General features: G+C 33.3%; 1 protein-coding gene across 1 annotated transcript; it reads right to left on the bottom strand.

The window, feature by feature from the left end:
* Window positions 1-12582: 12582 nt before the first annotated feature.
* On the bottom strand, window positions 12583-70461 carry Ethr (ecdysis triggering hormone receptor). The gene is made up of 6 exons (XM_013310325.1): window positions 70286-70461; window positions 54271-54324; window positions 29989-30539; window positions 24343-24523; window positions 16629-17684; window positions 12583-13843 (listed from the first exon to the last, which is right to left on the bottom strand). Exons 3-6 carry the CDS (start codon window positions 30425-30427, stop codon window positions 12700-12702), a joined length of 2820 nt encoding a protein of 939 aa, XP_013165779.1. The 5' UTR covers window positions 30428-30539; window positions 54271-54324; window positions 70286-70461; the 3' UTR covers window positions 12583-12699.
* Between the last annotated feature and the right edge of the window lie 1628 nt (window positions 70462-72089).

Raw genomic sequence — 72089 nt, 5'->3', positions numbered from 1 at the left:
TGTTTTGTTATTCACAATTGACTCTATCACAATATGCGTAGGTTTTACAAATAGCAAAAGGACTAGTAAATTGCTCGAAAAAAAAATGTTATACTCGATTGCAGAGCACGGTGGCGCAGTTGTTAAGCACTTGACCGGACTGATATCTCCATATCGGTTCGATCCCCAACAATGTACCAATGTATGTATCGAAATTCATATTTACATTTATTCGACATTCATACGGTGAAGGAGAACATTGTCATGCACATATCTGAGAAGAAATATCCAAGATATGCGTGAAGTCAAACCGCATTGGGCCAGCATTGACTATGGCCTAGTCCCTACTAACTTAGGGTAGACTTAGCCCCCCGGCAGGAGCATATGTGAATTGACGATATAATAAACTCACAATCTATTAAAGTTCTAGTAAGTTTAAAAATTAATTAAAAAAATGGGACCCAACAAACTTTCAATCAAAAAATTTTTTTTCAAAATCAGAGCACCAGAGTGCTAGTTACGCGGTAACACAAAAAACGGACGGAATTGATGATCTCTTTCTTTTTGAAATCGACTAAAAATCCTTTATTTTTACCTCTTACTAAAACAGTTTATATATATTTCACGTCTCTACAACATACAAACACACACATTAATTAACAAAGCGATATAACTGTCATCAAAATAGTTCACTATACATATATCTCATGATGTAATGTAACACGACACAATGGTGTTATTTTAAATCTATGACATTGTAAATCAAATTAATTAGTCAACAAAAGTTCACGAATCTATTTCAATATTATAAATGTGTATACGCGTTTATCTTTTTATATGTGTCTTGTTTTATTTATCTCTATGTTTCCTTTTTACGAAACATGTTTCTCTTAATGATATTATTTTATACGTCTAACAATGTGACATTTCCTACGACGACATGGCAATAATTTAAGTACAAAATCTTTATAAAATTACAATAAACAAATATATAAATATAAAAACATAAGTAGAACTTGTTCAGAATACATTTTATAACATTTAAAAAGCACCAAAGATTTTTTATTTTTTATATCATAAGGTGACAAACGAGAGAGCAGCCTGTAATCTATTACCCATAAACATACACAATTGCAGAGGCCTACCTTCAATCAACAGAGGAAGGGTTGCAGAGAAAGATAATATTTTCTTTTACCATGCATCCTATCATCCATTTCCACTTTCCTTCCTTTCCTTATAAAAAGAATGGATATCCGGTCTTAATATTATTTAAATGTCTTTGTTTAAACACAAATAGAAAAACACCCACGTCATATAAAATAATTAAAAACATTTCTACGTCCATAAAATTGTCTCGTAACTTTAACGCTTAGAGGATCGTTAAGCATTCCCTCTTAAGTTACATTATTAAGTGGAAAAGATCTCAGGTGAATCTTAAGTAAACTCGGTCGAGTCTTAACTTAGCAATTAGAATTGTAACTGTCGCAATTAAATATAATCGAACTTATAATATTATAAATGAGTATGTTTAGATGGATGGATGTTTGAAGGTATCTCCGAAACGGAATACCGGAATTCAATGAAATTTGACATACATATAGAACATAGTATGGAAGAACACAGCTACAATGTTTTTTAATTCCGCGCGAACGGAGGCGCGGGCGATTGCTAGTTTCAATATTTTTACTCTCAATAGTTGTTTTGCAACATCTTCCAATGCTTTTTTTACGTATTGGTCATTTACTTTTTCCATTAAAAATATGAAATACAATAATTTTAATCATCATCATCATCATTATCACCAGCTCACTATACGTCCCCACCGAGGGGCTCGGAGCCTACTCTAAGTTAAGGGTGATTAGGCTATAGTCAACCACGCTGGCCAAGTGCGGTTTGGTTGACTTCACACATATCTTCGAATTTCTTCTCAGATATGTGCAGGTTGCATCACGATGTATTCCTTCACCGTAAAAACGTCAGATAAATGTACATATGTAAATCGGAAATCGAAAAACACATTGGTACAGGCGGCATTCGAACCCATGACCTTCAGATTGCAAGTCAATTGCTTAACATCTGAACCATCGACGCTCTATAATTTTAATAGACTAAACGAAGTCATTAGTTCCTTTATGCGTACAGGTGATGTTCAAGATAACTGCCCACTTAAAGGATTATATTTCAAGGCCATTTAATATTCCAATTTCACTGTTTCATTTAATGTAATTTACTGAACACTGGAAAAGCTGTTACTTTGGATAATGACGTCATTAATGTCGTATTACATTTAAATAATTCTGCGCAGTTAAATGAAGCCAGAGACTAACGAATGAGCTTTAATTCGAATAACTTCAACTATCATTTTATAGTAATTGTATGAAACAAGATGATTATTACAAAAGACATTACATAGGCTGAAATGATATAACACTAAAGAACTCCCGCAACTTCATTCGCGTGGTAAAAAATATATGTGTTCTTACAGACTATGTTCTATATGTCTTCCATCGAGATCCGTTCAATCGATCTGGAGATACATTCAAACAAACATCCATCTAAACATTCGCATTTATATTAGTAAGATTGGTAACTGCTGTACGAATGAACCTACCACCCAGTGTACCACGACCACATAGAAGACTCTTCAATTGGAACTAATCCCGAGTTTCGTCTTGTTTTAGCTTCTAAGTTGATAAATTATGCTAGATATTTTTTCATTCACGCGCCGGTCACAACGCTCGCTTGCGAGAATTGTTTTCATTGGTCGTTAGCGATAGTCTTTACTTTTCCTTACCACGCCAACAGGGTCCCCGCATGATGACGCTTGCTTTATACGACCGATCAGTTTCATTAGTCGTTATCCCGTATGAGGGGACTCCCCGCATGGGGTAGTTGAGTTATTAATTATTGAAATTGCGTCCTAACATTTTATAATAAGGGTATAGTTATAAATGTTTTATTAAAAGTCAGTTTATTGAATAAGAACACATCAGCTGACGCGATATCGTTAAGAAACTGAGCGATATTTAATGGGCGCGCTCGCAATTTGCCGCGAGCTTTTATGAAACTTTCAGAAGGAAAACGTAGTCATCAATTTTGACATATAAGAAGTTGCAAATGATATGTGCTAAGTTGCAATCATTGGTACGACGTTTGAAGTAACTAAATCAAGAAAAAAAAGCGTAAGGAAGTGAATTCAAATATGTCGGATAATATTTATGGATTAGTTTATATTACGCCGAATTTCCTAAGAGAAATGGGCATATTTCCTAACTTTACTAATATTAATGCGAATGTTTAGATGGATGGAAGGATGTATGTTTGTTAGAAGGTATCTCCAGAACAGCTGCATGGATCTCGATGAAATTTGACATAGATGTAGGAAATAGTCTGGTCTGGGATTCGAACCCAGGACCTGCAGATTGCAAGTCAAGTGCTTGACCACTGACCCACCGACGGTCCCAATGAAAGCTTAGCGATAACGTATACTTTTTTTATATTACTGCATTTTATATCAATACATAAATACTGTTTACGATCTGAAATGAAAATAACTCACTGTTATTATAACAATAAATTAAATTGCTCAAACATAAAGTATAAGTGGTCTGGATCATTCGATCGTTTTTATAAATCTACATTAGTTTTGTGCTAAGACTAGAATAAAGTTGAATAAATAAAAATGTTGAGTGCATAATTTAGAAGATAAATATGTAGATATTATGAATAATTTATTTAGAAATAAATAAAAATATAATAAATTATATTTATGGCATATCCATATTTACAAATGTAGTCATCCTTATTGAATCACTGTTTGTCGCCCGCGACTCCGTCTGCGCGGCAAGCAGTTAATATGTCTATGTATTCTTCCAGACTATGTTCTATATCTGTGCGAAATTTCATCAAAATCCGTTAGGCCGTTTTGGAGATACATTGTAACATACATCCATCTAAACGTTCGCATTTATAATATTAGTAAGAGGTAGTAAAGACGACGGAAAATATAAGGATGGAAAGAGCGTTTGGATAAAATGAAAATATAAAATAGAATTATTAGAAATAAAGAGAAGAGCACGCACTGTTACAGAATATATTTACAACTGGTACTTTTAAATATAGAGAAAAAGGAAGAAAAAACATATAAAGTTCTAAATACAAAAATATAACAATTATGAATAAAAAACGTGTAAAGAGGTTCCGTATCTGTCGGCAACGAGTAGAATAATTTTGTTGTTTATCTAATTATTAAAGATACGTATAAAATTTTGTTATGTTTATCTAGAGAACATAATTCATGAAGGAACTGCTGACAAGCATCAATGCGTCACAGTTTTGGGGCGGACAGAGTAAAACGTCGGTTGATAGTTAATTTATTGGCCCACCCTTTTTGGCTATAGCACCGACCGCTGAGTGATTTATTATATGAGAAATTTATGTAGAGAAGTCATGAAAGATTTCAAGATTTAATCCTTAAATTCAATAATCGATCTCTAAAATTCATCTAAGGATTACTTGAGTTACTTTAAAGGTTAGGGAATGCACAATGGTTTCGATTCCACACGATTTTTTTTTTCGTTTTAATTGCGATCTTTTTACATTTCGAGTAATTGTGTTTCGCCTTAAAAATATGACAAAAAGTAAAGTCCTTCGTACACAACGCGCATTATCATAGAAACTTGTTGATTTTACTCTTTAACGCTTCACGCTTAAGGTGTCATCGCTAAAGCCAGTCGCTCGCAACCTGCTTTAAAAGATTGTCGTTGGAGTAGTTGCTGCTATTTTAAATATAGCAAAGCAAATCACTTGACCATCAATCATTTGACACTTTGTAACGCGTCAGGAATGTAGTCGCCGCGAGTTTTCTATTAGGTAAGTCCAGGTATACAGAGAAATAGCGATCACGTTACGCGATACTCGAGACGCAAAGATAATCAAAGATATTCAAAGATTTACGTTGCTTTGTGTACGAAGGACCTAAAACATCAACATTGTCCCTTTGATGAAACATTCTTTATTCAAACCTAATTCCACTCGTCTAATGAAGAGAATTCTTTTGGGATTTACCACTTTATTTCCTTTGGCACTTTAAAAATTTTACACGTTGTTGGCATTGTGATACTAAAATAATTGTATGAAAATATTGCTATCTCTGTTTTTTCGAAGAGAATGAGAGAGACAATAATAAGTTTTAAAACATTAAAACTACAGAAAGCTTAAATAAAAGTAACCAATTTAGGCCGGATATCAATCGTTACTACTGTTAGCTGTACTGTATTTACCGTAACTGTAGCCCGCGACTCCGTCAACGCGGCATTAAAAAATGTAGTAGCCTATCTGTTCTTCCAGACTATGTTCTACATCTATGCCAAATTTCAGCAAGATCAATACAGCCGTTCTCGAGATACCTCTTACTAAGAGCCGGCAATGCATCTAGGGCTCTTCTGGTATTGCAGATGTCTATGGGCTTCGATGAACACCTCGGTGTTCTCACTGCTCGTCTGCCCCCTACTCTTATAAAATAAACCTTCAAACAAACTTACAACCATTCATCCAAACATTCATCATCATCAGCTCACTATACGTCCCCACCGAGGTGCTCGGAGCCTACCCTAAGTTAGGGGTCACTAGGCCATAGTCAACCACGCTGGCTAAGTGCGGGTTGGTTGACTTCACGACATTTTCCTTCATCCAAACATTCCCATTTATAATATTAGTAAGATTTAGATTCGTATTATTTCTTAAGTAAACTAACAATTTAAAAGGATGAATAAATCAAAAGCAATGTCTCCGAGTTGACTCAAATAGCCTCGCTTGTGTAATTTACAATCTGCTAACATCAGCTTAATGTGCGAACTGAACATTTTATTTCCTTAATTTATAACATTTTAGTGAATTCTAACCGCAATGCATAACGCTTGTGTTAATAAAAGGTAACCTTTGTCATCTTTTTAACTGAGTCACTGTTTTCCTGGAAGAGGCATTTACAGCTTCAGACTCGATAACAGAGTTGGTTGTGCGATGGTGGCGCTTAGCCTAAACCTCGTTTAAAAGTAACTAGGTTCGACAGCTCGACTCGGGCTGTTACTTCATTATTCTTACAGGGTTGGACCCTTGTCAAATGCTCTTATTGGTATGCACAGATTATACATAAAATAATTGATTCTATCGATATAAAGAGTTTATTTAACATATATTTTTTTAATAGCTGCGGTCAAAAACCGTCCAGACATGTAATTTGCCTCGAACGAACACGGACTTAAGGATAGGCAGGCACAATTTTTTTTATAACACATAGAGTCGCTCCAATTTTTATAACTGTATAAAAGGTTTACTGTTTTCTGAACAAATACAAAAACAAGTCCATAATTTCACTAATCATACTTCTATCTAATATTATAAATGCGAATGTTTAGATGGATCGATGTTTGCTTGAAAGTATTTCCAGAACTGCTGAACGGATCTCGATGAAATTTGGCATACATATAAAACTTAGTCTGGAAGAACACATAGGCTACTAATTATGTTTTTTTAATACTGCGCAAACGTAGTTGCGGGCGATAGCTAGTTTAAATTAAAATAAACCAATCATAGCTGTTGCTTTTGTAATTTCACAAACTTTATAAAATCAAATCCAAAATATCATTATCTGTAAGAGCATTTAATTTTAACGACCTCATTTAAATTTTAGCGACGTAATCTGTTTATTAAGGAAATTAAACAGACATTTAAGCAATAACATTTTTAAAACAAAGTCTTAAAATTATTCGAAATAATAATCCAATTATTCTTTCTTAAGATCGTAAGTTAACCCGCTTTAAAAGTATAATTACATCCAATTTAAAAATAAAAAACTACAAAGAAGTTTCACTCTAATGTTCTAATTGTACTGGCCATTATTAAACTATGATGTTAGTTATAAAAACAATATTTTTTAAATTTAGAATGGTAAGTTGGTCCGCGCGGAATTTAAAAAAAACGTAATTACTAGCCCATGTGTTCTTCCAGACTATGTTCTATGCCAAATTTCGAGAGATTCATAGAGCCGTTTTGGAGATATACCTTCTAACATTCATCCATCCATCAAAACATTCGTATTTATAATATTAGTAACGATAAGATGTGATTTATATTGTGTTATTAAAAAAAATATATTTCATTCGATAAAGTTTAAACAATGATTAGTATTATTATAAGAATCAAAAAGTGCCAGTACAAAATCCATCACTCAATGTAAATCATTCGTTATTAGTAAATATTTACTTCGCTTTCAGTTTGTTTGACTTCCATTTAGCACAAAGAACTTAAAAGACTTGCATTAAAGAAATTAGGACACATTTTTAAAACGCAAACGAAAAATAAAAGGTAAAATTACCTTTAGTTTCCAAATAAACTCATATGCTATAAATATTTGCTAAGTTAAAACTACCGGATCAATACCTCTGGAGAGACGCTGTGGAGCTGGACCTGGAATATTTCCAAGAAGTTTACTAGCCGGCGTACGACAGATGGCGCTGGCGATCTCAAGTGTTAGAAGTCAAGACTTACTTTGGGTCGCTTCGCCAACGGAATATGTGAAATTACTTCTTACTAATATTATAAATGCGAATGTTTATGGATGGATGTTTGTTTAAAGATATCTCCGGAACGGCTAAACGGATAAAGATGAAATATGGCATAGATATAGAAAATAGTCTGGAAGAACACAAAGGCTACTAATACTAATTACGTTTTTTTTTTAATTCCGCGCGAAAGAAGTCGCGGGTGACAGCTAGTACTACACTAGTATCGGTAGTGTTTCAAAGACACTGGGGAAATATGTTTTTACACATTACTATGATTACGATGAGGCCGAAAAGTTCTAGAGTGGCGGCAGTAGACGGGTCGACACGGCGTAGATAGGCCTCCCGCACGATGGACCGATGTCCTGGTCAAGGTTGCGAGAGTACACTGGATGCAGGCGGCACAGGGCCGATGTGGCAATCGATGGGGGAGTCCTACGTTCAGCAATGGACGAACTAGGGCTGAATGGGATATGATGATGACAGTAAAAACGCGGTGTATTTTGTACTACAAAATTTATCCGAAACTATATTGCGTTGTTTTTCTTAACCTACAAAGTAGATCTTCAATATGCAAACAATGTTAATGACCCGAAAAAAAAAATTCCTCCTTAGAAGAAAAAAAATGTTCTGGATATACCTCATAAAAAAACATTGCTTCCGTAATTTTAGGTTAGTTCAGTTATTTACTTAACTTCTTATCTTTATGCTTTTGTCTTATGGAGAAATGTTTTTTGATTTTAAAATAACAACAATGTTGACTTCAAACAACATAAACAATTAAAGTGTATCCAGTTATTCTGTTTTAATTAAAAACCTAGTCTTAAGCAACTGCCGTAGTTAAGCTTTGACTTTGATAAATTACTGAAACTATGTCGGAAGCGTGGGCTAAGTTTTAATGAATCGGAAATAGAGTTGAGATGGACTGAGAATTATAAGTACTGAAATCTTTTTAATATTTGCAAGATAAAGAAGACAAAAGTAACTGGAAACCTATTCCGAATTTGTTTGTTTTTTTTTATATCATAAGGTGGCAATCGAGCAAGCGGCCACCTGAAATCGCTGAAATAGCGAAGTGACCGTTGCCCATAGACATACGCAATTGCATATGCGTTGCCTATCTTTAATCGACGGAGGTGAGGATGCACAGAGAGAAAATATTCTTCCTTCCATGCATCCTCTCATCCGGAAAGTCCACTTCTAATTCCCATCCTTTCCTTATGAGAAATAGGTTAGGAAAGGAAAGAGGACCAAATAAGGCCTCCGGGACGCACGGTCATCAGACGAAACGCGGAATAGCTTCCACTTGACGCCTGTCTTCTGTGTGGTCGTGGTATTTCACCGGACGAGCCGGGCCAATTCGTGCGAATATGTTAAAGCGGGCTCTAACACTGTACAAATACACTCAAAAACTGCTTGTACGAGTTTTAAATTTCTTTCACCATAATATAGGTACAATATCCCTGAGTTACATATGTAAGCTATATTTGATTTTCTTGCTTGCATCTTAGTACCAAAAAAAGGCCTTCTAATAGTTATTGGTGACTACGAATTTTTTAGCAAATTTTATAATTATATGTTGTTGCCACTATTACACGTAACCCCGTCTGCATGGAATAAAAATTGTAAATATAGGATATGTATTCTTCTAGACTATGTTCTACAACTGTCGTATTTCTTCATGATCCGTTGATCCGTTCCGGAGTTACCTTCAAACAAACATCCATCCAATCATCCACCTAAACTTCCTCATATATATATAAAAAAAAGTCGTGTTAGTTACACTATTTAAAACTCAAGAACCGCTTTACCGATATGGCTGAAAATTGGTGATGAGGTAGCTTAGAGCCAGGAGCCAGACATAGGATACTATTTATTCATTTTTTTCGAATGTAAACCTCGAAGAGCTGCGCTATTTATTATCTATATGTTAAGTTTTTTTATATATCCACGAGGACGAAGTCACGGGGGACAGCTAGTTTATGATATTAGATAGATCGCCATTATTGGGTAAGTATATTAAAATCTTGTCTAAATATCAACACTGAAGTTAATTACAACAACTAAGCTTCCTTGAGATCATATTTCAAGAGATTTTCATAATTAATCAAAGACAATGTCACTAAACTATTTTATGCGAATAAAATCCTACTAAAATTAATTTACACTATGCCAAAACGTTTTTTTTTAAATAAATGTTGTTAAAATTATTCTATGAATATGTACAAAATAATATCTCAACTTAGATATGACGGAGATAATAAACTTTGTAGCTTTATTTTAAAGATTGATAAAAGCACGTGTTTGAATCTAATACAAACTGAATACAAACTAACTGTCGCCCGCGACTCCGTCCGCGTGGATATAAGAAAACTTAATATACACAATAGATAGGTTAAATAAAAAGCAGTCCTTCAAGGCATAAATTCGAAAAAAAAGTTAATAAATAGTATCCTACGTCTCTCCTGGTTCTAAGCTACCTCCTCACCAATTTTCAACCATATCTGTAAAGCCGTTCTTGAGTTATAGTGTAACTTACACGACTTTCTTTTATATAGATAGATTGATGAGAATGTTTGGATGGAAGGATGGATTTTGGTTAGAAGGTATCTGTAGAACGACTGCATGGATCTCACTGAAACTTGGCATCGATGTAGCCTATGTTCTTTCAGACTATGTTCTACACATAGTCTGAAAGAACATAGGCTACCAATTATGTATTTTGTTATCAATTCCGCGTGATAGCTTTTTTATGAAAGCAATATAACAAAACCAACACTTGGTCAGAATGAGACAAGTCTTAAACTTGTTCCGTACAAAAAAATCGTCAAAGTTCCGTCGCGCCAGTTTTGATGTTATAAAAAGAATTGGACAAAACTTTTTTTTCTACAACAATAAAACGTCGTAACCTTCGTTCCAGGTTTTTTTATTGAGCACTAAATTTTCCCAATTTTGCGTTTACGCTACGCAATAAATAACAACTTGGTTTGGAATGTTTTTGTATGATTTTATAATCACAAGAGCCAGACTTCTGGAGACTTTCTCATTCAAACTTTGTGACCCCTTTTCTACTGAACTAGACGTTCACAGACGCTCACTAGCTGTCTCCCACGACTCCGTTCACACGGAAATAAACAAAATATAAACTGAATTAGTAACCTATGTTTTCTTCCAGACAATGTTCTATATGTATGCCAAATTTCATCGAGATCCGTTCAGCCGTTCTGGAGCCATCCTCCAAACATTCGTTCACCTTTTTAATATTAGTAAGACGTACAGCTTCCAATAGTGTATCTATGACGGTTTAAAAATAAAGTAGCTCTTACCGTTAAAAAAATAGGGACGTGTCATAAAGGTACTGTGCTTCTTATGACTTGTCCGTAATTCGTATTTAAGCCTCTTTTTTCATCCAATCCTTTATTAACCTTCACCTAGGTAAAGACTACCATAGTTTGGGCAACTATTTTCTATTTTTCCTTCCTCCTATAAAACTATTAATAATTAACATCAAAATCAAACAAAAAAACTCTTTAATAAAAGGATTTTTATTAATAAATCATAGCACGTTTTAACGTAAAATTAGTTCCTTTATATAATAACTTAATTAAGAGATCCGTCGCCGAAAACATCGGCTTCCTGGGACCGTTTTGTCTTGTCATGACTTTGATAAATAGCTGTAGCAAGTACATTGAATTAATGAGGACAACATCATACAAAATGTAGTCAACATTTTGTTCTTATTAAAAATAGTGTGTTGAAATGGTTTGCTGAATGAAGATAAAACCATAATTATAGTTGTCGGCATTTTAACAGTGGTAGAGCCAGCAGCTTGACTATTGGACTGGCTCACTCGACCAATACCACGACCACACAGAAGACAGGCGTTAACTCTAAATATTTTCGTGTTTCATTTAATAAGATTGGATCTCGGAGAAATTTTAATGTTTATTATTTTAAGAATAGAATGTTAATGGAGAAACATTTGCCAAATGTTATAAGGTAAGGTAGAAAAATTAATTTCTGTTATGAAGTAAGGTTCTGTAAGATTAGGTCAGCAGAGGAACTGTTTCGCCTTGCGCTTGACAGAACCAAATATTCCAAGTTAGCGGCCAACCTTCAAGACTGAAGAGGCACAAGAAGAAGAAGTTAAGGCTAAAATCAAGATAAGTAGAAGATAATACGAGTAAGTCAGTAGACGTTGTTAAGGTAAAAGCCTTCTTTGATTTCCTTTGAAATATCGTCATAATGATCTCTTTGTGACGTAAATTTGTTTTACGAAATAATGGAACACGTAATAAATAAGATGGCAATCTATATTCATTTAAAAAGGATTCCCATTCCGTAAATCTACACACTTGGATTGTTCACAGAGTTTCGTGTGGGAGTTAATTTAAATGTTGAATACATTTACTTCCAATTTATCTTCTGAAACGTATACAAATATATTGGTGTATAGAAATTAACTCGCCGTATTAAGAGCGTCGGTGGCTCAGTGAGTTAAGCACTTGACTTGCCATCGGTACGTCCTGGATTCAAATCCCGTCATAGACCAATGTGTTTTTGGTTTTACATTGTGCAGTTATTCCATCGTTCTTACGGTGAAGAAAAACATCGTGATGCAACCTGCACATATTTGAGAAGAAATTCTAATATATGTGTTAAGTCAACTGTGCTGGACCAGCGTGGAGCTATAGCCTATTCACCTTTGATTTAGAGTAGGCTACGAGAGACTCTTGCTTACAAATTGTTCCTAACTTATGCAGATTAGACTGTATAGAATTTTTTTCCTGATGTTGATAATTCCGTTTCCTGCGGCTGCATTTTTCGTTAGAAAAGTGGTAAAGGTTTGGTTTGTTAAATAAAACAGCATCATGAAAAAATTTACATATATTTTAACATAGCACTTATAAAGGCAGTGTCTATTTCGTTATTATTTTTAAAATTTATTTTTTAATATTTTTAATATTAATTTCCTAAATAATATTTTTTATTTTACTTCAAACTGAATAAATATATGAGCTATTGCTAATATATATTAGTATATAAAAATCCGCTTTGAAATGATATAGGAACATGCAATAACTTTATAAATCTGTATTTAATATACATAAATGCATTATTTACTTGACGCATCAAATGCTTCGAAACTAATTTAAATTTAGACAAAACTTTCGTTACTTTTAAAGTCGTATACAAATATATTTTTACTCTCTTTGTCTTGTGATGGCACACATACGAACCTGTTCCTTACTTCATTCGTATCAATTAAGTCTAGAGTAACAGAATACACGCTATTTGTTTTAACATCTAAATTTAATATCTGTATTTGTTTGTTGGCAGCACTATCAATTGTTTCTTCTAATTCATTGTTAAGATTATTCTCATGTACATCGACTTTAACATCTCTACCATTCTCAACAATTCCATTAACAGTTGTTATAAATTTAAGACTATTACGTTTTTTATCTTCAAATTTTATTATATCACCTAAATTATCGTTCAGTTCATTCATAGCTGATATCATCGTCATACTGTTCCGTCTTGTGTTTTCAACATTGATTATTTCACCGATTTTAACTTGTTGTACTTTTGTATCGAATATTTCTTTAACTTCTTTTGTTTTTGTACTACTCCTGTTTAAAAAGTACTTTTGTGACGATGCTCTGTTACTGTATCTCCTCCAAAAAGACTCTGATGTGTTCTGACTACTGGAAAACCCAGTCGATGTGGTCGTATTGAACGTATCCCTTCTTTGCATATTCTCTCTTAAATTTCTACCACATCTCATCAGTTTATTTATTTTTAATAATTTTACAAAACCATCTCTAAATTTAGATGACATTAAATTATATAATATTGGATTTATAGCCGAGTTTAAATACAGCATAACTCTACAAAAATATAAAAGTATATAATACCCGTCTATTCCTAATGACATTATTGTCTCCGGTGGGAATACGATGATCCATAATGTTAGAGCTTTGAATGGTAATAGACAAACAAAGAACGATAGTACTACTGTACCTAACATTAGAATGACTTGTTTCCTATAACGTAATACATTGCCGGCATTGTTAGAGTTCTTGCTGTGTTGGGCGATGATGACGGGGTTTTCCATGAGGTTTTTGGCGATAACGCTGTAGAGTACGAGTAGAACTCCAAGTGGAATGATGAAGAAGATGGCGATAATAAGAATGAAGAACAAAGCTGACCAGAAGGTGTCAGCTTGCGTGAGGCAGACGGGTACTTCGGTCCCATCGTCGTATTTCTCGTAGGTGAATGTGGCGACGCCTAGTATGGGACTGGAAAATAGAAAAAACAGAATTAAGAACACAGAAGTATAAAGAAGAGAATGTCGAAGTACCGTGTACCAATATTGCAAATAAACTTTATGATAATACCCATAAATAAATTAGTAATAAAGAAATAGTGAAATTTATACCCTTAAAGGTTTTATGTTTAATTTTTAAATTAGTGATTGTAATAAACGATTCATAAAGTAATTTAAAGTAGGAGTAGCATCTCTTGACATTGAAAACGGTTAGCTTCACCAAAAGTTTGAAACAAGATAGAGAGTTAAAGACAAACGTAACTAGATAAATTGTTTTACGGTCGAACGAAATTATATTTGCCCAGTAAAATACTTTAAGATAATAAATTTTTCTATATTAATAGAAATGTAGTCAACATACTATACGTATTTCGTAGTACCTGCATGTAACAGATAACAAGGGGAGATTTTTATTTTTGTATGTTTGTGACTAATAAACTAAAAAACTATTGAACTGATTTCAAATTTTATTTTACCCTCCGAAGGCTACAGTATCCCTCACTAACATAGGCTATATTCAATTATGTTTCTAAATATGGTACACCCGGATAAAGACAAACTGGACCGTAGTAATCTTACTAATATTTTAAGTGCGAATGATGGATGTCTGTTTGAAGATATCTTTGGAATGGCTGAACGGATCTTGATGAAATTTTGCACAGATGTAGAACATAGTTCGGAAGAACACATAAACTACTCATTAAGTTTTTTTTATTCCGAGCAGACGGAATCGCGGGCAGTACCTAGTATCAAATATAATTGAAAAATAAGCCCATCCATTTTGTGTTAGCTTTCAAAAGATTTAAGTAAGAATAAGAAAGTGACAAAGCGCTGGTTCATTTCTCGTGTTCCAACAATGGATCTCGGCTTTCACGACCCAGATCCTTTTGTAAATAATGGAAGTCGAACACCGGTTATTGCGACGACTTTTGGCAATTTTCCACGTTTGAAGGTACAATTTGATATACGATAAATCTGAATAAAATAGCTTTTAATTATAAAAATAGTAATACTAGGTAACCAGCAAGAAAAGGTATTAAATCTTAGTTCTACTATATAATAATGTCGTATAGGGGTACTGACGTTTGAAACTATGATTTAGTATAAATTAATTAGGAGCGACTGATTTCGTATGATTGTCAGGTGACGGCACCGACTAGTTTTTTTTATAGAAGGGGGCAAACGAATCGCCTAAATTCGGATCCGTTGGAGGTCCATCTTCAAAGCGTATTTATTTTTAGGGTTTTTCGCATTACTACAACACTAGTCGGTGCCAGAAACTAGTCGGTGCCGTCACCAGATGATCATACGTGAGTTAAACAGTTCCTAATTAATTTAATATTATATGTATCACGAAACATTTAAATAATTTAGCATTAAAAATGTAAAATTGGGACTGTTTTTTTATTTATATGTCAAGTAATATTATGTTTGTTATTTTTAAAATTTGATGTTTAAATGTGATGTCTTAATTGATGAAAGGGATTATGTAATAAAAGTCTATATACCTAACAGATTAAATATTTATCTATATATTTTGATAATAATTTAGGCCATAACGTACATAATATAAAATATAATAAATTCTTACATTATTAGGAAATTGCGAGCTCATAAAACTATTTATGGTTTTTAATAATATTTTTTTTTAATATAAATAATTTATTAAATGTAAATTTGAATAAATATATTTATTACCGTATTGTCCTAAAACTAAACTAATGGATTACACTCGTATAAATGTTTCACTATTAATAAAAATACTTTTGGAAGCAAAATATCTTAACACGTTGAGCGCCATCGGTTGCTGACACTAGCCTTTCCGTTTAGGCCGCGTCAGCCATCGGTGGCTGACACTAGCCTTTCGTTTAGGCCGCGTCAGCCATCGGTGGCTGACACTAGACTTTCCGTTTAGGCCGCGTCAGCCATCGGTGGCTGACACTAGATTTTCTGTTTAGGATGTTTAACGCTCAGTGACATTTGAACTATAATGAACTGATTTGTCGCAAAAAGAATAACGGCCACGAATCCATTTCGAAGAAATTTTATCTGAGCGGGCTAAGCGGTAAGAAAAACAAAACAGACATGGCGCGTAACGTGTTGAAACAAATCCTATAGGTATAACGTTAAAAATGTAAACTATTTTGTACTGCGATCGGAACCACCGCCCTTAAATACCAGTGCGTATAAGCGGCGTTCGTGGCCTGAACGGGATTGTCTTTGAAATACGCATGGCGCTCAACGTGTTAATTAAAAGTCAAAGCAATTTATATTTACAAATTTAAAAATATATCTACAATATTCTAAATAAATAAGCAAAATATGGCACTAGAATAACAATTATTAAAGAAATTACTACTATGATATATAAAAACGGCTAAACACTCTCGTATATTCGTCCGGTGGCGGCACCGACTAGTTTCGACCCCATCGGGGGCCCTTCATCAGGACGAGCGGTACTGGTATTATTTCACGGACGCGGCCCGTCGCTCAGTGAGTCTCTAGTCGGTGCCGCCACCGGACGAATACACGTGAGAGTTTAGCCGTGTTTATATATCAATTTAGTATAATGTCTCACGAAAGTTTGAATAAATAAATTACTAATGTACTAAATACAGAGAAATATCTGAACATATCCATAAGACAAATGTTGACCTTTAAAACAAAATAAATGAATGATAACAGTTTTATGAGCAAGCTACAAACAAATATATCTGAACATACATCAGACAAAACTCTCGGGGAAGTCGTAATCGACACTCCTCGACTTCTGAAACCCGACAACACATTCGACTCTTATCTTTTGGTATGTAACGAACTTTTTACTGTCACCTTCAAAACTTTTTCCCTTAGCGCTGTTTATTAAAACGCTACGCCTCAAGGATCCTTGGGAACGATTTGATGAATCCAGTTCTATATCTGTCCTATTTTTAGCACTAACATTGGAATGACCAATAAATTTTGGCGCGACATCTTTCTGATAGGCGCGACTTATTTTACGATCGACCTCAAACGCGTCCACTTCGAGCATATTCCCTTCGCTTCTCATTCTACTTATCTTATTCACTTTAGGACTCGGACAAATTGGGGCCGATTGCTGTCGAATGAATCGTTTACTTGTAAACATCCTATAGAAGCCATGTTTTCTTTCGTTATTATCTTTGCTTTCAGATTCATCACTCTTTTCTATACTGCTTCTATGACTGAAGAATTTCTTTAAACTGTTCGTAGTTCTTGATAAACTGCTACTAGTTGTTGAGCCATTAGTTGCTGTTCTTTGTACACGTCTATTCTGTGTTTCAGAGAAATGTTTATGACAAATGCATATCTTGCAAAAACCAATTCTGAATTTCGATGACATTAAATTATAAAGTATCGGATTTATAGCTGAATTAATATATAACATTATTCTTGAGAAATAAAGTAAATTGTACCATTTTTCTGGACTTACAGTATCTGATAACTCTGATGGTGTTACTATAATCCACATAATAAGAACTCTGTACGGCATAAGACATAAAAAAAAGCATAATACCACAGTTCCCAACATTAATATGACTTGCTTTCTAGCTCTTGTATTATAAGGGTCAACAGTTTTATTTAATACAACTTTAGATGCTGCTGTTATAAGATTTTTAGCAATAATACTGTATAGAACAATAAGTATTAACAGTGGGAGTACATAGAGCAGTATTATGACCATAATGAAGAATGTAATTTGCCAGTAGGTAACAGCTTGTGTGAGGCATTGCGAGGAGACTGTGCCATCTTGCCGTGTCACTGTGTGATGCTCAGCAATCGCCAGGATTGGACTGTAATAGAAGAAAAAGCAAAAGGTACAATTTCTACGTGCTAAAATAAAAACATCTAAAACTACAAGGAAGAAATGCATAACAGTAGAAATTTAAAATAAAGTAAAACGTAAATTCCTCTTTATTTTAAAATCGGACCAATCAGACCTTTATTTAAAATTAAAATCCCAAGGCTTGTTTATAAAATGTCACAATCTCTTAGTTCAAGTAATTGATTTCATAATAATTTATTAGGTCTGTGTATTACTCCCTTAAATATCAGAATTCTACCTTAATTTTTGAATAATAAAATAGATATTTAAATTTGTATATGCATTTCTTCCTTTAATTCTATTGACTAATTTCGCAAAGAAATTATTTAGAAAGAGAACATAAAATAGAAAATAGAATATCTAAAGGATGCTAAAAGATAATGAAGATTTAGAAGAGAATTTATTTACACATATACAGGGTGTGTTGAAAGAGAATCGTGCGACAGATAAAGTCCTAAAGTTTTATTTAAAATTAACAATTTACTTACGAATTAAAATAATAACACAAATACCGTTAAAATAAATAATAAAATAAAATATATTTTGTTTTTAAATAATCGTCGAGAATTTGTGAGTTTTACACAATTTTTGGAGGTATTTTAGTCTTATAGTAGTTAGCGGACCCGACAGACGTTGTCCTGTCTACACATCTTTAATTTGAATAAATTAATATGAAGTTAATATTTGATGAAAATTGTGAATCTAAACCATTCCCAGATTCCCTTGAACACACACAAAAAATTTCATCAAAATCGGTCCAGTCGTTTGAGAGAAGTTCAGTGACATACACACTCACAGAAAAATTATATATATAAAGATACAAATTAAATAACATTTAAAGCGAAGTATAAATATTATAGCTGTTATATAAAAGTATATATGTACGAACCTTGTCTCATAAAGGGTTACGTTCAGTAGAATTTATTTAGTAAAGCACTTTTATAATATTATTAATGTATATTTATCAGTTTTTTTTAACGTAAAATTTAAAAAAATTATAAAATATATTTTCACATTTAATTAATTAAGGAATGTATAAACAGATTTATCGTTGATTTCTGAGACCAATATCTTTGTATAATACATATCGGTATCTCTGTCATTATCTTTGAAAAAAACAGATATAACAATATATTTTATACTGAGTTTTAGTATCAGAAACTCACAGTTAACCTTTTTGGTACGAACGTAAACTAGTATGTTCTAAAATGTATAAAAAAAAATAATTAAGTGAAATTAGATTTGTAGAAAAAATAAAGTCATTATCTTTGACAAAACAAAGATAAAAATATATTTTAAAGGTGGATTTCGGTCTCAGAAACCCACTTTCAGTCTAATAAAGCACATAAGTTTAATTAACAGACCTAAATGTAGTCTGCATATCACAAAATATTCACCAACAATGTAGAACTTGGAAAGAAAAATGTGCATACTTTGTAACCAAGGACAAACATGTGTACAAAGGAATTTAATAAAAATTCATCCTCTATCTATTCCGGAGCTATTGCGTTTATAAGGACGTATAGAGAAAACAATATGGCCGACTCAACGGACATGTTGGCTCTGAAACCATATATTACTTAACTAGAACAACGCTTCAATATATTTACAAGACTTTGAAATTATTTTACAATAGCAAAGTAACAAAAGAACTACGTAACTCACAATATTAGTTTACTTTATGAAAAATTTTATTTCCTTCCCCTATGTATGTCCTGAGAAGTAATTCAAAGATATGTGTGAAGTCAACCTGCACTTGGCCAGCGTGGTTGACTATGGCCTAATCACTCTTAACTTAGGGTAGGCTCCGAGCCCCTCGGTTGGGAATAGTAGGTAAGTAGGTATAGTGAGATGATGATGTTACAAAAATTTGTTTTTTTTTAACTAAAAAAATCCTGACAGCTCCTAACCAGTAGTTTGTCATATGCAGTCTTTAACTCTTATTGTGGCAAGATTGTTTTTGAAAGAAAAGCAAAAAATACGCAAAAGCAATAATAAGTTTAATAAAACTAAGTTAAAAATTAATTTATAGCGATCGTATGTTTTTATAGAGTTGTATGGTATACTATACAAAATGAACATAAGAGTTAAATAGGAACTAAGGACGTATTTACACTAAGGCACTGGTTAACAAACCATTAAAGAGTGCGACAAGAAGATCTTTCCAGTAAAACAACAAACAATCTTTGAAATACGCGATAGTGGAAACAGTACATATAAGCCGTATTGGCCAGTTGCTTAGTGGAAAAGTGTTTTAAGAAGTTATCGTATATTTTATATGTTTATATTAGCGTTGTACTTATATTTATTTGCGGCAACATTCGGCAGTAACTTTGTCTAACGATACCAATCAAATTTATAGCGCGATTCGCAGATCCGGTGAACCGTATGAAACGATTGTTGGCCCATTTTTGTGGATAATTCGTTTTATTGGCAATTCGTTGGCTAAACAAGGGCGTGCTTGGTTCAGAGCCAAGTGTTGATTTCTCTGGCTAAGTAAATAGACAGTGATTGAACCTAAACGATCTGAGATGGAACAATAATTCGTAACTACTCGTATTTTTTGACATTAACACGTTCTCTGCCAACGCAGTCAGTGCTGACCGTCAGTAAAATTTCCCTTTAGGCCTAATCAAATTTTAAATCTATATAAAATTACTAAATTGTTTTTATGTTCTTGCTTATATGCTTTTATCTTTAATTTCTTTATATTGTAATTGTTGTTTTTCTTTCAAAGTTCTTAAAATACTATATACCAACTTATGGAGAAACTAGTGGTCCACGCGGGTTAATTAATATGCGATTTAGTTTGAGAGCACCGCCCAACGGCATGTAAGAACGAAATGAAAACTCTTGTAAAATACGTAAAACAAACTGACACTGCTTGAACTGAAAATCTATATACCAACCATCACTGACCGACACGACCTGGACAGGAAACTGCGATTTTTTTCTCGGCACACTTCTTAAAAGAAGTTTGCACAAGTTATGTCTATGGTTCGATAACCATAGTCATTCGCAGTAAGTTAGATGGTTCCGTTGCCTACTTTCAATTACCAAAGGATGCACGAAAAAGATTATTTCTCTTTCATAAACATACTATATTCATGGCATTCATTCAAACAAATATCCATCCATCTAAACATTCGCATTTATAATATTAGTAAGATACATAGTAGGGAGTAAGATATATTTAAAAAAAATGTCTTATCTGTTTAACAGATAGATGGAGGTCGATCTCACACGGTCTCTTATATAATCATCATCATCAGCTCACTATACGTCTCCACCGAGGGGCTCGGAGCCTACCCTAAGTTAAGGGTGATTAGGCCATAGTCAATCACGCTGGCCAAGTGCGGGTTGGTTGACTTCACACATGTCTTTGAATTACTTCTCAGACATGTGCAGGTTGCATCACGATGTTTTCCTTCACCGTAAGAACGTCGGATAAATGTACATATGTAAATCGGAAATCGAAAAACAAATTGGTACATGGCGGGATTTGAACCCAGGACCTACAGATTGCAAGTCAAGTGCTTGACCACTGAGCCACCGACGCTTATATAATAATATTATAGAAATATTTTAAAATAACAAAACATTTAAATGTTTTAGAGTTCCCTTTCAATAATAAACTAAGAAATGTCATTGGATGGAAGCTATAAGAATCTAATATAGCTAGAGAAAATCACTCTACTTTCCTCCTATTGCAAATGGTATCCGTCCATCTTTATAATACAGTCTTTTTGATTCAATTGTCAAGAGTTTATTGAAAGCCGTAAGAGCTCTCGATGGAATTTATTGAAAATTCGATTGATTTTGTTAGTTATTTTCAGATCGTGATAAAATTATTTGCACACGGAAATGTTTTATCTTTCATTTCGATTTGATAACAAAAAATAGTGGATTTGTGAAAACTTTTTCATTTTATTTTTATTCTATTAAAAATAAATAGTAAATATAGATCTTAGTTTTTTTTTATACCATAAGATGGCAAACGAGGGAGCGGCCACCTGAAATCGCTGAAATAGCGAAGTGACTGTTGCCCATAGACATACGCAATTGCATATGTGTTGCCTACCTCTAATCGACGTAGGAGAGGATGCACAGAAAGAAAATATTTTCACTTTCCATGCATCGTCTCATCCGGAAAGTCCACTTCTACTTCCCATCCTTTCCTAATAAGGGTGGGAAGGGAAAGAGGACTAGTTTTACTAATAATATAAATGCGAATGTTTGAATGTTTGGACGGATGCATGGATGTTTGTTACGACTGTTAAGAAGAAAATCTGAGAATGTGACAGTGTATTGACCCAACACTAGCCTTACTAAAATGTCGTCTGTGTCCCCTCACTAATCATTCTGACACTAGACTTTGTAACGAAAGCACGTCATTCGCGCCAAAGGATTCTAACCAATAATGTCTAGAACGATGTATCTCCAGAACTGCTCAACGTTTCTTGATGAAATTTGGCACAAATATAAAGCATAGTCTGGAAGAATAAATAAGCTACTAATTAAGTTTTTTATTATTCTGTACAGATGGAGTGGCGGGCGAAAGCTAATCTATATATAAAAGAAAGTCGTGTTAGTTACACTATTTATAACTCAAGAACGGCTTTACCGATATGTCTGAAAATTGGTGAGGAAGTAGAGCCAGGAGACGGACATAGGATACTATTTATTCATTTTTTTTCGAATTTATGCCTTGAGAAACTGCTTTTTATTTAACTTATCTATATATAAAGTTTTTTTTAATATATCCACGCGGATAGAGTCGCGGGCGACAGCTAGTAATTCTTTTAGTTAATGGATACCTTAATAGGAATTTTTAACCCGATATAAAATATTCAAAGATATAATTTAATTTCATTTATAACACAAATATAAAGTACATATATTAATATTTAATATATAATATTAATATAATAATATAAATATATATTTTTTACAACTCGAAAACTTTGAATATAAATTATAAAACGTTCATGTTCGCAATCCACAAGAAAACATAACAGCAAAATTTGCTAAAGAATTGTTGCCAATAAATTCAACTGATTATCTTATGATTACACATCGCTATTTCAACTAACACCATAAATGTCAAAGGATAATGATCACAATACTCTAAGCCATAAAGTTTATAATAGAATAGAAGTTTCACTTTATTTTTGAGAGCGTCTCACAAAGACTTGGATTATTTTATTTGTGGAAAATGAAGATGAAAATAATTTATTGAAATTGTTAGGAATAAATTACACCTAATTCTTACACGAGTTTGATAATAAGTATATTTTTAATACATAGAAAATATTACGAAATTTTTTAGAGAAATTGTTGAACAAATTAAAAGAAAATAATACTATTAGCTGTAATCACTATGAATATTTTGACGTCAGATTATGACGTGTATACTATGACGTCATCACATTAAGGTAATATGTTATTGCGTTCGCATATTCTATACGTCTTCGTAAGCAGCTTATTGCTTACACATCAGCTATGAAGTACAAATAAATAACTTAGCAAACTTTCCCAAAGTCTAACTTAGTTGTTAAGTTAGCTTACAAAGTTTCCCTTACAAATTCAACTCTACAAGAATTCCCCCTAATTCCGTCGTGAAAATTTATTGACTACAAATGGGAATTGTTTGCTTATTTAGGCAATGGTTAGTTGCACTTGTTTTAGTATTATTAAAAAATGCACTCTTTTATTCTATTTTTTATTAATTCCTAATCGATTTAAGTATTTTATATATTAATTGAGAAAAGAAGAAGATAAATTGAGAGACCGTCGGTAGCTCAGGGGTTGACGCTTGACTTGTAATCTGCAGGTCCTGGGTTCGATTCCCATCAGGTACTAATGTGTCTTTTCGATTTCCGATTTACACGTGCACATTAATTCGATGTTCTTACGGCGAAGGAAAATATCGTGATGCAACAGTCACATATCTGCGAAGAATGTGTGAAGTCAACCAACCCGCACTGGGCCAGCGTGGTTGACTATGGCCTAGTCACCCCTAACTTAGGATAGGCTCCGACCCTTAGTGAGGACTTATAGAGAGCTAATGATGAATAGCTTAAAATAAGATTTAGTAACAAGCTTAGCGAGCACTCGACAGATGAATATAATTGGAATAAAGGTTTAAAAAAATCAGGCATAATTTCAAATACAAACTGACAAGTGAAACGTTAATTACTTTAAGGAATGTTTAATGCAAGCAAATATCTTAGAAAAAGCTATATTAAATTCGACATGTATATAATAATGTAAAATGCAAAAATGTTCAATGGTTGGGTCAGCCAAATATTAATAATAAAATAAATGGTTACATACGTATAAAAATATTAGCAGACTTTTGTTAATTTACTAATATTTCTTGTACCATTCCTACTAGGTTCTATGCTTGTGTTAGGACATGGTTTACAATAGTCGAATGGCGGGATTCGAACTCTTGACTACGCGATCAGAAATCCGTACCCTTAACCATTAGGCTATTGTTTGTTGCAAGTCATATAATTTATTTAATAATACAACACATGGAACTACATATTAAAAAGAACTTCTTAACCACAATTTTCTAATTAAATACTATACTAATAAATAAAATAATAAAGATCATATACCTGGTGAAGAGAGCAGCGAAGAACCAAGCTAACGCACAAATGAGAGTGGCTCTAGTTTTCGTGCAAACGTAACCGGCTCGAAGTGGCTCACAGATGGCGTAGTATCTCTCAAAGCTGATTGCAAGGATCGTCAACACTGATGCATGGGCGACTGTCAACTCCACGAATGGTACTGCCAGACCTGAAGGAAAAAAATAGAAAATTCACGATTTTAGTAAAAGAAAAAAGAACGTCGGTGGCACTGTTATGTGCCATTTTGATTTTTGAGTTACATAAGTACATTTATTCGACGTTCTTTCGATGAAGATCGTAATAAGAAATTTAAAGATATGTCTGAAAACCAGCACTGGGCCAGCGTGGTTGACTATGACCTAGTCTCCTCTAACTTAGGGTAGGCACCTCAGTGGGGCTGTGTAGTGATGATGATACTTAATTGAGAATTGAATAAAGCAATAATTTCTATTGTCATTCAATAATCAAAATTAAACGCAAAACGCTTTGTGTCCCAATTAATTATACAGCTATTGATAGACGATTAATTTACATTGAAATTACTTGTACATACATTGTTAATACATGTTAGTAATTGAATTATTTGACAAGTCGTACGCGTTGGCTTTTCATAGAGTTAATTGAATTTACTCCTATAAACATGAAGATATACCTACCATGTTATATACAACAGAACTAAAATTAGTTACAATAATATCGGAGAGGCCAGCAACATTTTGTCGTAATCACACTATGTTAGCATGTTTTTTTTTCGCATTTTTTACACACAAATATCATATAAAAAAAACAAAATCACGAGTGACAGGCTGTAATAGATGAATTAGCGCCATCTAGTCTGTTCCAAAACAAACTTACATACGCGTCAAATACATTACCCACTGTCAGTCGGTAATTCTTCTTTTTATTTATAAAACAGCCAGTATTAAAATGAAAAGTTTTTATAAAAACAACTAAAAGCCTGGCTGAAACAAAACAGTGTACCAAACGCCGCAAGATGTTTTCGCCTTTCGGACAAAATAATTGACAGCCTTTCTATCTCAACGCCATAAATCAGTTGGCAAAAAACTGTCTATTTCGTGGAAAAAAAATATAGTTCGACATTAGATAAATAGTAATACGGGCACAATTTATTGTTAAGATAAATCGAAGGTTGTTTAAATTTATCTATAGTATTCAGGTGAAAGTTTTTGACCTTTTTACTACATAAGCTATACGGGAAAACGACAAAAACCTCCATAAAAATGTTAGTTTAGAATCTTAATGCCACATTCACATTATTCCAGTCCAGCGAACAAATTCAGCTCTAGTATATTACTAGAATACCAACACTAAAAACACAGTGTTTTACTGTGAATGTTTACTTTTAAAAGTTGTAATCCAGTGTCTTATTGCTGTACTGGAATGATGAAAAGTAAGTGGATAAAGACATATCAAACTTTATTACTTTGTTTGTTTCAACAAGTGACGTCGAGAGTAACACAACAATGTCGTGACTAAAAGCTGTATAGCTTTGATGTACATTGAAATTGTTAAGACAATTGTTAGGACACATATTATTTCCTATGTTTATTGAAACAATTGGCTGAAAGCCTACGTTAATCTATATAACAAATATGAGTTAGTTATGTTGTGAACCATTTGCTATTAATTAAAAAAAGATTTTGTTTATTTCTTACTTTTTAGACATTATTAGTTATTATAGAATCCTTTGGCGCGAATGGCGCGCTTTCATTACAAAGTCAAATGTCAAAATGATTAGTGAGGGGACATAAACGTCGACATTTGAGTAAGGATAGAGTTGTGCCAGTACAGCACTGTGTCGGATTTACTTTCTAACACTTTTAATTTAGTAGATTATTTTACAATTAATCATGTGATGTAACCATTTTAATAACGCTCTAGACTAACTCCAGGATATGGATTAAGACAAAAATCAAATTGGGAGATCCGAACATACGACGAATAGTTGTATATCCTTATCCATTAAACTGACTTCTGAAAACACTTATGTTAAGGAGATATAAAATTATTTCTCTTTATCCTAAAGCAAGCGAAAAAATTATCTTTTTTTAATCGTAAAATATTATAAATCCAGACGACTTTGATTACAAGAACACTAAGGATACTTCATAATATAAAAGATCAAAATTCAAATTATGATCATCAAATGTGCATTCGCAGAAAGTTTCTTATAAACTCAACAATCGAAATTTAAGTATACTAAAATTTATAACTACAATACATTCAAAATACTTCCTTATTTTTTACGTAATAAAGTATAAAATCTAAAAACAGAAACAAAACATTTAAAAGTATTGTACAGTCGTGTGGAAGAATTCACCGAACGTTTACTTTATTATACTTAATTAGGACGAGCTGTGGTTCCGAGTGCAGTTTTATTATCGAAACTCGTTTAAAGGAATTTGAACTTTATTGTATTAGAATAAAGTCGTTGTCGAATGTAAATGTTTTGGTATTGGCGTAGGTCGTTTAATACAGCCAACATGTGCCACCAATGGACACTAAAGGCTGGGGTACACTGCTAGAGATAATTGCAAAACGGATTCGTTAGGATGAAAGTTGAAATTGCAATTTTTTTAAATTAAAATCAGTAAATCTTTTAAAATCTGAATAGATTAAAAAATCTAGCCTAAAATGAGCGTTTTAAGATAATAATATTTCTTATTTCTAAACTATTGTCATAATGATTTTTAAAGCTCTAAATGTTGAATATTTTAATTATGGATTTATTACATTTAATAGCTTTTGTACGTAACTTAGTCCGGAATACAAAAAAAACTGGATGTACAATACTATGTGTTACTAGTTGCGCGCGACTGTCCACGCCGAATTAAAAGAAAACTTAATTTGTAACCTATGTGTTCTTTTAGACTATGTTCTACATCTATACCAAATTTAATCGAGATTCGTTGATCCGTTCTGGAGAGACCTTTTAACAAACATCCATCATCATCATCATCATCAGCTCACTATACGTCTCCACCGAAGGACTCGGAGCCTACCCTAAGTTAAGGGAGATTAAGCCATAGTCAACCACGCTGGCATAGTGCGGGTTGGTTGACTTCACACATATCTTTAAATTTCTTCTCAGATATGTTCAGGTTAGGTTGCATAATGATGTTTTCCTTCAAACATCCATCAATCCATGTAATCTTTCGCATTTATATTAGTAAGATTTGTGACTATGTTTATTTATATTCTACCAAAATTACTGAGACTGTTTATTCCTAACAATGTCTACATCGCCCGTATTCGCGACCGACCCACATTCTAGTATGTCATCCAAGCTCGTTAGTTTACTGCCAAAATAATTGATATCTAAAACGCCAGATGTTTCGTGCACTAAAGCTGTCTACTGTTAATGTATTGCACCAACTAAAATTCAAAATCATTCTTGCCAAAAATATTCGCAAATCTTCTTACTAATGAATGCGAATGTTTAGATGGATGGATGATTTTTTTGAAGATATCTCCAGACCGGCTGCATGGATCTCGCTGAAATTTGGCATAGATGTAGAACACATAATCTACTTACGGTTCTTTTTTAGCCGACTTCAAAAAGAAGGAGGTTATCAATACGTCTGTATGTTTTTTTTTAAATTCTAATAGCCTCGGACGACAGCTATACCTATACAATAAAATTAAAATTAAATGTTAATTTGTACACATCGCGCCAAAGCTCAAATAGAAAAGAGTTTTTGAGTAAAGTGTACCAGAAAACTGTTCACATTATTGTATAGTAGAAATCTCTCTTTTCTCACATTAGGAAGGTGGCAAACGAGAAAGTAGACACCTTAATTCGCCAAAATAGCGAAATTACCTGTGTGTGTACCTTAGGGTAAGGCCATGTTTAATCAAATCAGTTTAATTATTTTTGTTCATTAACGGTATTTGCTTTTAAGTATACGATAGTAATATTAATAAATGGATTCATTCCATTTTTAATTATTAAAACTTACAATATAAAATTTTAAAAGTATTCATAATGTTAATTGAGAAAAATTTTAATGTAAAATTCGAATGTGCATCGTAAAGTTTGTGACATACTGTAACGATATTTTCAATATCAAACCTTTCAGATTTCATTGAACGGACAATTTAGTCGAACGATTTTGATCTTTTATGAACATCATTTTACAAACGAATGTTATGACGAAGCGAAATTTTCAAATAAATATTGAGTGGTCAGATATTTAAGATTATTAAGGCTGTGTTTTATTCATCTATATATAAAAGAAAGTCGTGTTAGTTACACTATTTATAACTCAAGAACGGCTTTACCGATATACATGAAAATTGGTGAGGAGGTAGCTTAGAACCAGGAGACGCACATAGGATACTATTTATTCATTTTTTTTCGAATTTATGCTTTGAAGAGCTGCTTTTTATTTAACTTATCTATATATTAAGTTTTTTTATATATCCACGCGGACGGCGTCACGGGCGACAGCTAGTATGCAATAAATTGGAAGGTTACAAATAGGCAACGAATTTGAAACCATTAAAGCATCAAGGATATGTAAATAACCTTATCCTAAAATCATTTTTCTTCACATCCTCTTCCCCAGCTAATCCCTTCCCTTTCCCATTATTTTACTTATTAAGAAAGAAGGAAGGGTAGAGTAGAGTCTTTTGGCACGCACACTCATCAGACTGTACGTGGAATTGCTTCCACTTGACGCCTGTCTTCTGTGTGATCGTGGTATTGTACCGGTCGAGCTGACAATGTCAAAGAGTATCTGCATTTAATTGAGATCAAAAATTACCGTTTTATTTGGTATATAAAAGCCTAATGACTAGTGAGAAGGCGGTCGAATTGGTTCATGAATATTCATGTTTTTAAATTATAATAGCAGTGTTGCTGTGGGTTGTGTTATTGTCTCTGTTCTCACTGAATTGCGACTTAATGGGCCGTAATGTGCGAGACGCAGCGGACTGAGAATGTCGGCCGAGCAATTCATTCAGCAGTTTCGGCGGACAACTGTTTATAAATTTGCTGTTTGGCATTTCAATACGTATCAAATTAAGAATGTCAAATTGCATGTAAGACTTTAGTTAATTTATTTCAATAACTCTTTGTGACGACTACGACTTTGAGCTACCTAGTTCTCACAAGACTTAAGTAGGCAGGACGAGGTAGGGCGACCGCCCAGGGCCCGGCCTAAAGGTAGCACAGCAGACTCATCTATATATCCGATTCTGGCGCTTGCGGTGTCCCTTAAGATCGCAAAAATGTCGTCCTAGGCGCCGGAAATTCTAATACCGGCCCTGAGTTCACAGAATTGTTGGAGAACCAAAACCTAATAAAGTATAGAGGTAAAGCGTCAGGTCTATATTCTTATTTATATCTATGTATTTTCAGGCTTAATAGTTAGACCCACCCGGCGCTAATGACGTGCCTTCGTTACAAAGTCCAGTGTCAGAATGAATAGTGAGGGGACATAAACGTCGACATTTTAGTAAGACTAGTGTTGAGTCAATACATTGACTCATTTCCGGATTTTCTTCCTAACAGTTTATTCTAAACAGAAAAGACGCACTGTCTACCTTCAAACGACAAAGCTATGTACATTAAAATTGACTTATAATAATAAAATTCAATGTAATACTCACATAATTCCTTCCCAAGCACCCAAGTCTCAGGCTTAGAGTTGACTTCCACAAGGACTGTTGGTGTGCAGACTAACAGTACCATTAGATCTGCTATGCTCAAGTTCACAAGAAATATATTAGTTGAGTTTCTCATGTCTTTTGTCTTTAATATTACTATCGGCACCATAACATTACCAATCACCCCCAAACACATAATTACAATACAAAATGTCATAGATGTCGCCTTTATGTAATATGGTATTTCAGCGTACTCCGTAAAATTCTCATTCGACATCTCGAATGATGTATTCGATTGTTCGAATGTCGTATTCGATATATCGATAGATAATTCCGATGTCTCGTTGTGTGTTTCATTTTTGTATGTATATACGTTAGGTATTCGATTGTCGTAGATTATTGATTGATTCGATGTGTGGGATAAGTTGGCTATTGAAATCATGTGCGATTTGCTTTTCGGGAGATCATGCGTTTAGTTTCACATCTTTGTTGGGGAAAGCACTTTTATCTTGCTTTGCCTTCGTTGACACGTTGGTTGATAACTTTTTATCGATCTGAAACAATGAACAAAATATTAATCACAGCAGTTAAATCTGTATTTTAAAAAATCGAAAAAATGGTCTCCGTTTGCGCGGAATTAAGAAAAACTTAATTAGTAGCCTATGTGTTCTTTCAGACTGTGTTCTACATCTATGCAAAATTTCATTACGATTTATGCAGCTGTTCTGACTTCAAACAAAAATCCATCTATCCATTCAACATTCGCATTTATAATATTAGTAAAAGTGCAAAAAAATATAATTTATTTTTATCGATATCCTAACATGTACATCACTAGTGAAGCACTCGTATTAGTTGCCATCTTACAGTAATATATTAAGCAGTGTTGTACAGATTTGTGTTATTTATGCGCAATCCAAACTTCAGCAGTTACAGCATGATGAGTGAATTTATAGTATCGATAAAGAACTTTACCGTATATTTTTATTCTCTTTGGCAAACGCAACGAAATACTTTTTGAGGAAGAAAACTCATCCGTTTGGGAAGTTTGTATCTATAAATTGATTTAATTTATGGATATACGTTTCCTATAGTCTATAGTAATATTTAACAACTAATACTTGCTGTATTAGGGTTTTAAATAAGTTAACAGTGAAATTTAACAGTGGTAAAGCCCGCTTTAACATCTCCGCACAAATTGGCCCGGCTCGCCCGGTGAAATACCACGACCACACAGAATACAGGCGTCAAGTGGAAGCAATTCCGCGTTTCGTCTGATGAGTGTGCGTCCCGGAGGCCTAATTTAGCCCTCTTTGTCTTCCCACCCTTTGTCTTATAAGGAAAGGATGGGAAGTGGAAGTGGACTTTTCGGATGAGAGGATGCATGGAAAGGGAAAATATTTTCTTTCTGTGCATCCTCTCCTCCGTCGATTAAAGGTAGGCAACGCATATGCAATTGCGTATGTCTATGGGCAACGGTCACTCCGCTATTTCAGCGATTTCAGGTAGCCCCTCGCTCGTTTACCATCTTATGATATAAAAAAATGAACTTTAGGTATGTCATTAGCCGATTGAAAAAAGTAGGAGGTTGTGTATCAGCTGGTCGCGGGGCCTTCGTAAGGAGTTCCTGAAATCTAGAGTAATTTCGAAAACTTTTTGTGTTATGGTCAGCCTCATCATCATTGTGTTGGAGTCACTAAATAATTACATGCTGAAGAGATTTGTATAAAAAGTTTATATAGAAAAAGACTGATAAACTCTGGTCTATGAAACTAATATTATAAATGCGAATGTTTAGATGGATGTTTGTTTGAATGTATCTCCAGAACAGCTGAACGAATCTTGAAGAAATTTAGCAGAGAATATAAAATATAGTCTGAAAGATTATTATCGATAATCAAATTAAACATAAACTTGGAAGAAAAATAACAAAAAGGAGGCGTTTGAGTAGTCTCAACTGAAAAGTATTATTCATATTTCATCATTTTATTAGTAATTCGTACTTAAATATAATTTCCAAAAAACACAATTAAAAAAAAATACCGAGCAAAGCTCCGTCATCCAGATACTAGTAATAAAAGAGTGTGATATAAGTTAAAAAGATATTACTTTCGACTTTAATACGTTTATCTGACGTCAAACGAATTGAAAAGGGTTTGAAAAGTTAATTTATTACTTTACATATTCACAGATGACTCTGGTTTAATTTAGGTCGGCGACGTTTTAATATAATGATAATAAAAAATAATAGACGGGTTTAAATTATAATATAAATAAATTAAACATACTAAAGCTCGTATAACGGTGAGATTTTTAAATGGTCACTAAGGGTGAGACTGAGTAAAGATTTATTATAAGAAATCTATACTTAGAAAGTGTCTAATTCTGTCTTATAAAAGTCTAAAGTAATTCACAACGTATCAAAAAAGAAGAGCTGAAACCTCGGAGAAAGAATTAGTATAGCTATTCAAAGGGGGAACGCTGCCAATATCTTCAGGACCTTGCTTAAAGGGAATTTTAATAATATATTTTAGTTAATTATTCGTTTTTAATATATTATTTAATCATCATCATCATCATCAGCTCGCTATACATCCCCACCGAGGGGCTCGGAGCCTACCCTAAGTTAAAAGTGATTAAGCCATATTATTTAATGCCATAGATTTAACACTTTTTTATATGTACAATATAACACAACTTTTTATACAAAACTATTATTGTTAAAAAACACAACTATGTTAAACTTTTTACATCAGGTGAATAAACTTGTCTAGTCTTTCCAAAAAGTAGCATAAATAATAAACTTTTGGAAACATCATCACTTGCCATGTTACAAACAAAATGACAACACTTCGAAAAGGCAAATATCTTATTTTAGTATTACTCGTGTAAGCCAATGTCTTGCAATGCCAACTTTCTGTCGTTTTCGTGTGAATTTGATCGACAGTTTAATGTAGTACATTCGCCCCCTAGCGGATAAAGTGACAAACTTTCGCGACAATAGAGACTTTGACAACCGGAATAGTATTCATCGAAGTTTTTGTATTCCAAAAAAGTTTTTTCCTATTTCTATGTAAAAACAATAAACTATACTTGTTATAATAAAGAAGAATTTGTATGTATGTATAAATATTGAGAGCTACATAAAATAACATAGAAATCTTATTCATCGTTATCACAATTTTAATTAGAAAATTATTCACCACTAGCTGTCGCCCCCAACTCCGTCCGCGCATAATTAAAATAAACATAATAAGTAGCCTATGTGTTCTTCCAGACTATGTTGTATGTATGTAAAATTTCTTTGTGATTCGTTTAGCCATTCTGGAGATGCCTTCAAACAAATATCCATCCATCCAAACTTTCGCATTTATAATATTAGTAAGATTATCAACTAACTATACGTCCCCACTGAGGGGCTCGGGACCCTAAGTTAATGACTAGGTCATAGTCAATGCTGGCCCAGTGCGGGTTGACTTCACATATATCTTTGAATTTCTTCGCAGATATGTGTAGCATCACCATGTTTTCTCTCGCCGTAAGAACGTCGGTTAAACCGAAGAACACATGTACATGGCTTTACTAAACTCAGGACCTACAGATTACAAATCAAGTACTTAACCACTGAACCACCAACGCTATACAATTTATTAAAACGAAAATAATACAGAGATTGTCATATATTTGTTAAACTAGGTGAACATTTTTCAAACTGTCTAAAATAAATTCCAGCTTGACACCTTCACGCGTTTTTGAGAAAATGGCTCTTTTTGCAACTGCTTATACCCAACTTCCAGAGGCTTCATCAAGCATCACGCCGGAACAAGACAAGTCGCTTGGCGGCGGGGTTTTGCCTGATGGGTGGTAACCTTGAAGCCTGCGGCGAACCTACGATATTTCTTGACAGACAGACGTATGGACAACAAAGTGATCTTATAAGGATTCCGTTTTTTTCCTATGAGGTACGGAACTCTAAAACAGTCATGTCTGAATAATATTTAATAAACTTGCAATCTTAATAACTTAAGGATAATATTTACTCAACCAAACTATAAAATAAATTTTTAATTTTCCTCAATCATTTCAAGTGAAATAATCATAAATTCCTAACTTACACGTAACTGATTATGACGAAATAAATGTTGGTAATATTTTATTTTTATTGTATTACTCTGCCATCTTTCAAACTTTCAAGTTTCCAATTAACTCCAAGTCGTATGCATAATAATATTCGGACATAAACACAAATCTGAAAAGGCCACCGGCGATGTATAAATGTCACCGGTAAATCGTACACTCCGCTTATTTGTAATTTGTCCCGACAACTTAAACTCTGCAAATTGAAGGTACGAATTTATTAACAAATCGACGTGACTTTTAATTTGACTACTTCGTTTTTTGATAAAGGTTCATTGACTTGAATTTCCTGTACATCCACAATTTAACGGTGACGTAAACAAATTCTAAACTTACCATAGGCAACTAACGAACGTAATATTTGTACTACTAAAAATAAATGCAAAACAATCCTAACCTGACCAATATAAAAACACAATGAGGGCGCCACAATCGGCATTGATATTAAACGTACGTACACGTCAATAATTCTAACTGTCTTATGTGATTTAAAAATAAAATCCAGTATTAGAGACATATTCTACGTAATTGCCTTTCGTTTTTTTTCTCCAAAATCAAAAATTACAAGGCGATAACAATATACTTTGGCAATTTGTTAATTACAACAATGTCAATGATTTTTTTAAACAAATTCTTGCCATTACTATAAAATAATTACTACCATTTTACGCAAAATTTCGAGATGTTCTTTTATTCTGAGCATAAATATTATGAAAAGAAAAGAATAGCTCATCAGTAGTATTTATCAAATGGAAATACGATGAACGATTAGCATTGTTCAGTACGGATTATTGACTACTTTGGATGGTGTATTGACTAGTTTGGATTGTATTTGGGTCGAACTTATTCATGTCGTGGTGTCTATGATAATGGACAGATTATACAATTCTCTCATTTGATGGATGAGCACATTCAGCATCGTCTTGGCGAAACTTAATGGTTTTCATTAAAACTTGCCAGTAGTTCTCAAACTGAATTATGGATTGTTCTTCTTCAATTATTACAGCTGATAGTTAATCTTATATATAAAATTCTCTTCACAATTTTTATTCCCATACTCCTCCGAAACGGCTTGACGGCTCATGAAATTTTGTGAGCATATTGAGTAAGTCTGAGAATCGGCCAACATCTATTTTGAATCCCGCGCGGACGGAGTCGCGGGCGACAGCTAGTTGTTATATAAAATATTTATTTATTATAAAAAGTTCTTCATATGAATACAGAACCCTCTCGATAAGCACTGATTTAAATCTATTTTTGAATGATGTGAGATCACCATCTATCACTAATTTAGTTTTTTTTAATAAAAAAGTAAAAGAACTTATGACAATTTTTGGTGTTTTCAATCAAAAACTATTTTTTTTTTTTTGTAAATAAAAAAAAAACAATTGTTATAATAATGGGGTTATAAAGAAGATTTTTTTAAACTTAATTATTATGTCAAATGTATATTATTTATATTAAAATAACATCGAAATATAATATATGGACATATTATGTTTCAAGTGTGACTATATTATCTTATTATTATAACATAGAGCAACCTGTACCTTGGTTAAAAAAAACATCCCGTATATGACGTACAGAGGTCATGAACTTTCAATGTTTACTCGCTCCTGTAACAATATGCCGAGTTTACAATGAGCCAGAGTTCTATTTATATGATGGTCAGATACTGCCACATTCAGAGTGGTTAAAGACAGAAATGTGGAATTTGTATAGTAATTCCCAATGGCGGGAAATTATGAAAATTCTACGAGAAAGAGAGAGGAAGAAGTGTAAGAGAGAAAAATGTATTGTCATCTTACTAATATTACAAATGCGAATGTATGGATAGTTAGAAGCTATCTCCAGAACAGCTGAATGGATCTCGATGAAATTTGGCATGAATGTAGAACATAGTCTGGAATTAAGTTTGTTTTTTAATTCCGCGCGGATCAAGACGCGGGCGGCAGTTTTAAATATAATGACGTTAAAAGTATGTCTTCTGTTCCTTTGCCCAAAGTTTTTTTTTTTATCACTTTATTGGTAAATTAAAACAAGTGATTTCGCGAAAGCATTCGAGCATTACAAGATAATATCTAATTAAGAAGGAATCAAGGTTTTTGTACCTCTTTAAAAATACATAAAATTTTAATTATCGATATACAGCGTGTTATAAAATATTTTTTCCGTTTTTAATTTCGATTCTTGACGTTTTTGGTACAATTAAAATATACTTATACTAAATTTTAAAATAATGTTTGGATAGTGTTTTGTTTTTAAAAAAGAGGTTTATTTTGAGATTTCCAGATAAGAACAATACGACTTTATTTGTGCATTACTAAATTATTTTTGTTTATATACAGGTAAAAAAAACATCCTAATAAGATTAACAGATACAAAAGCTTTATACATTACTAACTGTCGCCCGCTACTCCGTCCGTGTTGTTAAGACTATATTCTACATCTATTCAAAATTTCAGCAATATCCGTCCAACCGTTCCAGAGATATCTTCAAACATCCATCCATCTAAACATTGGCATTTATATTAGTAAGATTATGTTATTGCATAGCCTTCATGCTCAGGTAAAGTTGTCGAAACGAGTCAGAATCTGTTCGCCGTTAAAAACTCTACATAATTTAAAGCCACTCATGAAGATTCCTTGCTAAATAATTCTACATTTTTTTTTATATCATAAGGCGGCAAACGAGCGAGCGGCCACCTGAAATCGCTGATATAGCGAAGTGACCGTTGCCCATAGACATACGCAATTGCATATGCGTTGCCTACCTTTAATCGACGGAGGAGAGGATGCACAGAAAGTAAAATTTATTCCCTTTCCATGCATCCTCTCATCCGGAAAGTCCATTTCCAATTCCCATCCTTTCCTTATAAGAAAAAGGTGGGAAGGAAAAGAGGACTAAATTAGGCCTCCGGGACAAATGGACAAAATGTGAGATTCATTATTTTTCCACATCGAAACATTCAATATAAGGAATGTCAAATATAACTAAAATTGTTTACGGTAATTTAAATCGCAAATAAGAGAAAATTGATGTAAAAGAATTTAAATAACCTTAATAAGGGTATATTAGTTGAAAAAGATGATTTATTAAATCACATTTCAATGCTTATCATCGTTAAGGAGCACATTTTGACGCCAATTTAAATTTGTTGCGATCGCCAAAAAGCTGAAGGGTTGCCAAAAACAGCGGCCGACTGAGGCGTCGAGTCAATGGAATTTGTGTTATTCAATTCATTTGCAACGTCTTTCGACAAGTTTTTGTTGTTAATTTAAACATACTCAACATAATTGTGATGATTTTTACGATTTTAATGATATTATTTATGGACTATAAACTTACCCATCATTATTATAAACCTTTTAAGAAGTTGATAAAAAGAATTATGAGTACGGCACAGGAGAAACTTCAACAGATTTCGACTTCAACTGAGAACGGATATATGGGCAAAGGCAAATGTTACTTCTTCTTACTAATATTATAAATGCGAATGATTCGATGGATGGATGGTTGTAGAAGATATCTCCAGATCGGCTGCGTGGATATCGCTGAAACTTGGCATAGATCATAGTCTGGAAGAACACATAGGCTACACTTGTTTTAATTCCGCGCAGACGGATTTGCGGGCGATAGCTAGTTCGAACTAATTGTGATAGTATGTTGCAACCCTAAAACTATACCGTTGACGTAAAATGATTACGAGACTAATTAACTGTACTACTAGGCTTAGTATAATAGGTATAATTCATCGATCGATTTTGCTAAGGCATGACTAAACACAGTGACACAGATTAAGGGCCTCCGTACACCAGAGACCCAATTTGTTCGTGCGACTAAATGTCTGTAGAGTACGGGGGCTCTAAGACCGCAGTTTCATTAATTGTTACCACAAGCCTAGTGCGATAGATTTCCTATTAACGATTGCATGCGAGTACTGTTTTCATTAGTTGTTAGCGCCCGCATGCGTTGGGCGATTGACTTTTAATTTTCCTTAACCGAGTATTATCTTCTCCTTCTCCCTACTCTTCTATCTCCTTGGTATGTCGATATATAATTTTCCCATGATTTTACCTATGCGGGGATTCCCCACGTGTAATACAACGGCCATGTCGACTAACGTAATTACGTCCTAATAACATAACAGTAGTCTTGTCTTACAGAACAAAAGAACATCAGTAAACTATCAAATTCCAAGTTAAACTATTTCAATTCGCATCAACTTAGTGCAAAACAATCGACGTCAGTTGGGTCGCAATATTTAACAAGCGTCAGTTATACAGTCGGCGAATATACGTTCATTGCAACCGTCTTGGCAAACATTGTATACATGTTTGCTGGTACAGTCGCGAACAAAAATATACAAATATAAAACCGATGTTACATTTGTACATATCGTTGTCTTTATTTTATCAAAGTAAAAGAAAGAGATGACTATCATGAATGAAAGGGATAATAAAACATAAAAAACAAAAATAAATGATGATGACTTTCTTCGCGTATATACGTTTTAATGTTTAACATGCCTAATAAACAGATAACAATAATTATTTAGTCAATTGAACATCTCTATATGTGAACAATAAGTAAGACGATTCTTTTGACAACAAAAGTAGATTTGGTAGAGGCTCTTATCAGTGAAAACAGATAAATGTATTTCTGGTTTAATTTCATCGAAGTAAAAAAAGATTTTATAACGTTTAAGTATTTTGAAATATTAGTCAACAATTTTGTTCGCGACTGTACTCGTTCAGTTAAGGCACTAAGCAAATACACGTCGATGGCTTTGTATTTGATTGTACACATGTTTATTCACATTGAGAATTTACAAAAAAATTTTATTTACAACAAAATTATTTTTTTCTTCGTATATTTATTGACAAGTTTGTAAAATAATGTAAAATTGTAAAATTAATTTATGATATGCCACTTGCCATAATATAACACAATAGCTGTAGCCTGCGACTCCGTCCCCGCGAAACTAAAAAAAAACTTAATAAGTATGTGTTCTTCCAGACTATTTTCTATATGTGTGAATTTTTTTATCAAAATCCGTTGAGCCGTTCATTCGCATTTATAATATTAGTAAGATATATTTGTCTCTGTTTTCTTAAAGTAAATGAAAGGGATGACTAAGTGTTTTATACAATTTCATCAGCAGTGGAAGCCAAAACTTTACCACATTACCTTACCTTTACCATGGAGCAAAAAGCTATGAGCATTCAAAAGAAACATTCACTGCAATCAAACGAAGCAGACAACGACCATCACGGCTTTGTTCTTAGAAACTCGACAGACACTACAAAGGTTCATTGTTTCTCTTTAAATAATAGTATTTCCACACAGACATTTTTCCCCTATTATTTTTTATAAGAGAAGGGGGCAAACGCGCTGCGGGAACATCGAGGTGATCAGTGACACCCAAGCATATCTGCATATTATATACCAACTGATAGATTTAGTTACTTTATTATTTATTCATCATCATCAGCTTACTATACGTCCCCACCGAGGGGATTGGAGCCTACCATAAGTTAAAGGTGACTAGGCCATAGTCAACCACGCTGGCCAAGTGCGGGTTGGTTGACTTCACACATATCTTTGAATTACTTCTCAGAGATGTGCAGATTGCATTACGATGTTTTCCTTCACCGTAAGAACGTCAGATCAATGTACATATGTAAATCGAAAATCGAAAAACACATTGGTACATAGCGGGATTCAAACCCAGGACATGCAGATTGCAAGTCAAGTGCTTGACCACTGAGCCACCGACGATCCAGCCACCGAACCTCGATTACCTAATAGATTTAGTTACTTAATTATTAAATAGTTATAAAAAAACACATTACAATCTCGTCAGTCTATCTGGTTATCGGAAAAGATAACTAAAAAATTATTTAAAAAGTAAAATACATTTTACTATTGGATGGAGAAAATGGAAAATTGTTAGATTCATTGAAACAATATCGCCTAGAGAACGTCGCTAACAAAATGCTCGCCCTGATTTCAGCTCTTATGAACAGACGCGACGCTAAACACAGTACACTTTATTGCATAAATAGTGGAACATTATTGCTTCGAAAAAATTGTAACAAATCACTTAACCAACTTAATAGGAGAATATTAAGCTGTAAAAATTAAATCAAGGCATCAAGGTATCTGACCTACAATATGTCAGGGGTTCCGGGAGGCCGCGGACGAGAGCGAAAGCGTGCCCGTGTTCCCGTCCCGATGCGTTGGAGGAACAGAGAGGTTTAGTGGGTATGCCTCCGCTATGGAGGAGAATCCCACATAACTACCGCGTCCCCCCCGGGGCGCGGAGCATGCATAAAGCATTCCTCTCTGAAAAAAAAAGGGGTTCCGGGGAAAAAAAACTTAACGGGAGAGTGAGTAAATGCCACTTTACGCAATTAATACGGAATAAATTAAGGAATGTAGGAGAAAAATGGACGCTATTAGACGACTCTAAATTTTTTATACAAAATAGATGATTATGTTTTCTCGCTTTTAAAATTAAAATTGAACCACACTTAAAAAATAAAAGAATATTTTGTTATATAATATTTAATCCAATATTTTTGTCTTTCAGTGTACGCGTGCTACAACAGCGGGCTACACAGCATCGCACTTAGCAGCCAGTTAACAAGCGCCGACGCCCGGCGTGCACTGCACACAATTGTTATTCTACGCTCGTGTAACTTTACTATAGTTACACTAAAAATGTTATTTCGGTAAAGAAATATTCAATATTTTTCTTGTATGGAAATTGCAAGGAAATACAAAGAAAAGAACAAAGAAACGGAACCACGTTGTTAAATATAACCAAATCTTTATCCTAACAAGCACGTAACTTGCAATCTGCAGGTCCTGGGTTCGAATCCCGCCATGTACCAATTTGTTTTCAATTTCCGATTTACATATGTACATTTATCCGACGTTCATACAATGAAGGAAAACATTGTGATGCACCCTGCACATATCTGAGAAGAAATTCAAAGATATGTGTGAAGTCAACCAACCACTTGGCCAGCGTGGTTGACTGGCCTAATCACCCTTAACTTAGGGTAGGATCCGAGCCCCTCGGTGGGGACGTATAGTGAGCTGATGATAATGATGATGATGATCCTAACAATAAAATACTTACAGTAAGTTTCCACTGACGAAACACTTTTATAAAATGAAGGAGAAGACAATAAAAATATTTTGGCAGTAGCAAACTACTATTATATTCATTTTCGTTAGCAAACAAACGCATCACCATTTTATTCAATTTACAATTGTACACCTTTTTAATAAATGAAGGGTTTTTTGGGAATCTTCTTTCATAGTGATAATCAATTAAATTAATACGACCCAGTTTCTCTGGCCATTCTTCAACGACAAATTAAGACAAGAATAAAATGCAAACATACATCAGACCAACAGATGCCATTTCAAATTTATCCTTTGTTTAAATAAACACAACACATAATTTATAAAGAATATTAATGACCGGTAGGTGGCGCTTGCATGTTTAAAAATAAAAACTATATAATTCTATCAACAAAAATCTTATACTAATGTTATAAATATGATTGTTAAGATCTATCCAATGTTTGTTAGAAGGTATCTCCAGAACGGTTGTATGGATCTCTGTGAAATTTGGTATAGATGTAGAACATAGTCTGGAGGAGCACAGACATACTTAAGCTTTTTTTTTAATTCCGCGTTGATTTTATTCAATTTGTTTATAGCTCACTAAGGAAAAGTGTAACCAAACATTACACTAATGATTAATATTTATACTAAAAAAAGCTGTACACCGGAACTCTGTACGTGTCAAATTAAAAAAAAATAGTATTTTTTTTCCAGACTATGTTCTATAGCTATGGTAAATTTCAGTGAGTCCATGCAGTCGTTCTGGAGATACCTTATACCATCCATCCATCCATTCAGGCAAACAATTGCATTTATAATATTAGTAAGATAGTAAAACTAGAATGATGTATGACAAAGTTGCCCGCAAATGTCTAACATAAATCTATATTCAATGACATAATGACACGTTACAAGACACAATGATAAATGTGGAACGTTTAGTTACACTTGACATCATGTTGACAGGGGACGAAATGTCATTTGGCAAACTGACGTGACAGTATTAAAATAAAAAAAGAAAAATATTTTTTTATTTTATTTAATAAATACTAACCATTATTGTAAATCTAAAAATAGTGTAAACATTTGTTAACATAGTCGTGAAAATAAGGAATGAATTGTTATTCTACTTCCATACGACGTAAATAAAAATTGTTCTAATTAATTTGTATGAAATATTACAATAACTAGCTGTCGTCCGCGACTCCGTCCGCGCGCATTTAAAATAGCTTTATTAGTAGCCTATGTGTTTTTACATATTATGTTCTACATCTGTGCCAAATTTCTACGAGATCCATGCAGCCGTTCTGGACATAACTTCTAACAAACATCCATCCATTCAAAAATTCGCATTTATAATATAAGCAAGATTATGTATTATATATCATCCTGTAAACATTTCAGCCGATTAGTTAATTCTGTAAAATTGAAAAACTAAATAGATTAAAAATATTAATTATAAACAAATAGATATCAGCCCTAATGGTTAGTTTATATTATTCCATTCCAGCACTGGATTGGTTTTATCGTTTATACTATTCCAGTTCAGAGTACGAGTCGTTTTAGAACAAAATGTTCGACGTCTAAACTAACGTAATTTGTTTACAAGTCGGCATATCAATGTATAAATATAAAAAGGTAATAAATTGTATTGAACAAGTGAACTGTTTGCGTCGTTTACAACGCTTACATTGATTGATGCATTGGCTCCTCAGCGCGGCTATTTTAAGTTCACGTTTAATATATTTTGTACACGAATACCTAGTGGTTATGCAAATAAAATTATATAATCTTACTTATATTATAAATGCGAATGTTTAGATGAACGGATCCTCGGAAAGGTTGAATGTATCTCGATGAATTTTGGCTTACATATTGTAAAGCAGTCTCAAAAAGTCTCCCTCTCACTGGAGATGTATCGAGTAGTCACAATGAAACACTGGTTATATCCTGGTGCGAGTCGACTTTTTTGAAATGCGATCGGCAAATCGATAAATATACCAAATAAATCGATATCGTGATCAAGTAATATGTTCCGCCATCTATTGATATAATAATGTAAACTAAATTGACATAGCGTTTGACACATATAGAACAGTCGCGAAGATCACATCGGCTAATATTACGTCTTTTTTTAATTCCGCGCTGACGGAGTCACGGGCGACAGCTAGTTTGTATTATAAATGCGAAAGTCTAGATGGATGGATGGATGTTTGATGGAAGGTATCTCCAGAACGGCTGCATGGATTGTGGTAACATTTGGCATAGATGTATAATATGGTCTGGAAGAACATATAAGCTACATATAGACTTCGTGGGCGACAGCCAGTAGCTAAATAAAATAGAGTTACATTTTCTATTAAATGTTCCTTTCTTAGCTATGTCTTTTAGTTGACAGGCACTTGTTTTATGTTAGACATAATATCCTAAAAGGACCCGCGTCACAGATTACGCAAAACTTATTCTCAGTATTTCAATTTTATATTCGGACCCTTTGTCGTGTTCCAACAAATGTACCCTTGATTCGTGTCACGTCTGAATATTACTAGATCTATGACAACGGTATGATATTAGTCAATTTCCTTTCCCATCTTCGTAAATCTGTTATCATATAAAGTTATTTAGGTTGATCGTCTTTATCCGTGTTAATATTACTTTAAGAAGAGTTTCTTTTGTTATCTTTATATATATAATTCTTCTGTGAGTGTGTATGTCACTGAACTTCTCTCAAACAACTGGACCGATTTTGTTGAAATTTTTGTGTGTGTTCAAGGGGATCTGGGAATGGTTTAGATTCACAATTTTCATCAAATATTAACTTCATATTAATTTATTCAAATTAAAGACGTGTAGACAGGACAACGTCTGTCGGGTCCGCTAGTTTAATTACTAAAGCACTGAATTATCAACAAACTTTATGATGGCAAAATCTAGTAACTCAATGTTTCATTAATCCGATTGATTACTCCATTATGCATAAAATTTTCCTTTAAGTTCGAAACGAAAATGAATATCAATATGCATTTTGTGTTAATTCATCAACTTAATATAAGTCCCCACTGAGGAGCTCGGAGTCTATTCAAATTTAGGTGTGACTAAGCCATATTCAATGCTGGCCCAGTGCATTTTGACTTCAAACATATCTTTAAAATTTCTTCGCAGATATTTGAAGACATCACGATGTTTTCCTTCACCGTAAGAACGTCGGATAAATGTACATATGTAAATCGAAGAAGTCATTGGTAGGACGGGATTCGAACTCAAGATCTGCAGATTGTATATCAAGTCAACCCCTGATCCACCGACGGTGTAATTCCTAAATTGCTAAATGAGTAATTTGATGACAGAAAATTTTAAAAGCGTAAAATGTTATATTAAATTATTTCTTTTTTTTTACTATTCTCCGCAATAAGTTTAACAATTCCATCTATCATTGGTACCATATTTAAATATATTTTTAAAACTCCATTGCCGTTTAAACGATAACTGTAAGTATACAATTACTGTTATTTGTGATTCAATGTTATCTTATAGAGTGGTTACCAGATAGAAGTGCTTTTAGTTTCATGGCATCCGTTGACGCAACACAAAGTGGTCATGCGTAAGCAATAATACGTAATTGTTACGAAACAAAATATTATTTAAAACCTTATTTAATTTACACGAATAATTGTAGCATATCACTGCGAGTTACCACTTATATTGTTGTCTTTGTTTTTATAAAAAAGAATGACAGGGATGACAATATTAATACAAATAACAATGCATTTGAAACCCGCAATTTTTTTTTATATCATAAGGTGGCAAACGTGCGAGCGGCCACTTGAAATCGCTGAAATAGCGAAGTGACCGTTGCCCATAGACATACACAATTGCATATGCGTTGCCTACCTTTAATCGACGGAGGAGAGGATGCACAGAAAGAAATCAACAACCCCAGAAAGAAAACATCCCCTCATCCGGAAAGTCCACTTCCACTTCCCAACCCTTCCTCATAAGGAAAAGGGTGAGAAGACTTACAACACTGCACCGAAAAGACTTTACTTGTCGACCACTATCTATTTTTACAACTCGCGGACGGAGTCGCGGGCGAAAGCTAGTATTAAACAAATATATTATACATCCAAAGGTTAACATTTAAACCTCTTGCGTAGGTCAGGGTTATTTTTTTTGTCTGAGAAAGAGGTAATTCAAAATGATTCCGCTGATGTTGCATGATGTAAATCAGAAGCTACTTGCTTTGAAATCTTATCAAGGCTTTTTGATAGAAGCGATAGCGCATAATTTAATAGAAACCAATATGTTATCGTGATAGAGCTAATAATTATAATTCAGGAAAATAGGACTTATAGTGGGTTTCTAAAACCAAAATCTCCGTCTAAAACAATTAATTATTACTCTGGTTTTAACGTTTAAATGGGCCTTAATGTATGAAAAATATGACCATCAAGAGAATACCAAATCAATAAGAAATCGTATCAATATTTCATTGCCATACAAAATGTTCTAGTTATTTTATCTTCTTCTTCTTCTTTATCAGCCGTAAGTCGCCCACTGCTGGGCATATGCCTCCCCCAAAGATCGCCACGATGACCGGTCCTGTCCGTTATTATCTTAGTTAACTAAAATGACATTAAAACCTAAAAAGTCGCTTTTCAAAATCTTACTAATATTATAAATGCGAATGTTTAGGATGGATGGATGTTTGTAGTTTTAGGCATTATTAGTTAGAATTTCGTTACAAAGTCAAGTGTCAGAATGATTAGTGGGGGACATAAACATCAACATTTTAGTAAGACTAGTGTTGCGCCAGTACACCGGCACAGTGTCGGATTTTCTTCCTAACAGTATATAACTCCAGAACAGCTGAACGGATCTTGATGAAATTCAGCACACATATAGAATATTGTCTGGAAGAACACATAGGTTACTTGTTTTTTAAATTCCATGCGGACGGAGTCTAGACTTAGCCGCTAGTTTTTACATAAAAAAGAAATACGCCACACGCCAATACGTATAAAAAATAGAGAAACAATTCAAAATTTCTGTCACCGGAAGTTACCTCATACTAAATGACGTACACTTTTTAAAGTTCAACGAACTTCCTTCGAGTCGAGAGTTGTTAGATTAATCAAGTGTCAGAAATGTGAATATAAAATTATCACCATTCGAGATGTCATCACGTCCGAGATGTATTACCGTCTTATAAAAGCAAAACAAATTTATAATCTAAATATAGGGTTCTGTTTATAATCTTACCGTGAGTTTCTGAGAGCAACATCTATGTATAAAACATATCATCCTTTTTATTATTTGACAAAACAGATTCAGAGAACAGAATAAGAATATGTTTGAAACGGAGATTTTAGGCTCTTCTTTTTCTTCTAGTGCCTCTTTAGTCTTAAAGGTTGGCCGCTAACTTGGAATATTTGGTTCTGTTAAGTGCTAGGCTAGGTTTTGGTCTCAGAAACCCACAATTAGTTAATTATGTTGTGTCTTCCGTGTTAAATGTCGGGAGAAATTTACATAGTACAAGAAATCAACGTTAAAAATAAAAGTGCTAATTTTAATTTTAGCGTAATATTTTACTTTGACATTTTTTTTTCTTTTTTTTTACGCACAAACTCATTAAGTAATAAAAAAAAGTTAAGGAAATATTGTATAATATCTGGCCTTTTTAGAAGTATTAATAAAAAAAGCTAATATCTTTTACTATCATTGTTCATTCTAATAGAATAAAAAGCGTCGGAAGTTCCTTTGTACACAAATAAGCCGCATTATAATATTTTGCTGGAATAAAAACACGTAGAAATAATCTAGATCAAGCCCAATAAGCTTATCTGAGAGAATATCTTAAACAAAACTAAAAGAAAATAAAGAATTGTCTGCCTTTACTAACTGTATTTCATTGTTTTGTCGATTTAAAAAAATGTCGTACTTAGTCATTTAAAGATTCAATCTTTAAGTGTACGTTGAGTATGAAAAGAGCTACACTAAGGGTTTGTGTAAATAAACATTAAATAAACTATAAGGTGCGACAGTTTCATAATTAGAATGATATCTCATCTGATTCTGAATGCTTTCAAACGCTTTACTTAAACTCATCTAATATACTAGTTGACGCCCGCGACACCGTCCGCGCGGAATTATGAAAAAAAAACTTAATTAGTAACCTATGTATTCTTCCAAAAATATATTTTACAATTATGTAAAATTTCACCGAAATCCATTTCTAACAAACCATCCATCCATCTAAACATTCGCATTTATAATATTAGTTACAATAATTAGCAATTATTTATTAATTAAAAAGTCTATCTTCCATATTGAATAGGAATTTTTAATTAATAAAATAAATACGTAGACGAGACGAAAGATTTAATTTTGTTCCGCTCGATTATTCCATTTCTCTGACATCCATGACACCTACACAAGAATCTTTATTATTCGTATTAGTACGAATTAGCCAAATGTTTTTAATCAACTACTCAAAGGACATGTGTCTTTCATCGCTGTGTCATACATAGTCCTACAGACTAATCTGACCCGGTTATAAATGAAACTAAATTATAATAATTTAACAGTGGTAGAGCCCGCTTTAACATCTTCGCACGAATCGGCCCGGCTCGCCCGGTGAAATACCACGACCACACAGAAGACAGGCGTGAAGTGGAAGCAATTCCGCGTTTCGTCTGATGAGTGTGTGTCCCGGAGGCCTTATTTAGTCCTCTTTCCCTTCCCAGCCTTTTTCTTATAAGGAAAGGATGGGAAGAGGAAGTGGACTTTCCGGATGAGAGGATGCATGGAAAGGGAAGATATTTTCTTTCTGTACATCCTCTCCTCCGTCGATTAAAGGTAGGCAAGTATATGCAATTGCGTATGTCTATGGGCAACGGTCACTTCGCTATTTCAGCGATTTCAGGTGGCCGCTCGCTAGTTTGCCACCTTATGATATAGAAAAAAAATCACTAGCATCTCTACGTAGATATCAAAAATAATGTCATCAACCATGTATCTTGTTTTGTGTAGGTTTTTAAATATTATCTGATAGAATTAACCGTGCGCCTCTCTCACCGGGACAGATACGTTTGTACCACTATATTTCTATTCAACATTCGTATATCATTGGTCTCGGGCAGTCGCGATTGAATTTAATTTGTTATTTATTTCTAGCTTACGTTATATTTTTTTTTCCAGAACGAAAACACACAATATTTCAACGCTCGTGTTACGAATACATAATTTACATGTGTCAAATTAATATATTAGCTATCAGAAGAGAAAGGGATTTTTATTCATTATATAATATAGGTCGGTGCTACTAGGTGGAAGAGTTTTTACGTAACCTTACTAATATATTAATGCGAATGTATGTATGTTTGAAGGTATCTCCAGTACATCTGTATGGATCTCGCTGAAATTTGACATAGATGTAGAACATAGTATGGAAGAACATATAGGCTACTAATTAGGTTTTTGTTTAATACCGCGGGGACGGAGTCGCGGGCGACAGCTAGTATTTATATACTATTGAATTATTAAAATAGATAACTCACAAATGTTATGGCTAGTGAGAGATTTAACACGTACGATTAAAGCAAAACATTGTCCCGGCTTGCCCGGTGAAATACCACGACCACACAGAAGACAGGCGTCAAGTGGAAGCAATTCCGCGTGTTGTCTGATGAGTGTGCGCCCCGGAGGCCTAATTTAGTCCTATTTCCCTTCCTACCTTTTTCTTATAAGGAAAGGATGAAAAGTGGATCTGGACTTTTCGGGTGAGAGGATGCATTGGAAGGGAAAATATTTTCTTCCTGTCCTCCGTCGATTAAATGTAGGCAACGCAATTGCGTATGTCTATGGGCAACAGTCATTTAGCGATTTGAGGTGGCCGCTCGCTTGTTTGCCACCTTATGATATAAACAAAGCCGTAAAAATCTATCACGCATCATCATCATCAGCTCACTGTACGTCTCCACCGAGGAGCTCGGAGACTACCTTAATTTAAGAGTTAATCTATCACGCACATACAGAAAAATAAATAATTTTAATTTCAAGTCCCTTCGTCATAACATTTCATTCTTCTATGTATTCTCGATAAGGAACCTAACCTATGACGGCCATCACTACCTTTTATTAGATCTTACACTTACTGTATCCAATAAAAAATCTTCGAACATTTACAATGACCGTGCATACTTAACTTGAAGTCCACAACCCACGCAATGCGGTCGGTAATAAAATGGAGACATGACTATAAATAACAGATATATGTACAAAGGCCTACAAAAGCAACCGACTGAAAAGCGCTCAGGGCGAGACAAGACAGGAGTTAGAACTCGTCTCGCCTACACTATTTAAGTCATATTATTGTTATTACTCTTTGTCCTTTTTCATTTGTCTGTGAAAATATCTTTTTAATATATGTTTTTGGTACAAATTCATTTTAATTTTAAACAACTATTTGTCTAAGTGATGATATGGAATTAAAAAAATTTACATCAGTTTTCGTTCTGATGTTAGGCCATAGTATGAGAATTTCTACGCCAAAAGATTGTTGAACTTATCTATACAGATTAGTAAAATTTAAGTGTATCTATGTCAGATAAATAAAAACATTCAACGCAACGAATCGCCTAAAGTTATTTGATCCGATACTATTGAACATCCGCAACGCCAGAGGAACCGCAGATGCGTTGCCGGCCTTTAAGGGAGGTGTACAAAAGGTGTGTAAAATTTTTGTTTGTCTGTTCGCAAGGCCACGTTTGTTCCGTGTAATGTCCGAAACGACTAGACCTATTCTGACAAGACTTTGACGGCTGATGCAAGGCATATTGTAGGGTACGGCCAATTGTTTTTTTTTAATTCTGCGTTGAAAAAATCGGGGACGACCGCTAGTTATAAAAAGATACTATAATTGTGTGTTTTCAAATTTAACTACGCAAACTTTTTAAAAGACATTTTTACAATATTAACTTTACTAAAGGTACGCGTACATTGGCCCGCGCCGGACGCACCAAGACAGATCAAATCCGTTTAATTCGTGCGTGTGCGTGCAGGCCAATGGACGCGTACCTTAAGTCGATTTGGCATTTCTGGAACGATTTTACGTGATTTATACGTATTTACAGACAAATGTACGAGAGGTACATACAATTCATTTTAAAAGATTCTTTCAGCGTCAGTTAAAAATGCTAATGGATTTATGTGAACAAAAGTGTACAGTCACAAAGATAAAAAACTAATTGCATAATCGCAGTACTGTTGTCGGCAAAAGTGTTAAGTCAAAATACAGTCATGAACGAAAGCGAAATGGAATCAAAATTTGGATCTCGCTTCCGCGGATCCACTTTTGTTTTGCGATAAGGTCGACGTTAACAGAATTCTAAACATGAATGGGATGTTCTTCCTTATATCATTGTCATAAAGATTAATCCAACACGCTGCTTAATATAAAACTGTTTCTTTCCGCAAAATGAGAGTCTAGCACAGTTACGTAAACTTATTTCACAAATTTTCATTATAGACCCTTAGTTTCCAAAAGCATACTATGCGGTTGGGAAGTGGAATTCGAATTTCGATCCCATATGTACTGTCACCGACAAAAATGTTAGTCAACATTTACTGAGAAAAGTGATCGGTCAATTTAATAACAAAGTTGACGTTGGCGCTAAGCGCAATTAGCTTTATTATTATTGGAACGTAAGTATCGGGACATTTGCCCAATCGTCTAGACAACGCACAAACACACATTATAATTAATACAACTCGAATTGGGGTAGCAACTAATATAAAAGTACAATCACAATGAAAACCGAATAAAATAAAACAATAGAATAAAATATATCTTTGGTAGTTAGAATTCTAACTATCTATCTATATATATATATAGATGTTTATCACTCTTGCGAATAAGAAGTCTTTCGTATGTTTGTTTGAAGATATCCGGAGACCAACTGCATGGATCTCGCTGTTCGGTATAGACGTAAAACATATACAAAACATAAACAAAACAATACATACTTAAGCACACAAGCGCACATGCACAAACACACACTATCGCACACTACATATCTAGTATTTATATTTATATCTAAATAATAAAAATCTACATTTAATTACATATATGTTAAGAAACTATATATAACTTTAGGCAATAGATAAGAGAAGGTGCTGTCTCCTGAAACAGAGTATAGTTCAGGAGACAGAGCCCACAAAATTTTGTGAAAAATGTTTTTTTTTGCCCAATAAAGAATTTTTTTAAAACCATCTAGAAGAACACACAGGCTACTAATTAAGTTTTTTTTAATACCGCGCATACGGAGTAGCGGGCGACAGCTAGTATAACATATTTAAATAAATATTTTGCCACTCAAAATCTACTATTTATACATTTTCTAAGAATCCTCACTAACTTTTATCCTGGACACAAACCTGTTTTATTTTAATTAGGAAAATCATTTTAACATCGTTATCTTTCAACAATCAAAATCTTATTTTTTCTAATTAAACTTCCGGTGCGTAACTTTTTAAAAGCTTAAAACAATTATCCATTAAAAAAAGAATAATTATTTCCTGTGTTTATCATTTGTGTTTCCGACTATACTTCGCGTTGGCTCTGTGCCATAGCTTTGATGTTGCCGAGTGCTAATCTAGCTCGTAGAAAAGGGATGACACGCGTGTGGCATGTTCAAGGAAGTTTTGTTTTAACTGTGTTTCCACTGTTGATCAACTTGTATATCTACGACTTTTGTACGACAAAAATTAGTCCTTATCAAATCAGTTGCTATTTAGTTTTATTTTTCTTTATTTCAATTTAAGTCAGAGTACTCCGATTTTTGAGAACAAGGACCTTTTCGATCAAAGGATATTTGAGAAAGATTCATAAGACATTTCCCTGTTATAAAAGTAAAACGAAATATTTCTACGTATTGATACAAAAGCAACAAAAATTGGAAAAGATTTCCGTGAAGTATAATAATTTCCATTGAAACTAAAATTTCTGACACTTTTTATAATCACGAAACATTTATTCAAAAAGTAGCTATCGCAAGTGACTACGTCGACGAAATAAAAAAAAAATTGTTAACCTATAAGTTCTTCCAGACTATGTTCGACGCCAAATTTCATCTAGATCCATTCAGCTATTCTGGAGATATCTTCTGACAAACATTCACTCAACATGTAAGCATTGCTATTTATAATATTAGTAAGACTAACTATCGCTCGCGACTCCATTGCGCGGAAACAAAAAAAACTTAATAAGCAGCCCATGTGTTCTACGTCTATGCCAAATTTCATCTAGATCCATCCAACCGTTTTGGAGATACCTTTGAACAAACATCCATCCATACATCTGATATTGTCCTTTATCTTATATATAAAATTCTCGTGTCACAATTTTCGTTCCCATACTCCTCCGAAACGGCTTGACCGATTCTCATGAAATTTTGTGAGCATATTGAGTAGGTCTGAGAATCGGACAACATTTATTTTTAATCCCCCTAAATGTTAAGGGTAATCCAACCCTAAATTTTATTTTTTTATTTTTTAGACAAACACGCTGACGGAGTCGCGGGCGACGGCTAGTAATATTAATAAGATATAAACATCTATCATCATCTAAAATTTATATTTTAAAATTACCTCACATATGTCAATCAAGTCTTGTAGCGTTGAGTAACAACAGTGTTTTACATATTACTTACTAAGTAGTAGAGACATACGTCACAACTCTGTGCTTGTGACGTCATAGTGCATCTGTCTCTGTCTAACACATAACAATATCGTACAGCTGTCTCTACATTAACAATATGTTTTTCAAAACTGACGAATGTGACACAAAACAAACTAAGAAATTATTTTTCAAAGTAAAAAAAAATTGAACTTAATTTTTACGTAATTTACAAAGCTTTGAACTTGAATTAAAACGCTAATTAAAAAGTTCACTCTCAGAGACTAACAGTCCAAAAAATATTAACTGAACCGTGACTTTAGTTTGCAAGCTCTTTCATTGACTTGAACCAAATTATTCTAACGTTTTCGTTATATAGAAACACTAGCTGTTGCCCGAGACTATTCGCGCGGAATTAAAAAACTTAATTAGTAGCCTATGTGTTCTTCCAGACTATATTCTATATGTATACCAAATTTCATCGAGATCCGTTCAGCCGTACTGAAGATACCTTCAAACATCCATCCATCTAAACATTCGCATTTATAATATTAGTAAGATTTTTTTAAATCCTCGCGGATGGAGATGCGGGCGGCAGCTAGTCAATAATAAATTCCCACTTCAGTTTAGAGTAACAACTAAGAATTTCTCGAATGTTAATAACTAAGGCCCCTCCCTGCAAACGTCCATCACTAAAGTTACATTAAGATTGAAATCTTTCATTAGGAATTCTTAATTAAAGTGAAATTCATCTTTATTATTTCGCACTAGACTTGACATTCGTTACTTTGAAGAGCCTTACCTGCCTATTTATCATACCATCTTACTAATATTATAAATGCGAATGTTTAGATCAGTGGTTCCCAAACTTATTTTGTCTACTGCCCACTTTGAGAATAAATATTTTTTTAGCGCCCCCATAATTTCACATATTTAAAAACCACTATAACTTCAAATTAAATTAATTAATTAATGTGACCTATATATGTATATTAACGGAGAATTCTAAACGAAACTTTTACTGTAACCCGCAACTTGAGACCTACAGCGCCCACAAGGGGGCGTTATCGCCCACTTTGGGAAAGACTGGTTTAGATAGATAGATGGATGTGTAAAGGTATCTTCAGAACGGCTGCATGTCTCGATGGAATTTAAAGAACATAGTTTGGAAGAACACCAAATCCACTGATTAAGTTTTTTCTTAGAAGGTAGTAAAGATCGCATATTCAGTGGCTTATATGACTTTTTAAATGATGGGATGGATTTCAAATATGAGCATTGTGGTAGGCATAAAAATCTTAAATAATTACAAAATTCTTTATTGTCCTACCTAACTGCTTATGCAGTACTCGTCCAGACCAATTGCGTTTATATACATGTATATCTGTAAAAAGTAAATTATATAATTAAGAATTGTAGAGCATATATCTACTGTCCAACTATATATTATCCAGTTGAAACTGGATAAGTGGGAGTTCAAGAGACTGCGACATTTTTCTCGCTTAAAGAGTTTTACCCGAGTTACTCGCTCACGCAGGTCGTTCTTCCGGACCAGACACTGCCTCTCGCTTATAGATGTCATTGATGTTTGGAAGCTTTTATTTATCATTACGCGAACGCTTTGCTCTTTTTGAATATCATACGTGTGGTCCCTTTAACATTGCCGCAAACAAACCACTTTCTCGATAGCTATCTCTATAAGTTATTCCCGAACTGGACCTGGTAGTTAAGATAAAATCAGATGTTTCGAATACATTCAGTGACAATTGTTTTTTAACGTGAGTTTACACTGCATACAAACTTGTACTAAGATATACCTTCTCTTTCACTCTTCTTATAAAAAGTTGAGATAACATTATGTTTTTGTATAAGTGTTTCGGCAGTGGAATCTCGAAACTCTTACCGTTTATTCGATCGATTGTATTGAAATTTATTCGCAATGTAACTGAAAAGTCCTTTAAAGGATGTAATGGACAGATGTTCTTACAAAATATGCTATACTACTCACTCGTAAACATTTTTGGTTAACTTTTACAAAGATATATATATAACTTTCTATTATTCTTTTCATTTCTAGATTTATAGATAATTCTAAAAAGATTCACCTCTCATTTATTTAAGATACATAACCGTTAAACTTTATTTTGTAATCATAAAAAGACTATCACATGACAGCGAAATAACCATCATTGTGTTGTTAACATCATGCCAGTACAGTACGACAGTAGCGCTAGCCTGTCATGGATAGTTTTAGTTCATTGTCGCCAATTAATATTTACATTAAGTTATTAAATTATTCAAACTTTCGTGAGACATTATACTAAACTGATATATAAACACGGCTAGCTAGTAGTGAGCGACGGGCTGCATCCGCGAAATAATACCAGTACCACTCATCCTGACGAAGGGCCCCCGATGGGCTCGAAACTAGTCGCTGCCGCCACCGGACGAATATACGTGAGTGTTTAGCCGTGTTTATATATCAGTTTACATTAAGTTGTACTATACAAGACCTACTAGACCTACTTTACCAAAGGTTCCGACACCAATGACATGTATCAAAATGTTGTCTCATTTTTCTCAAAGAGGAAGTAAGAGATGACAATATATTATAACACATAACACGACATTCGAACCCCACGGTTACGTGTACAATACAGAATTGTGCAACTTTTGAAGAATACGTTATTCGTTCACATCGCGTGCTCAAGCGATTCTATCTCCAGTATCGCTATTAAGCTTCCACGAAACAAGAAAATCGCAAGTACTCGACCGTAAGGCACGAGACACACAGAGCGAAGCGTGAAACACATCGCATTATCAAAAGCTTTAATTTTGTACTAACGATACACACTACTACTTCTTCTACATTGTTATAGTTGCAATGTAAAGATTAGTATTATTTATTAAATTATTCAAACTTTCGTAAGACATTATACTAAACTGATATCAAAACGGCTAAACACTCATGTATATTCGTCCGGTGGCCCATGAAGGCCCTTCTTGAAGGGTCCCCGATGGACTCGAAACAAGTCGGTGCCGCCACCGGACGAATATATGTGAGTGTTTAGCCGTTTTTATATCAGTTTATTATTTATTGAATGCAAATGCATACGGATTAGAAAATCTCGCGTAAGTGAACGGCAGTGTCGTTTGGAAACGTCTAAGACGGACTTATACCGTCGACTATTATCTTTTAAAGATTAAGAACTATAGACTAAACTTACTTTTATTGAACATAACGATGGGAAAGCCATCGCCAAAGACATGGTACATTGTCTACCAGTCGAAATTCGCTTTCGCTACAGCGATTTAAATTTAAATCAATAAAGCAGCTTGTTGTGTACCGTACTTTATCCACAAGTGCAGTACACTTGACATTGTTAGGTCACAGTTTCGTGCTCGCTCCGTACCATCAAGTTACTAAGCTCCATTTAATAGCGTATCAGTGCAAATCTGCACTACAATCGAATACTTCGTTTCATTTTGTAAACTGTATTAGAGTTTGATATTGTATTTCTATGTTTATTTTTAGAAAATATTAGTATGAAATTGTATTTAGTTACGATAATATTAGCTTAAGTTTTTAATTAGCTATTTTACAGACATGTTTTGTTTCTAGCTCTTCTTACTTATATTTCATCTGTACCAAAAATCTAAGAAACCGCCTGGTAAAGTGTGATTTTCACAAGTATAATATGTTATAAGCTATCGCCCGCGATTCTTAATAAGAAACCAGTAGCCTTTGTCATCTTCCAGACTATGTTCTATATGTATGCCAAATTTCATCTAGATCTGTTCAGCCGTTATGGAGATACCTTCAAAGTAATATTTTAAACATTCGCATTTATAATATTAGTAAGACTACGACTACAAATTGACAACTTTCGCAAAAATAAAAAATCATATTACCTATAGATAAATATTAATAATACATACGCTGCAAAACGTAGTCACACTTCTTTAGTTTATCTAGCCGTTGTGACGTCAAAGGGGTGTTAGTTCATTGACCTTTCTATTGTTCTCACCTAGAAAGACAACCCTTTTAAAAAAGGAACCTGATCTGAATAAGAAATGGATATTTTCCTTTGACAATATAGAAACGGATCAGGCAAAAAGCTGCCGTTGTAATAAATCAATTCTGCACTTTTCAAATGCGGTGTGATAAAGATGGCAATACAATATAATTACATGCGAAAATCATGCCGACAATTAAAGCTTTGTGAACACACATACTGACAAAATTTACACATATGAAATGGCCATACAAGCGAGTGACCTATTGTTCGTTTGTTTGACAGAGGGGAATGTGACGCTTGACAGGTCCTGTCATTAATAGTCAAAGTTGTTTTCTTACAAGACGATCTCAACCTTCCGATTTGGTCCTTCGGTAAAATACTTGCATAGATTTCTCGAGTATTCCTAAAGTGGACAATAAGATATTGTTTTTACGTCTGGGGAAGGAAGATGTTTTCAAGGATTCTATTGAATTGACAAACATTGTTAGGAAAACATTTCAAAAAGGTTTTCTTTCAACAAAAGTGTTCAATGTATTTCCAATATGTTATTCCACGTTTTTCCATACTTTTTTTTTTATAATAGAAGAGGGCAAACGAGCATCGGGAACACCGAGGTGTTCAACGACGCCCAAGGATATCAGCAATACCTGAGGAACCGCAGATGCGTTGCCGGCCTTTGAGATGGTGATACGCTCGCTTCTTGAAGGACCCTAAGTCGTAGCAGTTTGGAAATACCGCCGAGGACAGACTATTCCACATCGCTGCTGTGCGACATTATTAAGAGGAAAGATTTAATTGTTTGCATTGAATAAGCTCCAAAACTACTGAACCGATTTGAAAAATTCTTTCACTGTTGGGAAGCTGCACCCAATGTGACATAGACATTATTTATTACTAGATTTTTATTAATTCCGCGCGAACGAACACCCGTGCAACTATAAGTACATTATAAATTGATTTACTTTTTTTTATTTACACAATGATATATATCACATTTACAGTAAAAATATGTATACTACTCAAAACAAAATAAGGGCCACTAGCTTATTTGCATTTATGTGCACTTTAGTAAATTAAAAGTAACTGATTAGTAGCATTATATTGATATTACGAACTCTTTGGTGTTTGACCTCTTTCATGCTGTTGTTCGTGTGCCTCATTTGAAAAGTATTGGCCATCTATTTTAAGAAAATAAATAATAATATTTTGTACCAAAATAACTAAGTCTCTTATTTTCAAACGGCGTTAGTTTTCAAAGAAGTCTTGTGTTGGTATATACTATTTTATGCCAGTATTTCGCTTTGTCTTTTATTTTTTTATTATCTGTGGAAATTTTTGTACGGAATAAATTACTGTTCCGTTATTTAAAATTATAATCATATATCCGTTAAGCTATCTACGTAATCGGGTTAAATACCTAAATGGCGTGTTTTGAAGAAAATATTAAACGTAACAACTTCCTTTGTTATCAATGCATTTATGCATTTCCCTTTCTTTTGGTTCGACATTTTTCTTTGAGGGCATTAAATTTTCCAACACTGCCATTTAAAAATACACCTTAAAACTTAATAGGGTCAGTCTATTTTTCTTTAGCATTGTCAATTTTAGTCACTCAATAGGATATACTTGCCAAGGGATAATGAGTCTTAAACTTTAGGAAATAAAGGTCGTGAGTTACGTATATGAACAGGTTATACCTGTTAGGTCCGGATAATTGTCGTTACAACTTTAAAATACTTGATAAGAGGTAATTGTTTTCGTGCTTTTTTACATTAAATGTTTTAGGTTCACGTAAGGGACTACGTATGGACAAAAAACTAAACATAAAATTAAAAATATATATATGAATTTATATAAATACTTCAAATTAAAAAAGTCAAATGGGCAAAGGAAACTTCAGTTAGAAATATCTAGAAAAAAAATTCTAAAACCATACCAGTCAAAATTGTGAATATTGTGGTAATAAAATAATTAAAAAGATATATGGCCACTTATAAAAACATGAAATGCCAAAAATCACAAACGAACAAAATCCGAGATCCAATTTTAAAAAAACAATGAACGTACAAAAGGCAAAGGTATTCGTGTTTTCAGCCAACTTTAGGTCTTTTATCGCACAGATAATAAAACTGTTGCACGCGGCTCGGTCACTAGCATTATTGCTAGTATAAAATATCTCATCGTTTAACTGCAAGTGGCCATTATGAAAATTTCTTTGTTTATGAACGATTAGGCGTACAAAACAGACTCATTTTATGTTCCCTACTTCCCTAGAACTAAAAACATCAATAAAATGAATAAAGGAAGAACTTTATTAAAAGTGTTATATTTTAAAGTAAGTTCCAAAAAAAAATAAGTAATTTACTGAATAAAATTAATTTGATTAAATCCACTGTCATCAATATTGTGCAAAATTTTGACACATGACAACACTAATTCTTAAATTTATATGAATATCTCCTATTAACTAATGAAATTAAAAATTTCTAACCGCAATAATAAATTAGAAAGCAATCTTAAACTTTTAATTTAATTCACGTAAGTGCCGATCGGATTTTGTGCGGAATCACTCGAATGTCGTAATTTTACAAAGCTTTAGTGCCAAGTTTAGTTCTCAGGATTGTCGTAAAATGTTCATATTGTCTTACTTTGACATTTTATAGAAAGACTTCGATAAGTTCTTGTCACTAGAAGTAATCTGATCGGTAAACATGTCTGTTCCTAGCATAATTTATATATAATAATTATATTATAAATACATTAATTTAAAACGTAAAAGCAATTTTTTAAGGAGGTTATATGTATTAAGATAGGAAATTGTAGAATAATAATTATTTAAGTTGCAATAAAAATATTAAATGATTACTGGCCACCGAGAATGCAATAGCCAAACATTATTAAAAAGAAAACATCGAGTGAATAAGGCGGGAAACAGTACATGAAAGCAAGTTTAATTTTGATTATGCTATTTTAATAATAATCGAAACGAAATAAAGAATTTATCAATGGTCGTAGATTACATTTATCCACCGATTTCACAACGCCGGAGCGGCGTACATCTCTGGAATAGGTTAAAGACTGGCTGTCTACTTTTTTTTAATTAATTACTAGTCCGCAAACTGCGCTTTTTGACATAGATTATTTACGTCATATTCGTGAATAATATTAGTTTGGTTTATCAAAAATTCGTGAGCAATTAAATACAATTAATTTTATCTAAATAGTTTAAAGTCGTGACTAAACATTTAAGCATCTAACTATCTACTTTCCTTTGAATAATTTCATAGATAAATCAAGTGACTTCATGTAATTCATTTAAATAAAGTCCTCGCGTCGTCGCAAAAAAATTCAGCAAACAAGATTATTCAATCTACATCTCGAAATTCACATGACGTCAGAAATAGAATACAAAAATTACGAAAAAAAAATAACAAACCATAGAGTATAATGTCAAAGACTAAAAAACCTTACAAGCAGAAGAGACAAATGAAAACATTGTACATTGTAATTTAATTCTAAACGAGAAGCAAAGTAAAATGATAACGAATGTAATGTAAAATACATGAAGATTTAATGTATTGAAACGAAGTAAGATTCTTCCCTATACTCCACCCACGTTACTCCCTCGTTGAACAAAGAAATTTAAAAATAGAACACTAGTTTTTTTTTAATTTTGCTTTTAAAGTCAACAACGTTTAAAGGAATGCGGATAAATGTCACAGTTCAAGACAATATGTTTTTTATTTTACTTTTTTTCCAATATAGTATAAACACATTCTAACTTTGATTGTCTTGATGTCCATTTTAAATAAGAAAATAGATCAGACTTCGATTTTTAGTATTTTCGCTAGTAACTGTCTTTGTAATTTTAAATCAAAAACTCTCTTTTAACTATAGGTTGATATCCTAGCCACTGTAAGACATTGGTTCGCAAACTTATTTTGTCTACTGCCCACTTTGAAAATAAATATTTTTTTAACGCCTCTTTATTTTCACATATTAAAAACCACTATAACTTCAAATTAAATTAATTTATTATTGTGACCTTTATATGCATATTAACGGAGAATTCTAAACGAAAATTTCACTATAACCCGCAACTTGAAACCTGCAGCGCCCACAAGGGGGCGTTATCGCCCACTTTAGGAAAGACTGCTGTAGGATATTAAAAAGCCTTTAATAATGAAATATAAAAAGGTCCTTTTTTACATCATTTGATAACTTACTTTAAAAAAACTAGATCGTTTTGCGTAAAAACGACAACGCATCGAACTTTTAATATCAACCTTGAATATAAATTGTGGTCGTTTTAAAAAAAAACAAAAACAACAGCCTCTGCCCTCTTCGTTTTAGTAACCTCTTTATGCAAATAACGGTCCTTACGCATAAGGACGTAACTCGGTTTTTGAGCAAAAATTTTTTGCTTTACGAACTTTAATTCGAAAGAGAGCGCCTTTCGACTTGCAATCTGCAGGTTCTAGGTTCGAATCCCGTCATGTACCAATGTGTTTTTCGATTTTCGATTTACATATGTACATTTATCCGACGTTCTTATGGTAAAGGAAAACATCGTGATGCAAACTGCACATATCTACGAAGAAATTCAAAGATATGTATGAAGCCAACTTGCACTTGTCCAGCGTGGTTGAATATGGCCTAGTCACCCCTAACTTAGGTAGGCTCGGCGTATGGCTCCCCGAGGCACGGAGTATGCCTAAAGCATTCCCCTCTGAAAAAAAAAAGGTAGGCTCCGCGTCCCTCGATGGGAACGTATTATAGAAATCAATATTTGATTATATTTATGTCATGACATCAGCACGGTGTCATGCCGCCTTCTATTACCCTCGTTTCTTATAAAAAAAATCTTATTTTTTGAGTTACAATTATATACGTAGGAGCCGTCGAAATATTCGCAAATTTGATCAGAAAATTGTCTCACGGTTATTTCTCGGCTTACGCCATTCTATATCTAGCCTTCATTTAGCTCCTTGAGCAATCTACTTAAAAAGTTAACCGATTTTTATAATAATCTACATTACGTAATCGATTTTAAGATGTCATCTCGATATTGAATGAAGTTAAAAGGAATTCAGATAAAAAAATTGAGAGTTAACTTAAATTTCCACTGTCAAAGAAGAATCGAGACCTATTGTTATTTCTATGCTCATTAAAAACTTAAGAATGTAAAAATATAAAAAAATTAATTATATTAAAGTATAGTAACATAACATCTCGAATTATTTAAAACACCAACAACTCCCATTCACAACCCAGTGGAGAAAACAGGGACCAAAAATCTCCATTTGGCTCAGACCTGACACACCTCTCTCGCTACTTCCAACTTCACGTCAGTTCCTGGTGTTATTAATATTCTGTTATTTTCTTAATTCTACAAATTATATCTACAGACTTTTCCTCAATTTCTTAACGTTTGACGTAAATATCTCGCTACGTCAAACAATTAAAAAACTCCCAATAAAGTTACTAGAAACTATTGCGATGACGTCACCGCGATGCATCTGTTCCATCGGCGTGTCATTGACCCCGTTTAAATTAATTGCAAGCAAGTGCAGAATTATTCAAATTGCACGGCGAGGAATCAGGGATTAGAGTACATTAAAAGTTATAGGGGTAGGGAGCTCGACTGGATTCAGTTCATCCTTCAAGCTGTTATATGAACGGTGGAAATTTTAATATTGTACAGGTTGCATTGTAAACCAGTTGCATGATAAAAGAGGTTGCTATAAATATCTTTCAAAATAGTATGAACAGTTTTTGAGTTTAATAAAAAAAAATTATATTCTAGTACTCGATACTTTGCCAATTTTTTCTTGAATGGATAGTAAGGTGATGTGGATTTGACGGAGGATACGTTTCGCCGTCGATTCATTGAAGGAAAATGACGTCTATGGGCAGTGGTTTCGCTATTACGAATGAAGCTGACCGTTTACTTGTTTCCCATCTTATAATACAAAAAAATCTATAAAAATAGTACAGTATCTTAATTGAATTCCGATTGAATATGAAGAATTAACGTGAAATTTTCTTTTACGTGTTAAATAAAGTTTGTTTTTACAATTGCAATGAAAAACAGACTTATAGTCAACACAAATATGTTTACTCGTGTTAATAAGTACGTTTAACTAATTCCATCGTACTAATTTCACGGGTGTCAAGTGTACACGGTTCATTGCAATTTAGTGAGCACTTTATCCATCTTGAACGTTTAATAGCTTTTCACGAGGTTAAATACAGTTTTACGAGTACCAATAGAGTTGTTTGTCGCGGTTACGCACAATCTAATCACTCATGAGCCAATAGTTTTCCCTTAAGTCTTTCAAACTTTATTATCTTTTATTGACTGTTAAGAAAGTGTTAAATGACGAAATTTTTATTGGGGGCAAAGACTAGTGATGTGGCTTGTAACTTGGATTGTCTTTCGTTTTATAATCTATGATAAATTCCAAAGATTCGTTTGTTCGTGAAACAAAAGAAATGCGTATTTTTAAAACTATACTTAAAACGTCAATACTACATTTTTTATATCATAAGGAGGCAACGATCGAGAGGCCACCTGAAATTGCTGCAATAGAAAAGTGACCATTGCCCATAGACATATTTAAGATTATAAGAAAATGGATGGGAAGGGAAAGAGGACTAAATTAGGTCTGCGGGACGCACACTCATCAGACGAAACGCAGAATTGCTTCCACTTCGCGCCTGTATTCTGTGTGGTCGTGGTATTTCACCGGGCGAGCCGGGACAATTCAGGAAAACATAAAGGAAAAACATTTTATGTATCATAAATGCGAGTGTTTAAATGGATGGATGTGTGTTTGACGGCTGAATATCTCGATGAAATGTAGCACAGATGTAGAACATAATCGGAAAGAACACATAGGCTACTGATTACGTTCTTTTTAATGCCACGAGGACGGAGTCCCTTCCGCTAGTGTTAAAATAATTATTGAATGAAATTAATGTTAAATAATTAAACTATTATTTTCTTAGGCAAAATATTAACAATGTTTAATAATTCTCCTTAATTTTATCAATGTGTTTGTATAAAGTTTTTATTAAATAGAGTCGTAAATTCAAAGTAATGCTATATTTTATGAGTAAGTTTTAAGTACACAATTGCATATTAACTTAAGTCTTGATTGTACACCCACATGCAACTCCATCTTTAGTAATTGTAGGTTGTATATCTAAATTTAAAAGCAATTTACCACCCACAGACTGACTCATTATTATAGCTCAAAAATATCACCACGGAATTGAATTAAAACAGTTACTAGTTGTCGCCAACGACTCCGTCCGCGCCTTAAAATAATAATTAGTAGCCTATGTGTTCTAACATACTATGTTCTATATGTATGTCAAAATTATAATATTATAGTAAGATGACTGTTTATATCTTATATATTATTACCCTAAAATTCAATGGCATGTACACTTTTCTCTAGTACAGTCAAACCGGGATAAGGGAGAACTGGATACGCGAGAAACCTCTCAAAGCGAGAATCATAGTCCGGTCCCGACGGACGCCCTCCGTAAGCGAACAATCTGGTTATAAAGAAACCTATATAAACGAGAAAAATATCGCGATACTTTGGACTCTCATTTCCAGGTTCGACTGTATTTGTTTAAATAAGATTTTCCAAGTACAAGTATGAATAAATGTATGCACTCACAAATACAAGATAAAATTTTAGCGAATAAGACAAATAAAACCATTTTATATTCAAATCATTCGAACGTACAAACGTACATGCTAATAATGTTGTTTAAAGTTTTTTATAAGTGTGAACGTAGTGTACAAAATATTTATGTTCAGATAAATTATGTTGACTGTTATAGGTACAGGCAGAGCACTTTGCGGTGTTCCATTTACAAAGCTCGGCCTCTTACAAAATAACCAATTAGGTAGTAGTGTAAAAAGCAATTAGTCCTATACCATAAACCGACCTTTCTTTGGACAGATACATTTACTCGTATGCTTACGATATGATCAAATGACTGTCCGATTTTAAAGTAGAACACCGCTAGATTCCTCTATAGTACCTTAGTGTACAAATTAATAAGTCTAATCTCAGTCATCATAATCTTATATATAAAATTCTCGTGTTACAATTTTCGTTCCCATACTCCTCCGAAACGGCTTGTCCGATTCTCATGAAATTTTGTGAGCATATTGAGTAGGTCTGAGAATCGGCCAACATCTATTTTTAATCCCGCGCGGACGGTGTCGCGGACGACATTTAGTAATATATAAGGTCAAACATCTCAAGAAGCTCTCGCTAAACAGTTGGATTAAGGGTCCGATACAAAAGGCAGTTATCCTAGAGACCGCACGCAACGTGAGAAGGTTCCTGTATCTGCAGCCCTGACCACTGGTTGTTTGAGTCATGGGACTCCGCAGCCGGTGGTGTTCTATTTTTAATATAATATATTTTGTATATTTTTTTAATTTTTTATATGAAATGTTATAAAGAATAAGGTTAATAAATGTATAAGTGTAGATATAAGGTCACTTAACCATTTTGACAAATTTAGTTAGCTGTTTGTAAGTTTACCGCCATATACTATTATATAAAAAAACACACACAAAAACTTTCCAGTATAATAGCTATCGTTTCAAAATGTACCTGTACCGGATTCAACCATTTCTTAAATGTATTCATTCAACTACAAGTAAATTTCTAGACGAACTTATTCTCTCGTGTAACAAGTATCAATTCTAATTCAATTGTAGAGAATTATTGAGGCAGTGCACTGTCGGTCATTGCGCAATCATCCGCGTTGGGACCATCAAATCTAGACATCAATATATATAAACAAAATTGGAACGTCTTTAATATTGAAATAACCGTTTTCTAGCCTATGTGATCTTAAAGAGTATGTTCTACATATATAGTTAACTAGCGGACCCGATAGACGTTGTCCTGTCTACACGACTTTAATTTGAATAAATCAATATGAAGTTAAAATTTGATGAAAATTGTGAATCTAAACCATTCCCCTATCCCCTTGAACACACACAAAAAATTTCATCAAAATCGGTCCAGTCGTTTGAGAGAAGTTCAGTGACATACACACTCACAGAAGAATTATATATATAAAGATTTCATCGCGATCTGTGCAGCCGTTCTGGAGATATATTTTAAAAGCATCCATCCATACATCCAAACAATCGCATTTATAAGTAAGGTAAGATATTTAATTCTTTTTATAAATGTATATCTACTCGTACTAGCTGTCGCCTGCGACTTTGTCCGCGCGGAATTTAAAGAATACTTAATAAGTAGCCTATGTATTCTTTCACACTATGTTCTACGTCTTTGTCAAATCAAAACAACCATACATCTAAACATCGCATTTATATTAGTAAAAAGAAAGATATATTTACTTTTAACATCAGATAATCCGTTAAATCTATAAATTAAATTATTGTCTCTTGTCTTCCAGACGAAGGTTCATAAATGTATGCATAAGTACTAAAAATGCATACCTTGCATGTAGTATAAAGAATTTTTCAAATGACATTTCTTGCATTATGCTTAATATAATATTAAAAAACAAATACCTCGGCGCAAACAAGAAAATGCTATCTATTCAGAAGTAAATAACCGTAGGATTCCACTGCACTGTATTCATATTTGTCATTCCTTTCTTTTTTTATCAAAATAGATACTACAATATGTATAACGATAGTGTCAAGGCAGTGAAATACTACGCTAAAGCACGTATGTACCGCATCAGTACAAAATAGAAGGCAAAATATTCTATTACATTCGTTGGCAAAACTACGCCAAACTCAATTTTCGCTGCCAGAAATATTGGCATAGGAATCTGTCAAGACTTTACTATTTATCTAGTGTGAGATAAGTTTGTTCGTCTAAAATAGAAAACATGTTACTAATGAAGTCCGACTTTTCTTATATTGTTGTATTAAATCTTACTAATATTATAAACTAGCTGTCGCTCGCGACTCCGTTCGCGTGGATATATAAAAAAACTTAATTAGTGTAGCCCACCCATCCATCCATCCACATCACATCCATCTAAACATCTCTTCAAGGCATAAATTCGAAAAAAATGAATAAATAGTATCCTATATCCGTCTCCTGGCTCTAAGCTACAACCTCACCAATTTTCAGCTATATCGGTAAAGCCGTTCCTGAGTTATAAATAGTGTAACTAATACGACTTTCTTTTATATATATACATGCGAATATTTAGATGGATGGATGAATGTTTGTTTGAAGGTATCTCCAGAACGGCTGCATAGATCTCGCTGAAATTTGACATAGATATAGAACATAGTCTGGAAGGACACAGAATATTAGTATGATTTAAATCAATAAAGCAACTTGTTGTGTACCGTGCTTGCTTAATCTTGCTTAGTGTTCAATGACATTAACAACTTACACCAACAACTAATTAACAAAAACCGCTGATATCAAAACTCTTCTATCCTTAATGTAGAATAGTTTCATCTCATTTACTTCATGATAACTACCAATTATTTTAAAAAGTAGGTTAACGATCGATTAAAGTGGAATCGATGTTAAGAAATCGATTTAACAACGCAAATCGATATTGCGAATCGATTATTTCTTTTTGTTAGTGACTGTGTTATGCTTTAAAGTAAACATAAATTCAAGGTTCATATGAATCCTTAAAATCGAGAGAGACCTTAACTATAAAGAATTTGAATATTATAGCTATAAATATAACGTAATAAATAATTTATGTTTCGCGAATTAATTTATTTGAATAAAGTCGGCATAATATGCTAATTTTATTTTGTTAAAGAATTCTATCTAAAACTTTGTTAACCTTATTGTTTTTTTTTCTTTATAAAAGTTACTTTGTGTGCTTTGATTTTTTTATCATAATATTTCGAAGCTATAAAAATTAATCAATATATTGAGTCAAGTGGTGCCCCCTAATATTGATTTAAGTGACCTACACTTAGTGGATTAACGTCTCTGAGTTCAGCATTTATATTTAAAAAAAATTAAAATCGATTTTTAATCCTTTATTTTTGAAACAAAATCATGGTCACCGTACACAAAGAATTAGGGGGCCGTTTGTCTTAATATAATTGTAGATGCACGAGGGGTCCCAGTTTTATTGTCCGCGGAATGACTTTATTGTTGCTATTCGACGTAAATCTGACAAATAATAGCCACAGAGTAGACAGGATGTAAGATGTACAAAATTGTTTATTGAGTGCTAATTGAATTCTCGCGGACGTTTATTTGGAAATATTTTCTTCAATAGATTTACTGATTATATTTTAACTGTGTCATTTATTTTAGCTACAACATTACGAATCGTACTTTTAATAAGTAAAAACCAATTCATATTTGTACTAGCTGTCGCCCGCGACTCCGTCCGCGTGGATATATAAAAAACTTAATTAGTGTAGCCTACCCTTCCATCCATCTACCATCCATCTAAACATTTCCAGTTATAATATTAGTAAGTTAAATAATAAGCAGCTCTTCAAGGCATAAATTCAAAAAAAAATTAATAAACAGTATCCTATGTCCGTCTCCTGGCTCTAAGCCGTTCTTGAGTTATAAATAGTGAAACTAACACGAATTTATTTTATATATATAGATTTCAGAAATTGCATATATATTTGAGTACTATTAAAAATATATATTAACTTTATACTCAATATTAGTTTTATTAGATATTAGGAAAATCAAGTAAAAAATATAACCTACTAGCTATCGCCAGCAACTCCGTCCACCGAAATTAAAAAAAAACATTATAAGTAACCTATGTGTTCTTCCAGACTATGTTCTATATGTGTGCCAAATTTCATCGAGATCCGTTCAGCCGTTTTGGAGATATCTTCAAACAAATATCCATCCATCCAAACATTCGCATTTATAATATTAATAAGAAGTAATACGCCGGGATGTGTGTGCCTATTAGTTACAAACAAACGAATCTTTCCTTTTTATATTATTAATATAGATATTTAAGTAAAATAAATATTTTATGAATAACGTATATTATTTTATTTATGTTTCACTAGAGTTTATTTATCGGTAAGAAATATATTACTTTTTTTTGACCATAGATTTTGCGAACATGTTACTCTATCTTTATCTATTATAAAATTAATTCTTAAGACATTATCTATCGTAACATCAAAAGACATATACAATGATAAGAACCTGCTCTCAGTTGTATGATTTATTATTTGGCATTAATTCAAATTTTTTCAAAGAAAAAAATGCTAAAAAACAGACCTATATAATTTATTAGCATAGTTTCGTTTGATCTGATTTCTTCTTAATCTTTGATAATGTGCATGAAATTTTTTAATCATATTGTGAATTTCCATTATCATATTGAATTTAAAAAATAAGTTCATGGATTCCACTGTTGAGTTATACAAAAATATATTGTCATCCAGCTCATTTACTTAAAAAAATAGAGATAACAATATCTATATATATATATATAAAAGAAAGTCGTGTTAGTTACAGTATTTATAACTCAAGAACGGCTTTATTGATATGCCTGAAAATTGGTGTGGAGGTAGCTTAGAGCCAGGAGACGCACGTAGGATACTATTTATTCATTTTTTTTATTTTTGTTTCGAATTTATGCCTTGGAGAGCTGCCTTTTATTTAAATTACTAATATTATAAATGCGAATGTTTAAATGGATGTGATGTGGATGGATGGAAGTGTTTGAAGATATCTCTAGAACGACTGAACGGATCTCGATTAAATTTGGCACACGTATAGAATATAGTCTGAAAGAACACATAGGCTACACTATTTTTTTTTATATTTCCACACGCACGGAGTCGCGGACTACAGCTAGTATTTCTATAAAGGCATTTCGACAGAGAAAACTCAGACTAATATTATTTAAATTACTAATGCTAACAAATCGTAATACGTCGTTTATTACGATTTCTTTTGTCATTGACTAAACGCGCTAACAAAATTGTCTTCAGCTCATGTGGTAACGAAGTAAAATGCAATTAAAAAATTTACCTTATTCATTTGTTATCTTACTTGTCCTATTTCACTGTACAAGGAAAAAGGCCGTTAAAGGTTTCTAGTTTTGTAACCTACAAGTTTGCTACGAGTAATTTCAGTATTTTGCTTCGCTTGGAAAGAGAACTTATGTAAAGAATAGCATTTTCAACATCCAAGAGTACATATTCCTTTCAAGTTCTTTCTTCACTTATTAAGTAACAACTTGCTCTAAATAAGATATTTGAAATTATAGCTGGAAAATAATTCTAAAGGAAAATTTTAAATATAGTAAAATTAGTTAACTTACATTGTTAAATTAATCAGCTTTGAATTTTCTAAACAGGGGTCACGTCAACACATTAAAAACACCAATCTTACTTATCATTAATTACTTCACTTTATTTTACAGTTTTAATATCGGAAACTTTAGCGCGGGAAACTTTGCAAGCGAGCGACACTGATTCAACAGACATCCGTACTCGGCGCGTGCTGCGCGTCAACTGGCCGGCGAGAAGTTTTTTCACCAAAGAGTTTTCATTATTTTGATCACGCGTCAGAGGGCGGGAAAGCCGCGTTCGAATTATGAATGTTGTACGCATTTTGTCTATGTCGGTATCTCCTCAAACACGGAGTACTTGCGAATACTTAATCAAAAAGGGTTCAACGACATACATTAATCTACAATCTTTTTATAGCGTTTAACTGATAAAAATTTAAAAATAGCTAATTTTATATATAAATTCACTAACTTAAAACCAACAAATGAAGACTTAACTCAGTGCATTAATGCAAATAATTCATACTGTAACTATAAGAGCTTTAAAATTCGAAATAATCACTATTGTTTTGAGGCTTATAATTTTTATACGAAGAGTAGTACAAACCTTTTTAATTCCACCTAACAAATAAAAATATTAATATTAAGAAATCTAATTGTGATTTTTTAATTAAATGTTTCGTTTTAAAGTTTGTTTTTTATGGGACCCTAACAAAATGATACAAAGACCTTATGCAAAAAATACAAAGCCGAGTTTACAGTTAAGCGTACGTGTTTTTATTTCTCTTAAAATTCTGTAGTTAATGAATATTTTATCACAGCTGTTCCGACGTTTAAAAATGTTGCCAGTTCATTTATATTTTTATCTAGTGCGGTAACATTAATTTATGTTTTAATTTGTACGTGTGTGTTTAATATTTGTAACTGAAAAGAACATTATTATAGCGTTGAATATAACATTATAAAAGCGTTTTCGTACGTTATTGTAACCTTTGTATAATGATATTATAGATGCGAATTAGATGGATGGATGGATGTTTGAAGGCATCTCCGGACTGAACGGATCACGATGAAATTTGGCACACATATAGAACATAGTCTGGAAGAACACATAGTCTAATCATGTGATTTTTAATTACGCGCGAACGGAGTCGCGGACGACCGCTAGTTTAAAGTATATAAAAGTAGCATATATCAAAAGAAAAAAAAAATATTTTTTTTTAGTACTTGCTTGTATCAAACATTAATAAAAAAATCTTTTTTATTTCTCTCGGGCACTCAATTTAGATTATATTTTGAAGGATTTATTTTAAGTAAACATTTTATATTTTTATAATACAAACTTTTTTATCTTTGTTACGTCATCAGACTCAACACATCTTTAGCAAAGTATGAGATAATATTTGACGATAAAATATCAAAACCCAAATCATCACATACTATGGTACATTAAACCTTAATACAAAATGAAATGGCCTAAGGTTTTTTCTAATATGATATTTAAAACTCTATTTCTATAGGCATAAAGTCTAATTTCAGTTATCATTTGAGACAGATATGTTAGACCAATGTCCCCAAATAAAAATACATGGCCGGTAAGAAAAACACATCATAAAATTATAAGTATAACGAGCAATAGTGTAAATCATTTTTATGCCTCTATTTACTTTGACCAAATAAAATTTCTATTTCCCTAACGGATTAATTTCTTTTTCAATAAAAGCTAAGAAAGTAGTCACTTATCGTTAGAACGAATTTAATAATCTTACTCAATTACAGTCGAACCTGGAAAAGAGAGAAACCTCTGAAAGCGAGAGTCAGTGTAGTACCGACG

The sequence above is a fragment of the Papilio xuthus genome, unplaced genomic scaffold, assembly GCF_000836235.2.
Source record: "Papilio xuthus unplaced genomic scaffold, Pxut_1.1 DF827756.1, whole genome shotgun sequence".
Classification (NCBI taxonomy): Eukaryota; Metazoa; Arthropoda; class Insecta; order Lepidoptera; family Papilionidae; genus Papilio; species Papilio xuthus.
This window is presented reverse-complemented; position numbering and strand designations above follow the sequence as displayed.

Bases quoted from the DNA above. Each gene is read 5' to 3' on its own strand.
- Ethr (XM_013310325.1), bottom strand. From the start codon at position 30,427: ATGATTTCAATAGCCAACTTATCCCACACATCGAATCAATCAATAATC. The intron at 24,524-29,988 runs GTGAGTATTACA...TTTTTCCTTCAG, and splicing joins GGTGCTTGGGAAGGAATTAT to GTCTGGCAGTACCATTCGTG. The intron at 13,844-16,628 runs CGATTACGACTT...TCTATTTTCCAG, and splicing joins TTTCAGAAGTCGAGGAGTGT to TCCCATACTAGGCGTCGCCA.